General features: G+C 39.9%; 4 protein-coding genes and 1 long non-coding RNA gene across 12 annotated transcripts; 3 read left to right on the top strand and 2 right to left on the bottom strand.

Annotated features, from left to right (window-relative positions):
* The first annotated feature begins 1,016 nt into the window (after positions 1-1,016).
* LOC124279570 lies at positions 1,017-5,913 on the top strand. The gene is made up of 4 exons (XM_046715410.1): positions 1,017-1,293; positions 3,660-3,820; positions 4,348-4,398; positions 4,978-5,913. Exons 2-4 carry the CDS (start codon positions 3,671-3,673, stop codon positions 5,143-5,145), a joined length of 369 nt encoding a protein of 122 aa, XP_046571366.1. The 5' UTR covers positions 1,017-1,293; positions 3,660-3,670; the 3' UTR covers positions 5,146-5,913.
* Positions 5,914-8,282: 2,369 nt separating this feature from the next.
* On the bottom strand, positions 8,283-16,106 carry LOC124279566 (peroxisomal 2,4-dienoyl-CoA reductase [(3E)-enoyl-CoA-producing]-like). The gene is made up of 8 exons (XM_046715404.1): positions 15,943-16,106; positions 14,754-14,822; positions 14,026-14,143; positions 13,092-13,161; positions 12,411-12,535; positions 11,429-11,522; positions 9,952-10,056; positions 8,283-8,529 (listed from the first exon to the last, which is right to left on the bottom strand). The coding sequence occupies exons 1-8, from the start codon at positions 16,017-16,019 to the stop codon at positions 8,300-8,302; spliced, it is 888 nt and encodes a 295-aa protein (XP_046571360.1). The 5' UTR covers positions 16,020-16,106; the 3' UTR covers positions 8,283-8,299.
* Positions 16,107-16,362: 256 nt separating this feature from the next.
* Positions 16,363-44,172, top strand: LOC124279564 (heparan-alpha-glucosaminide N-acetyltransferase-like). Of its 7 annotated transcripts, XM_046715398.1 has the most exons (17): positions 16,363-16,448; positions 17,562-17,736; positions 20,760-21,024; positions 22,219-22,288; positions 23,346-23,400; positions 25,362-25,480; positions 26,673-26,780; positions 31,040-31,194; positions 33,443-33,555; positions 34,125-34,246; positions 35,964-36,090; positions 37,625-37,711; positions 38,054-38,128; positions 38,324-38,394; positions 39,050-39,162; positions 41,063-41,272; positions 42,645-42,784. In XM_046715398.1, the coding sequence occupies exons 2-16, from the start codon at positions 17,650-17,652 to the stop codon at positions 41,236-41,238; spliced, it is 1,743 nt and encodes a 580-aa protein (XP_046571354.1). In that variant the 5' UTR covers positions 16,363-16,448; positions 17,562-17,649; the 3' UTR covers positions 41,239-41,272; positions 42,645-42,784. The 7 variants fall into 7 exon arrangements, with proteins under 7 accessions (XP_046571354.1, XP_046571353.1, XP_046571352.1 ...); XM_046715397.1 differs by lacking the exon at positions 41,063-41,272 and having other exon boundaries at positions 42,645-44,172; XM_046715396.1 differs by lacking the exons at positions 26,673-26,780; positions 41,063-41,272 and adding an exon at positions 28,917-29,024 and having other exon boundaries at positions 42,645-44,172.
* Positions 44,173-44,583: 411 nt separating this feature from the next.
* Positions 44,584-45,707, top strand: LOC124279571. Of its 2 annotated transcripts, none has more exons than XR_006899416.1 (2): positions 44,584-44,788; positions 44,843-45,707. It is a non-coding gene; the product is annotated as an uncharacterized LOC124279571 (long non-coding RNA). The 2 variants fall into 2 exon arrangements; XR_006899415.1 differs by having other exon boundaries at positions 44,584-44,730.
* Positions 45,708-47,651: 1,944 nt separating this feature from the next.
* On the bottom strand, positions 47,652-53,919 carry LOC124279567 (tripartite motif-containing protein 3-like). The gene is made up of 3 exons (XM_046715406.1): positions 53,794-53,919; positions 53,075-53,349; positions 47,652-49,573 (listed from the first exon to the last, which is right to left on the bottom strand). The coding sequence occupies exons 2-3, from the start codon at positions 53,139-53,141 to the stop codon at positions 48,753-48,755; spliced, it is 888 nt and encodes a 295-aa protein (XP_046571362.1). The 5' UTR covers positions 53,142-53,349; positions 53,794-53,919; the 3' UTR covers positions 47,652-48,752.
* Positions 53,920-54,618: the final 699 nt, after the last annotated feature.

The following is a 54,618-nucleotide window of genomic DNA, read 5'->3' on the forward strand; positions in this document are numbered from 1 at the left end:
TGTATTTTTCGAGGGGCTATTATCTGTTTTGCCAGTTTAGGATAAAAATGTCATTTCACAAGTTCAAGAAAATAGGATCTTTATCTGAAGCTTGAATCTTGATCTCAACTTAAAAAATGATGGATTTTACTTCACATTTCCAAACTTTATGGCATTATGGCAACCGCCCAGATATGTTTAATGACGTCATTATATTGTCGGGGGAAGTTATGAGACGTCGTTAAAAACTTTTAAAGATGTGTTCTATGTATCTATCTTACCGTGCCTACACCATCGACTCAGAAGTGGAAGGGCAGTAGGACAGCCTAGTGGTTAAAGCATTCGTTCGTCATGCTTGAAACCCGGGTTCGATTCTCAACATGGGTACAATATGTAAAGCCCATTTCTGGTGTTCCCCGCCGTGATATTGCTGGGATGTTGCAAAATGCGGCGTAAAAACCATACTCCCTCAGTTAAAAATGGACAACACACAATGCATCCATGCAGCAATCAAACCCGGGCTTTCTGCGTGACGAGCGACCACCATACAATAGCTGCTACCATTACGAACGTGTCTGAGTGGTTCCTGAAAGGATCGGACACATTTTCCTCAGAAAATCTGTAATATATTTCAATAATACAGTAACGTGTTTGGGTATGTGCCTGTTAGTGGTGTGTGTGTGTGCGTGTGTGTGCGTGCGTGCGTGTTTATGTGCGCGCGTGCGTGCGTGCGTGTGGGTGGAATGGTTACCAAATCCCATACAAGATATTACACTCACACATAATCAATGTTTTACAGTGCCATTACTGAATCAAATAGAATCAATACTGTACAAACACCAAGCGTATGGCGTCCGTCTACGGAGGGCGCATTCACACCCATGGTGCATAATACCCCCATTCATAACAGCTGTCTTTACCTACTAATCCACTTGTATTCCACCTCCGACTTAAGTCAGATTACTGACTGAGGCCCTGAGACCTGTATATATGCCGTTTCAGATGGATAGTCTCCTGCAGTCCTACACAACACAAACCGGTGGTAGCTCAACTCAGCGCTGCAAGCACCTGTGACTTGAAACGTCATATCAATTATTCAAACAATAACTGCCGTTTCTAAGGGAAGCAACAACGTACGGTGAGACCGGTCTCGTTATCGGAGGCCTCAAGGGTCATCTCACTAAATGTGCGTTGATACAACAAGCTTCCACGGATTGGTTGTGAGGTCTTAGTGGAAGATTACAGCGTAGAGGGCCGATCTAGTGGCGAGCTGGGTATTGGCGAGATTACTCACTGCACTAGTAACACAAGAAGGTGAGTGCTTGATCGGAGAATAATATTGTAGTGGGTTGTTAAGTGTTTATACTTGTAGTTTAGATTTCAGTTTTTGTCATTAATCTTCACTCTCAGTCGCTATATGGCTGAAATAATGCCGATGCGATCTTAAATTTTAACTCACCCACTCATCACTGTCATTTTTCAACACGTAGAATTTAATCCTTATTGCCATACGATAAGTGGATCAAACACGTAATCAATAACCTAATATTGATTTGTATATATAAATATACATACATACAAATCAATATTCTTCTAACGAAACTGCATATTTTATCAGAAGAGGTTCGTCGTTCATTGCAAGTGCATGTCTGCTACAGTATCATTGATTTCCTCATAATCTTCTGCCATGCATGTAGAGTCGTCATCTTTAAAACATCCCGTTCTTCCATTAAAAGACACCACATAATACAATTAACTATACCATGAAATTGTGTAGTTATACGTTTGTAAGCAACAAGCAGCAGTTGGATACCTATTATATCTGTATACTAGCCAGGCCCGTCAGGTTGTATATATGCAATAACATCTCCTGTGTATTAATTAATCCTATTATTGACTATATTGTATATGTATTTCAGCAATATGATTAATATAGAAAGACGCCTTTTCTTTAACATAGTTTTAACCTTCTTGAGTATTGTTTTTGAAATGTGCATTTCGAAATGTCATACTAATGTATCGACGATACATGTCATCAGTGAATGAGACTAAATGTTGTTTTACGCCGTAGCAGCGACATAGCACCTGCATCGTGGAGGCAGATAAACCATCGAATTAGACAAATTCATAGTTGGTAGTGTAAACCATACCTCGGTTACGACATACAACATTGTAAACACCAGTCCTTGGTCTTCGTCGACTCTTACATATATACTGTGTGTACTTACATTGTACTACTTCCATACACGAAGTGTATGCTCAAAACGCTGACATTATTACCCCGGCTAATGGACCAGTGTACACTATAACCCAAAAGGCCTGGGAGGCGTCAGAAGGTTATATGGTCATTGCATCCCACTGCTGGGTGAATAATTTGGACATAGTCACTTGCTCAAGTCAAGCTGCCAAACAGGGGCACCCAAGATATGACCATCTGATCCCCTCAGGCACCCATTCACAACTGGGTGAACAAAATCACTTGCCAAAAGTGAAACCATATGCCTTACATGTGCTTCTTTGTGGGGCAGGACGGAAGTCCAGGAAACTCTCAGGAGTCAAGCTGGCTGAAACAAGGTCGCCCAATATATAATCATCTGATCCCCTCGGGTACCCATTCACTACTGGGTGAACTAAGTCACTTGCCTAAAGTGAAACCATATGCCGTACATGTGCTTCTTTGTGGGGCAGGACGGAAGTCCAGGAAACTCTCAGGAATCAAGCTGGCAGACCAAGTGACCATCATATGATCACGAAGTACTGGAACTATTCACGGGCGTTAAACATAATACCCGGGTCTTTCCATGCGTGAAAGAAAGAATTATTATTACAGTCGACACAAAGCAGACACCCGCTGGCATATTCCACAGCTTTAGGTGTCCGCCAGCCTATGTGCTGACCTTGTAACAATAGCACGTTAAGACGATACATGAGCATTGCTTCGCAATCCGTGGTTTGGCTACATGATTGGGGTTTGTTATCTATGTCCCTTGCCAGTCAGACATTCGCTGCGTAGATATATTGAATCATTGATGTCGTGCTGTGTGTATGTTGTAAAGTAATCAATAAACAGACAAAGGAGTCGAGTCAACGAGCAGGTAACAGTTTCTACATTGGTATCAGCACGTATGTAAATGTATATATATTGTACCTGTTTTAAGTGGCATTAAGGTTAACGTACCTGTATTAGCTAATCACAGGTATTTATGATAGTTTACATTTTTATGTCATATATGTTTCTGTGATTGCATTTTAGATCTTGAAATGCACGAAAAGTAAAGCTGTTTTTTTCACTCGAGTTTATTTTGCTGACCTCAAAGTATTTCCGTAAGCTGTTTTCAGAGAATAGTTGTAATATATGAACATAATGACTAAACACATGCATTATTACATATGAAAACGGACAACTATATCGACACTTAAATGCATGTTTAAGAAGCTGGTCCCGTGTGTGGCACAGTGTGTATTAACATATACTCATGCCAATAATGGTTGTCACCCTCTTCAATTTTTTTAATTGGAGATGGGGTGACGTGTGTTGGGGGGGGGTGTGACGTGTGGGTGAAGTTGAGGGGGTGACAACCATTATTGGCATGAGTATATTTAAAGTGAGTGAGTGAGTTGGGAAATGAAATAGAAGCGACAAAACCCTTATCAGCAATAATGTTGTTGCTATGTTACAGGTAACGCCACAATGGCCGGACGACCAGCGAGTGTAGGTCCAGACTCCTCCAGCAGCTCCGCCATAGATCTCCCTTCTCTCAACGTCAGCAAACTAACCCCTCACCCAGAGGAGTGGACGCTGCCCCACGAGTGGAACATTGAGAAGAGGGAGATGTACCAGGTATTGCATGTATCATGAATAGATGACCCTATTCATGACGAAACGCCATATGGGTTATTCCGCGTGTCTTTATTTTGGTGTTTGAGAGTGTATGTTTCTCTCTCTCTTTCTCTCTCTCTCTTTCTCTCTCTCTCTCTCTCTCTCTCTCTCTCTCTCTCTCTCTCTCTCTCTCTCTCTCTCTCTCTCTCTCTCTCTCTCTCTCTCTCTCTCTCTCTCTCTCTCTCTCTCTCTCTCTCTCATTTGTGTAAATGTCTGAGCTACTCTGTCTCATATTCCCTGAACTAAATAGTTTTATCTTCCCACTAAGTCCAATGCAAAAAAGCCCTAAATGAAGCAAATCTAGATTTAGATTTTCCTCTGGTTCAGGCACCCCAGTGGGGCTCCTTTTAATTTACATGTATATTTTCTTTCAATTGTATGTTTTCAGAGACCCAAGCATTAATTAGCCCATGCCTGAGTTTGTGTGTCTGTCTGTGAGCGATGTAGCTGCAGATGGTCTATTCTAACATGTCTTCATTTTACTTCAGAGTTGGAAGATGGATGTCCAAAATCAAATAGCAAATCTCGCCACTTCTTTGGTAAGTGTTGACACACACTACCTGTACATGGTTGAATATAGGTAGAATAGTCTCCCCGAGTCTTTATGCTATATGATACAGTAATAACACAAGTTCCAGCACCCCAACCCTCACCCTGTTGTAAAGGACAAGTCTCTTTTAGGGTCAAGATGATTTAAGAAGTATTTCCTTCCTCAAGGATAGTTTGCAAAGAAAATATGATAGGATATTATATATATATGATCAAGCACAAAGTCTCGTCTGGTTGGTCTTGTATCAGTACATGCTTCAGAAGACCCGTGATGATCTAGTTCAGCAACCCATGCTTGTTGTAAGAGGCGACTAATGGGATCGGGTGGTAAGGCTCGCTGACTGGGTTGACATGTCATTGTATCCTGATTGCGTAGATCGATGCTGATCACTGGATTGTCTGGTCCAGACTCGATTATTTACAGACCGCCGCCGTATAGCTGGAATATTGCTGAGTGCGGCGTAAAACAACCAACCAACCAACATACTTCAGAAGTTCATTGCCTATTCGATTTATTCAAGCAGTATACAAATTACATCGAACTATTACTTACGTGGCATCCATTTCAGGACAAATCTTTACAACATTTCCCGCATCCTGAAGTAGGACCAGGGTTCAACTATCAAGATGAAATAGAAAAGGCCCAGATGGAGAAACTGAAACAGGAACGAGAGAGACAGGCTGGGAACACCCTTGTGTACGGACTAGCGAGAACTACGTGTGCGGAAAGACGATAGTACCAGGATGAACAATAATGTATTAAATGTATCAGAGCGTCCTTGACGAGTTGGGTTGTCTGCTTGTCATACTGCTCGTGTGTATTGCGGCAATGTTATCATAATAGTATTATTTGCTATGAATACATTGAGCCTCCATTAACTGGTGTTTAAGTCGATGTGAATGCAGTCACATGTGTATGCCTGCCCAGTCAGTCCTGTCAGCTGCCCTGTGGTCAAATATCTCTTGGTCGTTCAAGACGTAGAGGTGTGACTGGATTCGGCAGAACAAGCATGGTGATTCCGTGATTCATTTTCCCTCTCGCCAAGGCCTTCTCTTATGCTGCAGCCCTAAATGAAGCAAGTTATTTTCAAAGGTTTAGGCACGAGGGTACCTTTTCATTTCAAATGTATTTGCTTGTTTCTATTAAATATTTTATATTTCAGAGGCTAAGCGTTAGTATAATGCATTTCCTTTTTCACTATAAGCTGAAACTTTACATCGATGACAGCGATGCCATTTTCCTGTTTTGCTTAATAAGTAAAGATATACTTCCCTAATGCGAAATGCTAATTTATAACACGGAGTAATACAAAACATCCAGAGAGTTCCAATTGGTTAATTACTTTGTGTCTGATTTGAATGAAATTGGAATATGACTACGTATATATTCACCTCGGTGTTCGTGCATGATGTGCGTCTGTGATCATGACAGGATGTACCAATTTAGAATGACCTTGTGACTGGTTGGAATAACCTTGAACTATCAATAAAATGTTTATATATTATTCTCAGTTTTGGAGAATGTCTTGCCTTTGCATGTTTTGTGACAGTTGCCATAAGATACGTTTGAGTTTTCGAAACCATCTGATATCATCACTATTCGATAGTGATTCATGAACACTTGCTCAAAAACTTGTCGGAATGATTAAACTGATTCTGCTTTTAGTGGAGATTTGTTGCCAAATATATTTGTCATAAAAGACATTTCCGAGTCAGCTCTGAAAATATATCCTGACGTACACATGAACTTATGTGAAGACATACAGTTCTAGATGACCCTGGTCTGTTGTTGAATTAAACATTGTCAAGGTATTTTGAAATCTGAACTATTTAATTGCTATCGTCCAAAAGGACGCTGGGCGCTCATGTCGATCCGGACGGTACCAGGGTCAACGCTGACTTACTTGGGGCACGTCATATGTATATATGAGCATCTAAAATGTCCTCAGCATTCTGACTGATGCGCCCGCCTCCGCGGTGTAGTGGTTACAGTAGAAGGTCGCGGGTTCGATCCCCGACCGCGTTATACCAAAAGACGTTAAAATATGGTACTTGTTGGTCCCTGCCTGGCGCTCGGCATAATGGGTACAGCAAGGACTGGTCGGCTCGGAGACAGTATAATGTGTCTGAGTTGGGTATCTCAGTGAGCTAGCACCAGCTGAAGTCTGGGCTAGTACAAGCAGCCACACACACACACGCATGCACGTCGTCACATGAGCGAAATATTCTTAAATCCCATTTCACCTCACCTTCACCTCTGACTGAAGCATTCAATACTTCATAGAAGCTCCTTCAAGTACCCTCTCATAAGTACAAAGGAAGATTAGAGATTTTATTACGCTTCATGTGGTGTGTTTCGGATGATAAATTATTATTTATGTACCTCCGTTAAAATGCTTTATCAAAGAATATATCAACTCACGGCACTTGATCGGATACTGATCGGAACGTCCACCTCTTGTACCTATATCTTATGACAGGACAATCAGTATAGCAGTGAAGTCTACAGGGCATGCGACTATCAGCATCTTGGATAATAGAACACACACATTTCACTGAATCCAGTAACCTGATCCCTGAAGACGTGAACATTCGATCCCCAGCTTTTGAGATATTGCGTGAAACATGTGCTCTCCATGTGCATTCCAGTATAATTGCGGCGGTTGGGTAGTCTAGTGGTTAAAGCATTCACTTGTCACGCTGAAGACCCGGGTTTGATTCCCACATGTGTAAAGACCATTTCTGGTATCCTCTGCCATGATATTGCTCCAATTTTGCTAAAAGCCTAAAACCCAACTTAAAAAATTACTCACTCACTTCAGGATATTTGTATATGATCCCCTGTTTGGGACAAAATTCATAAAATTGTAACTGGATTCAGGTAGTGCTGAGTTAATACTATTGTGTAAAACTATCTTGAGAGAGGGCTACTTAAGTCATGATCACATGTGTCCTGGTGCAAAAAATATGTTTAAATCAAAACAAATTGTAACAAACCATCTGATTTTTTAACTGTTATAATTCCTTCCAGAAAAATACATACATGAATTTAATGCATACCTACGAATAGTAGAACAATGTCACCATTCTTCATACGTATGTGTATCCAATACACTGTTTACACGATCTGGTTTAATAATAATAATAAGTCATCTTCTATAGCCCACAGTCTCCAAACACCAAGTGATTGCTCTCGGCGCTTTATCAGAATCTGATTATTACCCCGGATAACCCAAGCTGCCTGTTAGGCGCTAGAAGTCACATGACTTTATCCAACCGGGTACCCATTTTCTGCTGGGTGAACAGAGGCAATTTTGAACAAACTCACTTGCCTGAGGTGAGACCACATGTATCACATGTGCTTCGTTGTGGGGCAGGACTGAAGTCTTAGAAATTCTCAGGAGTCAAGCTGCCAAAAACGGTCACCCATCCAAGGACTGTCCGAGCTCGATGTTGCTTTCTTTCAACTGATTCGTGACCTGAGCTCTGTGCACAGGACCACAGCTGTTTAACGCATTTTTGCAAGTTCCTGGCTAATATATATGGTTTACTAAGCACAGATTGTAATGGTAAGATAGAATAAAATTAACATAGAATGAAAAATGTTGTTTACAAATGAAAACACTGATTAACAATTGGCACCATGTAATCATTTGCATAATTTTACTGCATAATACATATCTGAGTAACCATTTACTAAACATATCACAGGCAAAGAGGACTCCAGAGCTTGACATCATCATCATCATCATCAGTGTCGTCATCATCATCAAAGCATCTTTAATCATCTTTAATCATTATCATCATCATCATCATCATGAATCAGCTGTTTGTTCACATGTTCATCCTGACAAAGCATGTTCTCTGTAGTTCCTTTCTCCTCGTCCCTGTTCACAACTTGGCTTTGCTCAGGGAGTGTCCAGCAGACAACAGCTTCTTTGTTTGGTAGAAGTTGTTGGAGCCAGTGAGCCAGCTGCCACCATCAGCTGCGATTGTGGTGCCAGTCAGGAGTTCACTGCCCCTGGTTGTCAGAAAGAGGCAGACGTCTGCGATGTCCACACGCAGACCAAGCCTCTGGATTGGAATTGACTTCTCATATTCCTCATTTACTCTCCCACCACCTGCAAATTGGATCAGAAAGTTTTAGGATCAGTGAAGAATTATTTGTTTCCATTTCTGAAAGTGTTTATATTCTCAATCAGAATTTAAATGTAGCTTTACATGAGTTGAAAATATGGCAACACTGGAACTGAAGATCTAATTCCTTAGCTTTAGACAGTGGCAATGAGGGGTGAGTTTAGTTTTACTCCACCTTTAGTAATATTGCTGCAATATTACAGTGACACCAGAAATAAGCTTAACACATTGTACCCATGTTGGGGATCAAACCGAGCATGACAGCAAACACTTCCACCACTAGGCTACTTCAATGAAATGAGGAATGACCTGATGCTACAATACTGCAGAGCTCCTTTATCCAGGACACAAGTCAGTAAGATATTCTTGCTGAACAGTTGCTGACCGCAACATCAAAATATATATCTACCAAGACGTCAACAATCTTGCATCCTGACTTGAGCACCACCACCACCAGCAATTCTTGTTAGAACATGCTTTTGCTGATAACTGTGTCAAACAGTGCCAAAAATAACCTCTCCAGAAGTGGGGTGAACATACCAAGGCATCTAAATTCTTGTTAGAACATGCTTTTGCTGATAACTGTGTCATCAAACAGTGCCAATAATAACCTCTCCAGAAGTGGGGTGAACATACCAAGGCATCTAAATTCTTGTTAGAACATGCTTTTGCTGATAACTGTGTCAAACAGTGCCAATAATAACCTCCAAAGGTGGGGTGAACATACCAAGGGGTCTAAATTCTTGTTAGAATATGCTTTTGCTGATAACTGTGTCAAACAGTGCCAATAATAACCTCCAGAGGTGGGGTGAACATACCAAGGCGTCTAAATTCTTGTTAGAACATGCTTTTGCTGATAACTGTGTCAAACAGTGCCAATAATAACCTCTCCAGAAGTGGGGTGAACATACCAAGGCGTCTAAATTCTTGTTAGAACATACTTTTGCTGATAACTGTGTCAAACAGTGCCAATAATAACCTCTCCAGAAGTGGGGTGAACATACCAAGGCGTCTAAATTCTTGTTAGAACAAATGCATACCAAAGCTTAAATTTTGTTAGAATGCTTTGCTGAAAACTGTGTCAAACAGTGCCAATAATAACCTCTCCAGAAGTGGGGTGAACATACCAAGGCGTCTAAATTCTTGTTAGAACATGCTTTTGCTGATAACTGTGTCAAACAGTGCCAATAATAACCTCTCCAGAGGTGGGGTGAACATACCAAGGCATCTAAATTCTTGTTAGAACATGCTTTTGCTGATAACTGTGTCAAACAGTGCCAATAATAACCTCTCCAGAAGTGGGGTGAACATACCAAGGCATCTAAATTCTTGTTAGAACATGCTTTTGCTGATAGCTGTGTCAAACAGTGCCAATAATAACCTCTCCAGAAGTGGGGTGAACATACCAAGGCGTCTCATTCCCTCTGTGTCTGCGATTGGTCCCGGTGCCACACACATGACCCTCACGCCATTCATTCCCCACTCCACTGCCATGTGGCGGGTCATTGCCTCTGAAACAGAACCATTGCAGGAATGGAAGAGATGTGCTCGCAGGACTTAAAAGTCACTTCTTACCCATCACGCACCAGTTATATCCTTTTCTTAAGAGACACAAAGTATCGGATTTACACATCTTAACATCAAGAAAATGGGTCTACAGCATGATGTGCAAATTGCTAATTGCAATACATTTTTCAATATTTTCCTGCCTAATAATGGGTTATTGAAAGAATAGCAAGTACTGTATTTTAAAAAGTGTATCAGCTTATATCGATACGTGTATCGTATCGCTGCATGTAAACATGAAATGCACTGATATACTCTACCCTTACATTCTGCAGGGATCAGCACAAGGGATTATGTGTCATGTCAATATAAACCTGAAGGGTGCTTCTCACTAGATATTAGACATGGCTTCTTTTCCCAGAAATAACCGCATTTGAGGTTTTTTGTTTGCTCCCAGGTTTTACTTTTTGTAAGTAAGACCTATTTCCCGGTTTTACTTTTTGTAAGTAAGACCAGTTTCCAGGTCTTACTTTTTCCTAACTCTATATTAATATCAACATTCAAATTCAGATGATATATGAGTGTTTGAAATCAATTGTAAAATATCGTCAAAGATCAACATTAATGTGCAAATATTTTCCCTAACATGAATGAAAACGCACCTCTCAGGTTATCAAGCCACCGGGCCGACAAAGAAGCAAGGGTTAAATTATCTATTAATAGTTAGGCCGACTGTCATCAAATTGATTTTACTAGCGCTTCAGTTACTGTTATGTAGCTTCATTACACGATCATTTAATTATCTATCATTAACGGTTTATATGTATAATAAAGCACTCCTCCTCGGTTATGGTTGGGAAAGTAAGCCCTCGACCATCGGATACACGCTCTCGGTCTTACTTCTCCACACCCTCCGGACTCGGGTCTTACTTTCCCAACCATAACCGCTAGGGCTGCGCAATATAACCGGTTTACCGGTATTAACCGGTTCACACATGAAAACGATACGTATTGCGATACGATGATCGAAAACCGGTATTTTGACTTGCATTCGGAAAACTTCGTAACTCTCGGAAATCTTCGGATATTTCGTTTTTCCATTTGTGCCAAATATTATTCACATTTTTATTTTTAATCATGAATAAAAGTTGTTATTAAAGCTTAATCAAGCATAGTGTTTTTGCTGTGTATTTGCTCCATAAATCAAGCATTACCTCGATTATAAGTAGTTTTTTTGTGTAAAAATACTTCACGCAATATATTGCAATACATATCGCAATACATGCTTTCGCATCGCAATATATCGCAATATGAAAATTCTCTGCAATACCCATCCCTAATAACCGCGGTGTAGTGCTTTATCCTACACATACAAACCGATGGCTGCTTTGGCTGAGCCAGCGTGAGTCTGCATCTGGGTTCCTCGGAGATGCAGCAGTGCCGTGATGTTGATGATGACGCCACCATTTGTCTACAAGACAAGACAGCATGGGATAAGCAGCCACATACATGTCCCGGTGTCTGGGTTTTCCACGATGCAAGACAAAAACGAAATTTTTATGTTTAATATCAACTCAAGATTTTAATTTAAAAGTCTTTCCTACAGAAATAGCGTTGATGACATCCTAACGGCAACATCGTTGCCGCTCTCAACATGGGGGGATTTTGTATGGATTTTCGATGATGAGCCATACTTTTTGCTCTGCATTGCGAGGGAGTGTTGTGATAACGTGGCCTCCTATTTACATATTGCCTGTCACAAGTAGATGACTGATCTTCCTGAATTTCTTGTTATATTGGCAGCTGATTTTGCATCTGCAGTGGTATTAATGATGTTTTGATGTTTGTTTGCTTTTCATATAACTTAACTTCCGGATTTGAATCGTCAATAAAAGTTCTCATGACAGCCATTGGTCATCCGCCCTACCAATGAAATTGCTTGTCCATTCCGATCGCACACATACTCCTTCGATGTAGCGTGAGCAATGACATCGTCGAAATCACCAGAACGTCGAATTCAGCTCGTTTTGGGATACCTGTATGTGACAGTGGGACTGTGGGGTCTGAGAAGGGCATCACAACAAATTATCCCTTTGCAGGACTCAATGTCAGAGTCCCCAGCCCCCAGGTATACACCTAGGTATACACCCCCTAGGTCTCTCTGTGTATCATTACAACAGCCTAGTGGATAAAGCGTTCGCTTGTCATGCCAAAAACACGGGTTTGATACCCCACATGGGTACAATGTGTGAAGCCCATTTCCGGTGTCCCCAGCCGTGATATTGCTTGAATATCACTAAAAGCAGTGTAAAACCAAACTCACTCACTCTACAACAAAAGCAGATCCACATCCACCCACCTTCATGCTCTTGTCGTACACAACCTTGCTGACATTGAATGTCCCATGAGCATCAATCTCCATGACAGTGCGGAAGGCGTTGAAGGACATCTGGTCCAGAGGGCAGAGGAAGTTGCCAGCAGCACCTACATAAAGTCAGGAACCAATGGTATTGCCATTGTAGTCTCCCAGGGAGACATTAAAAACATCATTGCTCCCACACCTATTGTTCTTTTAGACACCGAGGACTTTAGTCTCAAAAATATCATGAACACTGTTCTAAACTGTCAGTCAATTTACAAACCCAGTTCCATTTTGGCATTACCCTTGACAAGGAGAGACCATCAGCCAAGGGACAATATGTTCTGCTTTCTCAAACTGCCGTTCTTTTTATATCAAGCAAATGATTGATTAAAATTGAAAAATATGTTTGTGATTTCGTTTAATAGTGAGTGAGCATAGTTTTATGCTGCACTCAGCAGTATTCCAACTATATGGTGGCAGTGATTAACAGCATGAGCATCGATCTACACAAGTCGGATACGCTGACATGTCAACCAAGTCAGCAAGCCTGACCACCCGAACCCGTTAGTCGCCTCTTATGACAAGCATGGGTTACTGAAGATCACTTCTAACCCGGATCTTCACGGGTCGATTTTGTTTAATAAAATCACCAATTGAGTATTTATAAGGAAGACCCACCATTCACCAATATGTCAATTTTCCCGAACTGTCCCATTGCTTCATCTACTGCATCCAGTATCTGCTGTGGCTGAAATAATAACAACAAGGTCACCAAACCTGACTTGGACCTTTCTTATACTGTGATGAACCTAGGTACCAATTATGAAAAGAATCTAGTGAACGGTTCTTAAGATATTCCAATTCGTACGTACGTACGGACGGACGGAGCCTAATACTATATCCCCCGCTTTGTGTTAAACACGCCGCGGGGGATAATTATGATGATGATAATGTAATCTACTACATGATTTTATTGCCCACTATTGATGCTGAACAAAGCACACAGTGAAAACCAAAAAACAATATCTTGTTTTAAAGATTTTTTCCTTGCTATCTTTTTTCTACTTTAAGTGATTTGATAGTACATCATAATTATTGAAGAAAACAAAGTGCATCTAAATATATTGAATGAGCTATGCTGACTGAGTGGAGGACATTTTCTCATATGATCAGTCCCCATGACTGTCCTTACGGGGAGGGGCGGTGGGTAGTCTAATGGTTAAAGCGTTGGCTCGTCACGCCGAAGACCCGGGTTCGAATCCCCACATGGGTACAATGAGTGAAGCCCATTTCTGGTGTCCCCTGCCGTGATATTGCTGGAATATTGCTAAAAGCGGCGTAAAACCAAACTCAGTCAGTCAGTCCTTACAGGGAAAAGTCTGGATCCCATTAGGACCTAACATTACAATCAGCAAAGTTGTCTTTGATCAACACACCCTTAGTGTTCTACTCAAATTGTAAAAACTTTATACAAGCACGATTATATCGCTGAGTGGCTGGTTGGTTGGTTGGTTGGTTGGGTGGTGGTTGGTGGTTGGTTGGGTGGGTGGGTGGGTGGGTGAGTGAGTGAGTTGTCTAGTGAGAGAGTGAGAGTGGTAATATGGCGACGCACCTTCCTGACATCCACACTCAGAGGCAGACATCTCCCCCCTGTCGCTGCCATCAGTGTTTCGGACGCCTGCTTAACTCGCTCCAAATTCCGTCCGACGATTACTGTGTCACAGCCATGTCTAAACACCGAACATTTTATCAACAACTTTCAGACACTCTGCCTGTTATAATGCACACAAGAGAAATAAGGGGTTGGGGTTGTTTGGAGAAATTGAGGAGTTTAGGTGGGTGGTTTCAGTTTAAACAGTTTTGTTAAATAATAGTATTTTTCACAAACTCCAAACACTAAGGCCACATAAAAAAATAGTCTTGTTTCTCATCACTTTAAAAAAAAATATGGGTCGGACTGGCGGATTTTATTTTTACATTTTATTTTATTTTATGCCCCGAACCCCTTTTCTCCGATAGAAAATCAAAACTTAGAAGTGTGAAAAATTCATGCACGTTTTGAGAGTCAAAGTTTCATTCTCTAGTGTAAAATATCAAAAAATATCTTAGGGTTGGGTGGAATATTTGGGTCAGGCAGTAATGAGAAACAAGAATATTTATATATATGGACTACCTTTTATCTTTAGACATGAAGCAACAGCTGATGGCTGAAAGTATGGTATGTACAGATGGTACTGTTACTCAGAATGTCAGTGTGCCAAGGAAGCTACATTCTAACAACGTAAGGAAAGAATAAAACTAAATCTTACATACTATGCATAAAGTAAGACTTAAACCCACCTCATGAAGATCTCAGTTATTGTGAAGCAGATCCCCGAGCCACCACCGGTTATAAAAGCAACTTTCCCTCTGAAATCATAGAGTGAGTCAGTCAGTTGGGTTTTATTCTTTTTTCGGTAATATTCCATCAAAATCACAGTGAGTGAGTGAGTTTAGTTTTACGCCACACTCAGCAATATTCCAGCTATATGGCGGCAGTCTGTAAATAATTGAGTCTGGACCAGACAATACAGTGATCAACATCATGAGCATCAACCTGCGCAATTGGGAACCGATGTCATGTGTCAACCAAGCCAGCAAGTCTGACCACCCCATCCCGTTAGTCGCCTCGTACGACAAGCATGGTTACTGAAGGTTCATTTACACAGGTAATTATCCCTAAAGTATCCTACCATTCTTGTCATATAATTAGCCTACCTACGGGCCAACAAAATCGTTCCAGCTTCTGAAGGTGTGTATTACTCCAGATATTAACCCTATCTAGCACTGTGTACTGCCCAGGAAGAACTTACGATGAATTGGTCTTAGCAACCCATGTTTGTCCTAATATATGCAACTATTGGGTGGTCAGGCTTACGAGGGGCAGATACAGCTTTTGTAAGCGTGCTTGCGTGCGCATGCATGCGAGAGCACGTACGTGTGCACATTCTTGAGAAAGGGAGGGTGCACACGTAATTTTCATGAAAGTTTCAATGGTCATTTAATAAACTTTCAGGACAAAAACCCCCGCAATCCCCCTCTGCATCCGCCTATTCTCACCGACTTGGTTGACACATGCCATCGTATGGATCATTACGTAGATCAATGCTCATGATGTTGATCACTGGATTGTCTGGTCCAGACCCGATCATGTACAGCTGGAATATTGGTGAATGTAGCGTTAAATAACAAACAAAACAAAGCAGATTTAAAAGAAATATCTTTGCGTACAGGTCACCAAATGAGTGCATATATCATACATATATCTTTGTCTTATTAGTTATTGGTATTTGGTGGACACACTGTCCACACTAAATTCAGAGTAATATTACCCTACACGCCAGATCACAAGTACAGATGTCGCTGTCAGTGATGCATAACCCCACCAAGCTCATGAGAAGGTGGCGAACTTCTGGAAAATTATGCAAGTCATGTTATTTTCTCTTGCACGAAAGACTGATAGATCATTTCAATTCTCTTATAATCTCACCTTAGTATGTCTGGTTTAAATATATATTTGTAATTTTCTTCACATGTCTCTTTGTGAATAACATCATTTCGTGACATGTTGTCGTTCCAAATATAAACACAGTTGAATCAATGAAAGTTACAGATCAGTGGACTTTGATGCAGAAGACATGTGCGTGACCTTTGAACTTGTTTACACTTTAAAAAGTAGGATTCGTCCCTGAAAGAAAATTGTTGAAACAAGTATAGCTTAGTGAATACAATGCAGACTGAAATTTTCGGACACAACAAACAGATACCATACATTTATGTCATTGACATAGATGTAGTGATAGCTTTGTTTGATATTCTAAGGTATACTTAAGATGAAAACGTTTTTAACGTGGTCCTACTAACGCATACTACTGAAACGAATACCAGTTTTTAGCTCATCTAGTAAACTGGAATCGGTGTGAGAGATCACGTGATTGTCTTGTGATTACAAAATGGCGATACCCTGTAGAGGAACGAAAGTTTTCCTCGTTATCGGTAAGTGTGTCTCCTTGTTTCGTCAACATTTAGCATTTAACATAGAGTCGTGTAGAATAAGAGGGGAATGAATTGTGGGGTACTTGACCGCCGGTCGCTGCTTTCAAGCAAACAAACGTTGAATATTATCATTGATTTCAGTGTTGTTACCAGTTGTTTTTACTGTCAGTGACATTATTGGTGTCAGCTGAGCCTGTCATAACGAACAAGGCTCGTGCTGACACTGGTCATAAGGACAATTGTAAACCCAACCAGGGTAAGGTAAATTTGGGAGTAGTGGACGCGTGCAACCTTTTTCACATTTTAATTATCGCCGTATGGAGGATGGAACCAGAGTTAGACTAATTAAAATGACCAACACTTTCCCCACCATGACCACGGGACCACTGTCCTAAGTAATCGGTGTTTGTGTACCACATGATTATCATCCCGGTTGTTTGCCTTTACGGTGTGAAATAATTTGAGCCATTTGACTCACCAGGACACGTATTCAAATTATACAAACAACTTCATGCTCAGACTTTGGTAGCCAAGACGTGTCTTGACTGTGTAGGACCGGATCACAGCTCTCGGCTAATACGCTTAGACCATCTATTATTGTGGCACATGATAACATCGGGAATCAGAAATACCAAACAGATTACGTCATAAAATTAATCACTCAAGGAGAAGTGATTTTTTTCAGTGTGATTACATTATCTACCACGATAATAGAGGGTTCCGTGATATAACTGGGCTTAGCATCATCCAGTTGATGTAGTTTTGCTTTGTCATCATGGTCATCAGAGTTAACCACAAGAGTTCCAATCTCAGTCATTGGTGTACATTGTGTTCATAAAAAAACTGAGTAAAAGTCTGATTTCCCGACTCCTTGGCCTTGACATGCCATGTGGTCATGGAGGAATGAGTATGGTTTTATGCCTCTTTTAGCAGTATTCCAGCAATATCATTGTCATGGTGGGGGACACCAGAAATGGACTTCAGACATTGTAAACATGTTGGGAATCAAACCCGGGTCTTCAGCGTGACGAGTGAACGCTTTAAACACTTGGCTACCCCACTGGCCATGACTCACTCACTCACTCTTGCCAATTAATTCCATATTGTTTTCAGCATTAATCTGCTGGGGAGTGACGTTTGCTGACAATCATTCAGAGTTGGTTCCCTTCTCTCGTGTCCGGATGATGTTCCAGAGTACAAGATGGATACTGCTTTGTTTACCATCAGAAATGACCAAAATCAAATGGCTCAACTGAGATTATACATGCAGAGTGAGGAATGTAACACAGTGAGTAAACTTTACATGGCTGACTCTGTATGCTCCACAAATATCACAGATCAAACAACGAAATGTCACGTGTGATCAAAAGGTGACTTTAGACAGCATCTGAAGTATGTACATTAAACACAAAGGTTCATCTCCTGGTGAAACAGGAATGTGTGTGTGTGTGTGTGTGCATGTGTGTGTGTGCATGCGTGCATCTGGTACATGTCACTATGATGCTGAGGCTGGCAGCATATGGTGCAGTGTAACAGAGATCTATCTCAGATTCTGAGTGAAGTAAAATTTTCAGGAAATCTGGGAAATCAGTTTGATGTTGTTATTGTTTGAAATTTGATTTACATGTTATTTTGTAAATTCTTCAGTATTGGGATTTTTTCAATAAAGTTTGCAAGTTATGGTATTTTACTGCAAACTAACCGGCCTCTGAACAGGTCTAAATAAGTCAAACTCTAATCAATTTCCTAATTTGAAATTATACATAGTGACCGAACAGCAGATAAGGGTAGCCTGTACTCTATGTGTATAGGATTTCATATACTGGACAAAAATAGTTAGGGATATATGTCAATATTGAAATTATGAATATTGATCTATTTATTAACTGACTCACTGATGAAATATCAATCATAAAACTACAAATATCCCTGACTTATTTTGTCCAGTATATTTTGTATCCAATAAAACCTGTCAGCTGTCTGTAATACAGGGCTTGACAATAAACGCGGGAAATGTTCAATCTGTGTCTCATTATTCATCTGTTCATTATTGATATATTCAGGTGTAATGATACTGAAAAGCATAGCATGCATATGGTGGATCATCTGTAATGTTCAGATGTAATTCATGATCACCAAGATATATCAAACAGAATATGTCCATATATCCATATACAGTGGAAACCGCCTAAGTAAAGACCGCTTAACTAAACAGACCTGATAAGTAAACACTTTTCTTTGGTCCCGGCAACTTTCTTCATTAATTATCACTATTAGAGTCTGGTTAACTAAACTTGGATAAGTAAACAATACCGCTTAACTAAACGTCTTCTCACTGTCCCTGGAAGTTAATTACTTAACAAAAGAGACTGGATAACTAAATTAGCGATCACCACATAATCCGACATCAGTCAGTCTCCAGCTAAACGAACATCCTACTTACAGCGCGCTGGCGTCATGCAGTAGACAATACAATGACAACTGGAGGCCAGCCCTGATAAGTTGTTCATTGTTACATATGCATACATATACATGCATATGGTTGTCATTTGCAGGTTTTTATAAGTTTGGATAAGTAAAATACCTGATAAGTAAACAATTTTGGCGAGTCCCTTGAAATTTTACTTATCAGGTGTCCACTGTATTACTATGGCCGCTATGCAGAAAAAATTTGTATCATTCTCACAACGAATGTTGTCAATTGTTGGAATGTTTTTCTTCGCATGGGCTTACTTACAAACCCTGATATTCATGAGGTGTATTTGTTCATTACGACTAGGGATGAGTTGATCCAAATATTGATCAGCGCAGTGCAATTGTCCTTGACCCAGTGGCACTGACAATACATTCGTTTCAGGATATTGTGTGACTATTATAAATCTATACTGAGCGATATGTTTTCACTGTTTTAGTGACCGTATTAAAATGCCCCAAATGGTGTTAAACAATACCTCAGTGAAACAAACAAACAGTGAAACAAAGATCAGGTCGTAAGTCGTAAGTCTTTGTTACATTATGGGAGTCATAGTGCTAATTATAAGATCGCTTTGAGGGACGGAGCCCTGGGTCCCATCAATTTGTAGTCTGCCATATAATTGTTGATATGTTTGTGTATACGATGTTAGATTGACCAGGGAATAGTGCCTGAATTTGTGTCCCATGCTATGGTAAATGTTGAAATGGCACGGCTGAAATGTTTTGAATGTAGTCTGGCATCATGACTCAAATTATGAAAATAATACACACCATGATTCATGTCATGGAAAATGTTATACTTGACCACCTCAAATGACTCAAAAGCTACTTTTGCACCCCATTAAACTGTTTATCTATGGCAGTCTTCATCTCACAACTTAACATGGATGTAGCAGTTTTAAACATGTTAAATGCCAGTGTACATAACAGGAAATCCTGTTTTGGATGATAGCATAGTTTGTGGGTTAGTTGGGGGCGGTGGGGTAGCCTAGTGGTTAAAGCGTTCGCTCGTCACGCCGAAGACCTGAGTTCGATTCCCCACATGGGTACAATATGTGAAGCCCATTTCTGGTGTCCCCCGCCGTGATATTGCTGGAATATTGCTAAAAGCGGCGTAAAACCATACTCACTCACTCACTTAATTGTGGGTGAGTTTATGGGACAGGGGAAAATAAATCTGAACTATTCTTGCAGTCATGATAGTGTTCAGGAAATGCAGCTCTCAAGTTTACATGTTAGATTTAAACTTAACTTAGTCTAGGAAGGGTGGAAGGGGAAATAATGAGGTTCAGCGACTGTGAGAGAGACTTGGTTACAGGTTTACATGATGTTTACTGATATATTAACAATAAATTGAAATGACGTAAATGTTGTGACATTTTAAGTTTAATTGGATCATCAAAAGATATGGGCACACTAATTTTCACAAAGGCACACATGGGTCTATATTATGTGTGTGGTACCCAATGGCACCCTTGAAACAAATTTTTATCGCTGTGGATATTACAATTAAGTTAACCAAAGACTTGTTAGTCAAGAAATCTGCCAAAACAGTTGATTTTACTTAGAAAAGTATGATCTGGATTTCATTACTGTACATTGGGAGTCAGTTTTTTTATTTACTTAATATCTTTAAGGAAGAAAAATGGCAATTTTAATTGGTTCAACCTGAGTTTTAGGGCAAAAACAATCGGTAAGTGAAAATATGAGAAGTAAGGCATAAGTTTTGCAGATATTAATTTAATATAATCACATTGTTTTCAATGATAAACTGCAGTTATAGAATCAGACAGAAATGTAAACTTGACAACCTCTTCTTATTTCCTCTCCAACCAGTGTAATCTCATCCCAGAGTGGGAAATTATGCCATCCCAGAACTGTTCCATACTAGTGGACACACGGTGGCCTGTGAGGATCGAGATACGTACAGTGATCGACGAGTCGGTCAAGACGGTCGACCCGTCCTGCAGTGAGGGCAATCTCACCATGATGTTCCTGGAGTATGGCGACTATGCCGTGTACATGAAATCTACAGAGAACAACGAGCAGGCCACATGCTCAAAGGTCATCATCATGAATGACCCCTCCGACTCAAATATACGTAAGTCTTGTTCTAGGCATGACAGTATATTCATGATTCTTGTTTCTTTTTTAAAGTTATTAGCATGATATATTATGGTACATTCATTTCCATAGAAGCTAGAATTTGCACGGGATGTTGATGTGTATGACGTACATGATGATAAACATATAGTCCTGGGTCCCAATCCACAAAGCATTCGTATCATTACCACCTGTTGTAACTCTATAGTTTATCATAAGCTTACAAATATTGTAGCTCTATGAAGGTTTTGTGGATCTGTTGTAACTCTATAGTTTATCATAAGCTTACAAATATTGTAGCTCTACGAAGGTTTAGTGGATCTGTTGTAACTCTATAGTTTCTCATAAGCTTACAAATATTGTAGCTCTACGATGGTTTTGTGGATCGGGACTGGATGTGTGAGGTTACGTTGTCTGTTATGTCGCATGAAATAAATAAGAGTATGTCTGTGTTTTGCAGAGCTTCAATACAGGTGTTTTAGTTTTTATTCCTCTGTAGTATTACTTGTAAATTTCGCCATGAAACTTAAAGGCTTGTGCCAGTGTTTGACTGCTGACACACTCAGATTGCTGTCGAAACTAATCTCAAAGCGATTACTGGGGAAAATAATACACTTATAAACTAGGAGTTCGTTTTTTATACCATGGCCAAAGGAACACCTAAGTGGTAGATTTGATTGGCTTTTTCTGTTACAAACTCAGATAAAGAAAGATTTAGAATAGTAAGTATTTGTCTTGCCTGTGTTGTCAGAAATATACAGTCCTGAAGCTTAAAGTTACCTATATTCTGTCATGAGGTACTTGGAATCCCGGGGCAATGAGGTAGCCTAATGGTTAAACTTAAAGCATTTGCTTGACACGCTGAAGACCCGGGTTCAATTCCCCACATTGGTACAGTTTGAGAAGCCCATTTATATAGAATAGTGTGGCTCTGTTTAATGTATTCTAAACTTTCTGATAATTGTTTTGTAGATACAGAAAGGAGGTATGCTTGTTGAATGCTTTACATGCTTAAGCTGAGGATTCAGAATTCTCAATGATGATTGGCTGTTTCGAAAATGTATCTACTATAGAGGTGTCCTTGTATCTTCACAAAAAGAGTTATTTAAGGAGTCGGATGTTTATGAGATTGGAGTGAATGGATACTACTTGTTTGATTAATTGTTTTGTCACTCATTGTTTTATTTTTCAGCCATCTATGTTGCACTTGGAATTGGGGTGTTTTTGGCATTGTTTTGGATCCTAATGAAATATCTATATAGGTGAGTTCTAACATGATGTTTGAATAACTTGAAACAAGTGGAATTTGAAGGTAACAATGATCTTATAATCAGTCAGAGGCAATGATCTACACAAGGCTTTCTAATGTGTAGGAATGCGGCCTATCGTCTGCGGTGGTGCTGAGACTGATGCCTTTGTACTAACTGTTGACCCTAAAATTCAATCACCGTACCAACTGTGGATGCGAACAGCGCGGGGGATTAAAGAGTCACAGTAAAATCATGAGTTTACTTGATAATAGTTTCTATCCTCAGGAATGCTTAATTGACAAGTGATGCCTTTGTCATTGTTGTCACAGATCCTGTACAGTGTGGATGGAAAGAGATAGATTAAGTCGCAGCTCATGAGTTTATGCTCAAAAATCAAAAATAGTTCTTGAAGATCTGGTTTGGAACTGATCTTCAACAACTCTCCCCCTCTTCTCCATTATTGTAATTACCAACTAACAGAATAGATTGATAGATGAATGCCATGTGCTCATACTGTTAACAACAGGCTTGTCTGTCCCAGTCTTGATTATCTACACACTGTTGTCATAGCTGTAAAGCTGGTGAGTATAGTGTTAAACAAGAAAACAAATACAAATACCGAGTACATGGAGCTGCCAAGTTAAGAGGATGATCACTCTATACTCTGGGTTGCCTGTTACAACTAGACAAATTGTGCAGATTGATGCTCATGCTGCTGATCACTGGATTGTCTGGTCTAGACTCGATTATTTAAAGACCGCCGCCATATAGCTGGACTATTGCTGAGTGCGGCGTAAAACTAAACTCACTCACTATTACAACTAGAATGGGTTGCTTCTGACCAATTCCAACTATGATCTTCATGGATGATATTCATTCCTGAGTGATTGTGGAACATACACAAACACAAGCATTATGGATGACAAACACTACAAAACAGACTTATACCTGACACACCAAGACACTTATAGAGATTTTCACAAAGATCCTACATATAACCCAAGAAAATGTAACTGTCTGGCTTTTGCCCAGTTAATATCTCCATTCACTATGATGCATTATGTTTCAGGAGAGGAATACTTCATCGAATAATATATTTCTGGAGCACAGAAGGAATGATGGTGGTAAGTTGGGTATTTGAGGAAAAGTGAAGATACCGGCCATGGTTTGACATAACTGCAGGGTCTTTTGAAGTGTGACTGAAAGTGTTCTGGTGCCTTACCTTTACGGCTGTTGTAGGTGTGTGATAACATATGGGTGTTATGATCACCAAAAGGACCCGTTGTACAGCCTGGTCAACATTTGTAGGACTAGTAAGGGACCGTTAATAATTTATGGCTAGGAGGTGTGAGGATGATGTTAAGGGGGGTCACCCATTTTGTTCCGGAGAGTTAAGGGGGTCATTAATTTTGTACTCATGCACTTTGGGTAGGTCAGCAATTTTGTACATAAAATTATTTAAAAATATGCTTAAAATTATTGGAGATGGGTCATTGATTTTGTGCATGACATGCTGGGGTGGTGGTGGTGGTGTTTCACTTACTTTGTACATAAAATTTAGGGGGGTCATTCACATTGTACATGTTACTCCATAAAAATCATCATCACCCCCTAGCCATAAATTATGAATGGTCCCTAGCAACTTCAACATCTCAAGTGTCAGGTGGCAAAGTGTAGTTATAGGTTGAGAGTGTTAACATCAGGAGAAATTGTGCATACAACTCTTGATATCATGGTAATAAAACATTTAGCCATGTTCACATGTTTTGGACTTCCTGGAAGTGTTCAACAGATATTTTCATCATTACAGTCATTTGAAGTGTTCACCAGCTTTGATAAGTATCATTTGTAGTGTTCCAAAAACATCCCCTGTAAGTCCTAATTCTTTCAGCAAGGTAATGCTGCGTGAATTACTTGAAATGTTCCTGATTAACAAATGAGAATGCTTGTCATAAGAGGCGACTAACGGGATTGGGTGGCCAGGCTCGCTGAACTGGTTGACACATCATTGTACCCCATTAGCGTAGATCGAGGCTCATGCTGTTGATCACTGGATTGTCTGGTCCAGACTCAATTATTTACATACCGATGTCATATAGCTGGAATATTGCTGAGTGCAGTGAAAAACTAAACGCACTCACTCACAAATACAATTTTCATTTCGCCTGCACATTAACGGAAGATCAGTGCTGTAAACATGGTAAAGGACTGCGACAGTATCTCACTGGTAAACAAAAGACATTAGGACCATGGATCACTCATAGATCCCAAAAGGGCCTTTTACCAGATATATTTGTATACAAGCTTTTTAACAGATATTTGTCTCATTGAAGCCTTTTACAGATATTTTCCTATACAAACCTTCTTTCAGATATTTGTCCCACAGGAACCGTTTCCAAAGCAGTTTCCCAAAACAAATGAGTAACCACTTGGCATCACAGGCACTACTCCAACTGGAACCATTTCACAGATATTCATCCCATATAGGAACCACTTCACATATATTCATCCCACTTAGGAACTACTTCACATATATTCAACCCCTATAGGAACAATTTAACAGAAATTCTTCCCATATAGGAATTACTTCACATATATTCATCCCACTTAGTAACCACTTCACAGAAATTTTCCCAATAAAGGAATCGCTTCACGCTTATTCATTCCAAATAAATCACTTCACAAATATTTGTGCAGAAGGGACCTTATCTCTGATATCTGTGCCACCATTTCATGGATTTTAATGTCCAATGGGACCTCTTTCTAAGATATTTTAACAAGTTCGGTGTGATGTGCTTTAGGTGTTTTACTTGATGTTACAGTGAATTAATTCTTTGAAAATCTGAAGCTTAAAATGCACTGCATCTTCCCTCTCACACTTATCCATTCACCTTGACCTTTATTTGACCTTGAACCTTTCCCACCAAGTCCAATCCCCATGAAATCCCCATGCAGTGTTGTTTGTGTTGTTCATGTGTTGTATTTGCTCCATTGTGAACGTGCCATGACCTGAAACCACTTGACCTTGTGACCTTGAACCTATGACCTTTGTGCTGCTGCACCCATAACAAATGCACGTTTATAGCACAGGTATTCCACACAGGATCTTGGAACTCCCACCAACATCAACGCTGGTGATGACCCAAATAAAGATGACAAGAAGGAGAAAAAGGAGAGGCTGAAATCACTGGACACATTCAGAGGGTAGGCATTTTCGGCATTTGAACAATGATGATGATGATTCCATTTATTAAATGCCAAATTCACCCATAGAGTGCTCCCAGTGCTACATTACAGTCAAATCCCGATGAGTCGAATGCCGGTGTCTCAAATATTATGCATAACTCGAAGTACCTGTCGGTCCCGACCATTCCCTGTTATAGTTGTCATCATTTGAATACCGGTTACACGAATTCGACGATGACTCGAGAAGAAAATTTGGTCCCATGAGATTCAAACAACAGCAATCTTGTATACATAAGCCGAAGTCAGTCAATGAGAAGTTGATTGGTGTAGCAAACTGATCCAGTTAACAAACCAGCTCGGCTCACACCTTTCCGCCTTTGACGGGTGAGTTCAAAAAGCAGATTAGTGATTTTAGGAAAATCACTGTCTGTGCTAATCAGACTGGAACTGATAAGGTGCCCATATTAGTGATATGGAAATCATTAGATAAACAAATGCTTAGGCGGAGGAATTAGGACTGGAATTCATCTTTTTTTCTACCATAATAGACATACCTATGTCCCGAATACATCGATAAGTCGAATTTATTACTTGGTCCCCAGAGATTCGACTCATCGGGATTTGACTGTATTTAGCTCCAGTAAATGATTGGTTGGTTTGTTGGTTGTTTAACACCACACTCAGCAATATTCCAGCTATATGGCAGCTGTCTGTTAATAATCGGATCTTGGCCAGATGATCCAGTGATCAGTAGCATGAGCATCGATCTATGCAGTGGGATACAATAACATGTGTCAACCAAGTCAGCGAGCCTGACCACCTGATGCCGTTAGTCACCTCTTACGACAAGTATGGGTTGCTGAAGACCAATTCTAACACGGATCTTCAATGGTTCAGGCTCACTGACTTGGTTGACACATGTCATTGTATACTATTTGTGTAGATCGATGGGCTCACTACTTGCCCATGTCCAGGTCTTCGATTTTTACAGACTACCACCTTCATAGCTGGAATATTGTATACTATTTGTGAGTCGCAACTCATATGTCCAGACAACAAACCAACCAACCAGCTGTAAACAACAACCAATTTCAGAGATCTCTTCCCAAGTTTTTATTCATGTATTTTGTGTCAAACATCAACACCAAGACAGATGTAAAAAGATACAATATCAGCATGTCTGCATTGTACTTTCATCCTTCTCTTGCAGGATAGCAATTTTGGTAATGATATTTGTCAATTACCGCGCAGGCTACTACTGGTTCTTTAAACACAGTATATGGAATGGCCTGAATCTAGCAGACCTTGTGTTTCCATGGTGAGTTGCATGTGTAAGTTGCATGCAGGGGGATGCGCATTTCTCTCCTCTCGGTGCCAACACTTGCAGGCCTTACATGTATTCTGTACTAACTCACTCAGTTCCTTTCAGTTTGTACTGGTGTAGAACTAATATTATCACTGATAGTTAAATATGCTCACAAGATTTGGAACTGAAATCACATTATTGGAAAGGAAAGTTCCAAATATAGCCTACAAAAGATATTTTGTGCATAAGTCTGAAAACCCAAATACATAAATTCCTGTTCAAAATGATTTGTTTATACATTTTTTTCATGCAATATATCCGATTTTCATAAAAAGCGTGCAGTTTATACTCTACATGCAAAGTTTTAATCGTATACTTACAATGATCATTCTTAAGAATCATAATGATAATAAAAGGTTTATTAACAGTGCAATATTTTCCTTTACAAATATTGACCATACACTAACAAGGTTTTGCATAGTTGCTTTAGAGTGGTGTATACATGTACATAATATAGCTTCTGTACCTTCATTTGAATATCTAATAATGTTTGTTTGCAAAATAATCATACTGGATTCTAGGCGCAAAAAATAGCATTATTATTATTATTAAATAATTCTATCCATTTACATATATATTTTTAATACAGGAATCATAGTATTTGAATCCCAGACTGTTACACATCAGGCTATTTACAATATCAACATGAGAGCAATGCTCCCCTAGGCACTGATTGTTCAGATAAGTTCACTTTGTTTGTGAACTGTGTGTAGATCTATTGTTTCACTGATCAATAGTCCACTGTCAGACTGACATGGTGGTCCATTTTGTGTAGCTACCCTGATCTTGTGGGCATGTGTAGCTGTCCTAGCACATCTACTTCCTACTCTCACTGTTTATTTTATTAGTATTTGTGTATCTCTCACTGTCAGTGAAGGCTCATGGTGCACCCCTTGTACATAAGGAAACAGTCGTATTTCCACATATCTGTGGCACGCAGAATCAAAATGGAATATGATAAGCCCAGCACAAAGACCTTGAATCACACATTGCCCTAAAAAGGCTGCTGCCGCCAAGTTCCTGGTTATTCTTTATTTCCGAAACCAACTGTGACAGGTTATTTATTTAAACAAGGAAGTGGAATTTAAATGAGACATTGTACTACATATACAATTTTACCAAACATTGCAGAAATGACACTGACGATGAACATGGGCCTTTATTGATTTCAGTTGTGCTGTTATAATTCTAAAGATACGAACAAAATGATCTTGCTGAATGTAACACCATATTAATTCCTTAAACTATTTGAATGTGTTTCCTCAAACTTGACCTGATAACATCATTTTGAGGTCAGGAGACAGGAAAGTCAGGTGAACATATGATTAGCCAATTTGTCCTGTGTTGTGGTGTACTGCCGTCAACAGAATGATTATACTTTTGGGCAATATTTTAAAATTTGACCTCTGCACACATTTATAACTACTTTGGGCCATGATCTACAAGAAGACTCCACCATTTTCATTATTATTTCCGTGATTATAAAATTTCTTGTTACTGATATTTGTTAACCTCTGTGACACATAAATTAATTGTTTCATTTTCCTTGTAACTACTTGCCTCTTCCATGATCTACAAGAAGACTCCACCATTTTCATTATTATTTCCGTGATTATAAAATTATCTTGTTACTGATATTTGTTAACAACATTTGCATGGCTCGTTCTCATCCAAAATGTTATGAAATAAGGTGTATGTGGGAGTAGTCATGGAGCTCAACTTATGTGTCAGTAGCATTTCCATTCATTCATTCATTCATTCATTCATTCATTCATTCATTCATTCATTCATTCATTCATTCATTGTGAAGTAGGCTTCTTTACTTACATTAAAAACTGTTGGACATTTGTTAAAGTGAGCATCAGTGCTGTAGCACTATTTATTTATAAACCTTTGTAATAGAAATGATGAAGAAACTACATTTGAGTTTCATTGTCTTTACTAAACTCTTGTTGCTGGAAGCTGACAGCTTTAGATAACACTGATATCCTTATGGTGTTCTCCTAAACCCTGGTGTTGTTATTGACATAATATATTCAGCCTTGTTCGTATCTGTAGAATGTCAGTATACGACTTTGCTGGTTGTAGACTGAGTCTAGTTGTGATGAACTTTGTCAACTATGGTGGTGGCCAGTACTGGTTCTTCAAGCACTCCCGGTGGAACGGTCTGCAGGTGGCTGACCTGGTCTTCCCTTGGTATGTTCAATCAGAACTGCCATGCCAGATGTGACCTCACAGAAATATTAGAAATACTAGCATTGTGTTCTAAATATGATGGATGAGTGAGCTGATTGTCATGTCATACAGCTTTTGACAGTATTGCAAATATTGAAAATCAGCTTGATGTGGTAGGTAACCTGAAAGATCAGTCTCTGCATGAACCACTCCAGCATGGGTTAGGTGATGACAGACCACAGATCCTACTCAGGGCATACATTCAAACCAATTAACAGCTGCCATCTTTAGTGGACAGATCACTGGAAGATATCTGTTTTGATCCACAGACTCATCATACCAAAAGATATAAAATTATGGTACTTGTTGTTACCAAGCCTGATTCTCCTTATTAAGGGGATGAAAGACTGACTTGTATGTTAGTATGCTGTGTCTTGAGTGGATATCCATGTTAAATTATGGCATAGTATGTCACTGGGCTGGCACTATAGGGCATGCATAAGTCCATGGTATTGTGCACACACACACACACACTCACACTCACTCACTCACACACACACACACACACACACACACACATATCTGTGTAATTGTCTTGTATGTGACATGTTTAAATCCAAATTCACTCACTCCAGAACCAAGGGACAGCCTCCACTGGTGTAGTGGTTAGAAGCGTCCGCATACATGAAGGTGTCATGGTTCGATATGACTGTGTAAAATATGGTACTTGTTGGTCCCTGCCTGCCGCCAGGCATTAATGGGTACAACAAGGACTGGTCGGCTCGGAGTCAGTATAATGTGTCTGAGTGGGGTATTCATGCTTCACTGCGGCATGGTATCTCAGTGGGCTAGCACTATAAAAAAAACCAGCTTAAGTCTGGGCTAGTACAAGCAGCCGCACATACACATACACACGCATGCACGTCATCATGTGAGCGAAATATTCTCAAGCACGATGTTAAACCCAATTTCACCTCACCTCACCTCCAGAACCAAGGATCAGCAAAGACTAAAGGGACACAACTCTGTATAGCCAGTGGAGACTGCCTGAACCACTCGTCCAGCATTATCCTAGTTTATGGGTTAAACATGTTAAATCCATAGTTGGTCGATTATGATCCTTGATAGGTCAGTACCATACTCATGCTGTTGCATTATTTTCATCAAAATGGCAACCTGTGCTACATGGCATCTCTAAAGAGACAACAGACGCTCACTCACTCATCCCAGCAGCTGAAAACATTGGTCTGACTCATGATCTAACTCAGATATATCCAGTTTCCAATTTTGAAACTGCTTATTTGGTCAGATCTGTGATAATTTCTGTAAGGTCACACAACGGTCACGCCTCATCAGCCAAACTGACCCAGTCTCCATCTCTGACATCACTGATGCAGCCGCTGGTCAAGCCTTAAGCTGAACTGACCCAGTCTCCATCACTGACGTCACTGATGAAGATGCACACAAGCACGCCCTCTTTACTAATTGCCTGACTGCTTTTCAACACGTCTAGAATGAGCTTAGTGGTGATGAACTTTGTCAACTATGGCGGGGGAGGGTACTGGTTCTTTGACCATTCTGACTGGAACGGTATTACTGTGGCAGATCTTGTCTTTCCGTGGTATGTGTGATTAGTTCATCTTCAGGTGATATACTGATACTCAAATATTGTAGCAGCTATATAATAAATGAATATTGTCATGCTTATTATTGATTTGAATATCTCTCTGTCACCTTGCTTGTTTGTTTTTGTGACGTGTCTAGTTTTTGGTGATTTTAAAGTGAAGGATCAAATTTAAATTGTGCGTTTTATTATGATGTAGTTGATCCATCGAATTAGATATTAGATATGTTAATGTATTACTGAAACTAAATATGCCCACATGGGCCTCAGTTGAGCCATGACAAACTAAAAAACTTTTTTTAGATAATGAACAATAACAAAAAATTGCACAAAATGTGAATTTGATGGATCTAAATGTTATTGGATTGAAAAGTAAATGTACAGTGATACCATTGTCACATGGTCTTCCCAGGTTTGTGTGGATCATGGGGACATCGATGGTCTTCAGCTTCAGCAGCCAGTTGAAGCGGTCAACGCCAAAACTGATGATGTTCTGGAAAATTTTGAAGAGGTCAGCCATCTTGTTTGTGCTGGGACTTATCATAAACACAGACGGCACACCAGGAGGTGAGTTAAAATGGTTGTCAAAGGGAAGTGAACATCTCATTCAACTGAGATATAGTTAAATAGTGCTGTCAGTGGCAAAAAACAGCAAAACAAAGTGGCATTTATGTGGTCAAACTCTGTGGCTTGCCTGATAATGGGTCATCATGCCCAAGGGGTGGAGGGGTAGCCCAGTGGTTAAAGAGTTCCCTCATCATGCCGATGGCCCGGGTTCGATTCCCCACATGGGTACAATGAGTGAAGCCCATTTCTGGTGTCCCCACCGTGATATTGCTGGAATATTGATAAAAGCGGCGTCAAACATCTCACTCACTCATGCCACAATGAAGTTCCTGTTTTCAGTCAGAATTTTGCTTTCTCCAAACTTACATGATGACTGGAGGAAACATGGATGGATCCATGACCACAGAATTATGTGGTAACAATATTCTGCTGAATACTGTACACATACTGTCTACAGCATGGGGACCCGTGAAGGCCCGGGTAGAATGAACCTTCAGTCACCCATGCTTGCTGAAGAGGCGACTAAAGGGATCGGGTGGTTAGGCTCGCTGACTTGGTTGACACATGTCATCGGTTCCCAATGCGCAGGACCCGTGAAGGTCTGGGTTAGAATATTGATCTTCAGTAACCCATGCTTGTTGTAAGAGGCGACTAACGGGATCGGGTGGTCAGGCTCGCTGACTTGGTTGACACATGTCATCGGTTCCCAATTGCGCAGATCAATGCTCATGCTGTTGATCACTGGATTGTCTGGTCCAGACTCGATTATTTACAGACCGCGCCATATAGCTGGAATATTTACAGACCGCCGCCATATAGCTGGAATATTGCTGAGTGCATTGTCGAGTGTTCAGTGTTCCATTGCCCACAATGGTACAAAGTGTGAAGCCCATTTCCGGTGTCCCCCACTGTCATATTGCTGTAACATTGCTGACAGGGGCATGCAACCCTACTTACTCCATCCTTCCCTCAAAGGGCAACCACTGTTAAACCAGCAGGAATTTGGATTAGTACAAGAAGACACGTGCATCCTCATCATTACTTGAGTGAAATGACCTTGAACTTGGCCTTTTAATGAGGTGAGGTGAAATGGAGTTTTATGTCGTGCTTAAGATTATTTCGCTCATATGATGATGCATGCGTGTATATGTGTGGCTGCTTGTACAAACCCAGACTTGAGCTGGTTTTAAAGTGCTAGCTCACTGAGATACCATGCCGCAGCTAAGCATGAATACCCCACTCAGACACATTATACTGACTCTGAGCCGACCAGTCCTTCTTGTACCCATTAAAGCCGAACGCCAGGTAGGGACCAACAAGTACCATATTTTAACGTCTTTTGGTATGGCGCAGCCAGGAATTTAACCCACGACCTTCCGCTCTCTGGGCGAACGCTCTAACCACTACACAACGGAGGTGGTCCATTTTAGTGCTTCACCAATGTGCAAGCGTACAAATCGTTATTTTAGGATAAGACTATATCCATGTCAGTACAAGGTCTTTCTAATCAAGCCAAGATGTAGACTATCTCTTAATGTTTGATAGAAACATATAGTTCCCTTTAAACTGGACCGCCTCTGTGATGTAGTGGTTAGAGCGTCCGCCCGGAGAGCGGAAGGTCACGGGTTCGATCCCCGACCGCGTCATACCAAAAGACGTTAAAATATGGTACTTGTTGGTCCCTGTCTGGCGCTTGGCATTAATGGGTACAACAAGGACTGGTCGGCTCGGAGTCAGTATAATGTGTCTGAGTGGGGTATTCATGCTTCACTGCGACATGGTATCTCAGTGGGTTAGCACTAAAGAACCAGCTTAAGTCTGGGCTAGTACAAGCAGCCGCACATACACATACACACGCATGCACGCAGTCATATGAGCGAAATATTCTCAAGCACGACGTTAAACCCAGTTTCACCTCACCTCACCCTTTAAACTGAAAATGAGCACCAGTGATGAGGAAATTTAGACTTACTTCATTAAGGGCTTTAACATTGCTGATTGAGAGAGAACATTTTGTGGTTTAGGAGCTGTGTTTCTGCGACTGAGGGATGGTGGGGTAGCCTAGTGGTTAAAGCGTTAGCTCGTCACGCCGAAGATACAGGTTTGATTCCCCACATGAGTACAATGTGTGAAGCCCATTTCTGGTGTCCCCCGCCATGATATTGCTGGAATATTGCTTAAAGCAGCATAAAACCATACTCACTCACTCACTCCTGTGACTGATGGTTTTGTGTGTTTGTTGTCCCAGGTGTGGAGTTTGATGAAATCAGAATACCAGGAGTGCTACAAAGGTTTGCTGGGACCTACCTCATTGTAGCAACAATACACATGTTTTTTGCTAAAACAACAGATGAACATCAGGTAAGCCTTGACTGGTCTTCAAGTCTCATGTGTCCATACAAGGCACCACTTTTTAAAAACAATTGGTTGACTCATCTGAACTAAAAGTATTGTCATGGAAAAATATGTGATATAGTATTTTTTCTGTTTTATCTGTTATTTTCCTGTCGACCATAACTTGTGAATGAAGCTTAACCCTCGTGCATATGATCCCAGAAATTATCGATCACTTTAAAATGATCATTTTACTCTGATTTTTTAAAGGATTTAGCCTCAATTCTTCACCACCTTCATTCCAACATGTTCATCTACACATGACAAAACTTAGAAAAGACAAATATTCCCTTGATGATTGTAATCTGTTTGGGTAAAGATGCCTAGATGCTCAGAAACAACAGGGTGCATCAAATATCCACAGCTTCATATAATTCGAAATCACAACTGCCGATTAATGTTTGTTATCAAAGGAAGGGAAACCAGATAAGTTGTGCTAAAGGCTTTTCTGCGAGACTTCTGAACTGCAGAACACAGAAGTTTCGATTTAATTTTAAACATGGCTACATGGAAAAGTGGGTCTGTTATGTTGGCAGCACTGCTGGTGGTCCCCGGTGCGAGACGTCCTGGACTACTGGCCAGAGTGGATCATACACCTCATCATGGTCGCTGTGTGGTTGGTCATCACCTTTGCCCTGTCTGTGCCCGGATGTCCAAGGTGAGTTGGAGGATGGTGTGCTGAGTATAGGTTTGTGGAGCATCCAGCCAACTCATTCACCAACCCTATAATTTGTGGATGTATATTTATACTGAAGGAAACAAATAAGGTAACACTATTTCACCCCAGTGTTTATATTTTCAACCAAAGTGCAACACAAAGTTTGGAAAAGACATAGAAAAAGAACGGAACACTTGTTCTTTCATGTGTTCCCTTATTTGTATACATCAGTATATTTTCACCTAGTCTGTCATACAGACCCTAAAACATACATGTCCAAGAAAGCCCATGCAAATCCAGATTATGTGGCAAGTCTAAATTTCCACAGTTTCAGGAAATGAAGAAAGTTTCAGGGCTGCTTTTCATTATATATATATATATATATATACCGGTATATATATTTAATATGAACTGTGTTTTCTGTAAAAGATGTTCTTTTCAGAGACTAGTTGTTAGTCTAATTTTCACCCACCGAGGTTGAGTAGAATGATTAAATACAAAAACTGCAGTAAATGTTGGAAGATGGCACACAGTTATTGATGTAGTTAGTTACAGTCATCCCTTACAATAACGTCGTTCCTGATACCAAAGATTCAGTTAATCCGCAGGGTAGAGCATGTCTCACCAAAAGTTCATGTGATTACACATTGTGTAATGGGAGTACAGCGATGACCTAATAAACCGTCTATTACAACACGTGTTCCCCATAACTATAGCCTGTTTGCAGTGAAAACCTACCGATGAATTTCACTCTCAACGACAAGGTAAATCAAATAAAGTGAAATTAAGATTGCGAATCCTAATAATTTTACCTTGCCAATTGAACATTCAAATCTCAGAATTTTATTCAACTTAGGATAAAATTTGTTTAACAAACGATCATAGTTTCAAATCGCTATTATTGGTTTGTATTACAAGGGGGTATGCACTTTAAATGAAACACAGAGAACAAGTAATGTTGGTTTAATTAATGCTCATCACGTAACGCACGTGCATTTGTTTCACTGTTCCATCTACTGCGCTTACCCCCTTGTAATACAAACTAATAATAGTGATTTGAATCTATTGTTGCATGAAAATAGTGGCTTGTTGCGCGCCTGTTCTGAACCATACAGGAATTTCATCATGGCATCAACGAGAAGCAAACGCCGCCTCAAAGAATGCTTGGATGACTGCAGCAATCTTTTAGGAATGTTTTTTAAAAAAGTTCATCCCTGCAGTAACAGAATACCTACGGTCATTGCAATTAGATGAAAATTAGCTGTAGCTATTCTCTTAATTTAATGAACATCTGCCCTGCCCTACCACCAACAACCACACTGATGTCAAAAGATGGAAAATATTGAGCTATCCTTCAGCCAATAGACCAAGGCATTATACCAGCGTTTAAATCACACTACAGTAGAGACTAGTGAATTGTGCTGGTGAGGCTGGACTCACTCCCTTGGATTTTCTGAAGACCGTGAAAAATGCTTTCACCACCTCCCACATGACCTGGCAAAGTGTTTCTCTGCATGCAATTGAAAAGTGATGGAACAAAGGGCTCAGTGAAGCTTTCACTGCCCTGATGACGTTGATTTCCTTGGATTTCAGCCAGAAGACATAACTGACGCACTAATAATGTACGAAGTGCACGCAGAATGCCCTCATCACCAGCCCAGAACCAGTAGAAATGTGTGTTTCAGTGAGGTATTGAAGGCACATGTATATTTTTCAGGGGCTACCTGGGTCCAGGTGGGTTACATGAAGGAGGGAAGTATGAGAACTGTACGGGAGGTGCAGCTGGCTACATCGACCGCCTCATCTTCGGGGACTCCCACATCTATCGCAACCCTACAGCCAAGGTAACCACTGGTCAGAAGGAATGCATGTTCACTTATAGTCCGTTTGGCTCAAAAGCGGACCGATGAATTGCAATCTAACTCGAAAACTAATAAACATAACATACTCAATGAAACGCTGATCATAATCAAAACATCATACCCACTCTGTGAGGTTTTTGCAGAATTTTTGTCCTAAAAATAATAAAGTTGTTTAACAAACTATCATTAAAATATTGACACAGTTCACTGTTTGTTACGAGGGAGGAGTGCAGAGAGAGGGACAGCCAGGTGTTCGAGAAGCACGTTCACAGACAAAGTTATTTATTCATTAACCTGTGCTGTGCCGTCTCCATCCATTCTCGAACACCTGGCTGTCCCTTTCTCTGCACTCCTCCCTCGTAACAAATAGTGAACTGTGTCAATATTTTAATGATAGATTGTTAAACAACTATTTTATTTTTAGGACAAAAATTCTGCAAAAACCTCACAGAGTGGGTATGATGTTTTGATTATGATCAGCGTTTCATTGAGTATTTTATGTTTATTAGTTTTCGAGTTAGATTGCAATTCATCGGTCCGCTTTTGAGCCAAACGGACTATAGCATGCTCAGCAACCCAAGCTTGTCGTAAGAGGCAACTAACGGGATCAGGTGTTAGGTTTGCTGACACATGCCATTATATCCCAATTGTGTAGATCAATGCTCATGATGTTGATCACTGGATTGTCTGGTACAGACTCAATTATTTTTCATTATCACTGGAATTTTGCTGAGTGCAACATTAAAAAACAAAATATCAGCTCAATCTGGTCAATAGGTGGACATTGTTTATTGGATTCCTTATACCTGACCTTGAGGATGAACATTCGGGTTAGGAGGTTATATATGACAGATTCGAAAAGAAGTGGTACATTCTTTGTTGAAACAACAAGCATGAATTGAATCTTAGTTATGTAGGTTGATACTCATTGTTTTCACCAACAACCATTATGTTCTGGTCAGGATTCCATTTTATAGAGGTCGCTATAGTCTGTTTGATTTCATTTGAGACCGATGAATTGCTCACTAACGCAAAATCTAATAATTTCAACAAATCCAACTTTTGTCACATGAAATCGACAGACTAACTCTGATGATTTGTCTCATAATTTTGGAGCCCCGAATAAAAAAGTTGTTTTACGAACGATCATTATTTTGTTGTCACCTTCCCTATTTCTTACGAGGGGGACTACTTGCTGGTAGAACAGCCAGGTAATCAACAAGCGTGTGTAGTGTAATTTCAATTCCACACATGCAACTCGCACACCTGGCTGTTCTAACAGCAAGTGGTCCCCTCTCATAAGAAATAGCACAAATCTTTGGTGTGGCCTGCCATGATGTTACTGATATACCCCGGTATTGCCGAAAGGAGTAAAAACCATACTCTATAAACAATTCATACATACATCCACTTGCTTGTCTGGTCCTGACTTGTTGTAAACCACTGTGAAATCAGTGTAGAATTGTTGGCTACGATGTGAAGCCTGTCTCTCAGTATCACTCTCTAATGTTTGCAGGCTATCTACAAGACATCCATGCCCTATGACCCAGAAGGGCTGCTGGGGACCTTGACCTCCTGTTTCATGTGTTTCCTAGGACTCCAGGTATGACTGACACTGTAGACAACATCGGTCTGAATGTTCTCTGACCGTTTTCCATGAAAACAAATAATTATGACTTTATTTGGGCCTAGCATGTTCCAGATTATTATGTAGAGGGTACATGTGTTTACTGATGATGATGATGATGATGATGATGATGATGATGATGAGCTTAGCCTGTCCCAGATTATTATGAAAAACATACATGTGTTTACTTTCAATGATGATGATGATGGCGACGACGACGATGATGTTGAGGACAACATCTGCAGGTATCACATTAATGATGTGACCATTTTGAACACACTGACTTCATTGATATGTACAAGTTGCGACACTTTACAGGCCGGAAAGATCTTAATTCAACAAAAAGACTGGGCCAAACGATGTAAGAGATTTCTCATTTGGGGCATAGTATTGGTAAGTTGTTTCGACTTTTGACAGTTAAACAGATGATATTAATCCTTTGATGGAATCATTACAAAAGTAAAGATTTAACATTTTTAGACATTGAATTGCTAACACCCATGGACAAATTTACTTTTTTCATGTCTCAGAATTAAATATTTTTGGCATGGTTATGACAATAATATCTTTTTTAACTTTGCATTGCAGGGAATCATTGCTGCTGTCTTAAGTAAAGGAACAAAAGATGATGGTTTTATTCCAATATGTAAGAATTTATGGTGAGTAGTCATGTATGATGTAACTTCAAAGCAACATAAACATGATGATGTTGGAATATGACATGTTTTAGAGAAATATACTATGTGTTAATTTAATGTCTCAATATTTGTATCTGTTCCAATTGTCCACTGTGTAGACAATGCAAGCCTAATACTATGGATACCAAAAGTATGGCAAACAAGTCTGACCATTGTGAAGGGCAAAGTCAAATACTAGAGTTATCTCCCTTTAACATTTCTTAAGCAATTGACACTTTGGAGTATAGTAAATGCTGTATATATATACATATATATATCCTAATGGTTAGTCAGCTCAGTGTTGAAACATTCAGAATGAGGTCCCATTCCCAACTGAAGGTTTGTTCTCCATAAATACTTATCATGTACAACCTGATAGATACAGGATGGAATATGTCATTCATAACACATAGTAGGAAAACAAATGGGCCCATGTTGTCAGACTCGCCGACTTAATGATACATCCTGTCATCCTGATTACATAGATCTTACTTGTAATGTCAGTCACAGGGTTGTCTCTCCTGGACACGATTATTTGTATAGTTATCATTTGTATTGTCATATAGCTGGAATATTCTTTTGTGTGACGTTAAAATACACATTAGCAACAAATCTTAGTGTACAAACCTATTTACAGGTCCTTGTCGTTTGTGCTGGCACTGTCAAGCTTTGCTTTCATCCTGTTCATGCTGTGCTACCTACTGATTGATGTGTGGAAGGTCTGGAGTGGAGCGCCGTTCTGCTACCCAGGTGAGATGCTTGTTGGGATGTGGGAACTACCTGGTGCCTTGTATTAGCAGCTGTTTTAGTAGCCAGTATTGTGTACCTGAACTGTTTCACAAAGTAACTGCAACACGGAGATCATCGTAGGATTCATCTTTGTGACTTTGTTATGGTTACGATAGATTCTTTTGGACTTTTTGGAGTAACCTTCGATGGAATGGAATGATTTATGTTAGACATTTGAAATTTTAAAAAGATTGTAGTTAATAATTGAACTATATGGGTTCAAGCACCTGCCTAATTATTAAGAACTACTAGTCACTGAAAATGTACACAGTTCATTAACACAGTGCTGGCTGGTACATTGTAGAAGCATGTCCTAGTGTTAGTGCTCTGTAGTGGTGATGGTGGTGGAGGTGGTGGTTAGAAAGTGGTTCAGTTGTGAAGGTGTCTCACTTGTAAGGTGGATAGTTTAAGAATGTTATGTTTCATCAGGCCTAAATTAGTACACTGTTTTATGTTCTTGGGAACATTAGGACAGAGGTTCCCACTCAAGGGAAAGGGAGATAAAGCAGTAGGTATGAGTCAGGATAAGGAAGAATTGTTTCATCTGGCTTAAAATAATGCAGTGTTTTATGTCTGTGCCATTAAAATATCATACAGTTGTAGCTCGCCTGGATGTCATGATGCCATCAGACATTTACATGTACATTTTTTTTAAATAAGGACTTTAAAAACATACCAGTTTTAGATCTTAAAGTTATTTTTACAAAAATTTCTTATGAAAAAAATTAATGGAAACACTCACAGTTTTATAATTTGGCTTTGTCATCAATGTGAGTGTGAAGATAAAGGTGAATATTCATTACCGGTAATCATTTCTAGTTATTCAAATCATCTATGCTCATAATGCTTCTGGTTTGCACCTACATCTTGACGTTAGTTTGTTTATTCACTGTAGAATACATTCACATTGTATTCCCTCTGTCTGTACCTGATAGGACACGGGGGCAGGTCCCCATGTTTACACACTGGGTACGATGAGGGCCTTCGATAACTGGGATGGTTTATCATTAGCATGAATTGTTGCCCATACTATCAACCACTGGTTTGCCTACCCAGACTGGATCAAATACATGTATATTACTATGTAGCTAGATTGTATTATTGACTTCTTTGAGTGGCATTTTAGAAGTTGGGACATACAATATTGAACAAACTTTATGGATAACAACTTCTTATATTTTGTGAGTGCGATAATTGAATACAGATTCTTGTACCGTTGTCAAGAAGAAATGACAATGGTACAAGAATGTGTATCAAAATGTCGCACTCACGAAATTAAAAGAAGTTACTATCCATGAAGTTTGTTCAATAATGTGATGTTGACTGTTGCACATTAATCACTCACTCACTCTTACTAACTTTTGTTGTAGTATAATGACACAGATCTAGAAATAATTCTTGAAATCAACATGATCTGTAAATCCATATCATTCAAGGCTGCCCCTCTGTATCAGTAGGTTACATGATTCTCCCTTTTCAGGGATTTAGTGCATTGATCAATCTTCTCACCTTCCTTGGCAAAATAAGGTTTATTTGTTCACAGGTACTCACACCATCAATTGAATTTATGGTTAATGACTATATTCAGTAAACATTTTGAAAAGGCTAATTAATTGCTGTTTCGTTAAAGGTGAACGAAATGCCATACAAAATATGATAATTTATTCATAGGCATTCCCATATTTTGTTCCAACAATATACAACATTTAACACGACGATCAGTTTTTAGGGAAGCCAATGTCAAAATTGGATCTAGTAATACTTCAGTATTTGAAGATAATAATAAGAATCTTGAATCATTTTGATCACATGTTGATTATTTCTGGATCTGTCAGTAGCTGCTTTTTCTGTTGTTTACCAGGCATGAATTCCATTTTCTATTATGTGTGCCATGAAGTGTTTTCGTCATGTTTCCCTGTCACGGTGGCTGTGCCGGACAGCCATAGCTGGGCACTGTTCATGGATCTGTGGGGACCCGCTCTCTGGTGCTTAGTCACATACCGGCTGCATGTAATGAAGCTCTACATTGCTGTGTAACAGTGTGTGGAGTCTGTGTGTTGTCATGGTGAAGGTACTGCTTCCTGTTTTCAGTTTGAGTTTCTTGAAAAGTAAACTCTTTTTTTAGTTATGGTTTTGTGGTGTCTTCTGAAATTTTAATATTTTGAGATAATAATTCAGACCAGATCAAATTTATTTCTTGTTTTACGGATCAACCGGTCATATTTTTGAAGAATAAGAAAAAAATTAAAAATTAATTTTTCCTGCTCAAAGAATAAAATCCTAAAGTTTTTATTGGCCAAAAACGTAAACTTACAACCACATTTTTTTTAGATTGTTTTTTGCCCCATATACACTTCATAAATTGCGAAAAGTAAAATACTTTAGTATTTAAAAGGAATATTAATTTGACTAGTGATTTTTTAAAAAGTTTTCCTCTCCTGCGTTAAGGTTTTCTGAGGACAAAAGCAAGAAATAAAATTGGTCTGGCCTCACTGAAATCTTTCACATTATGTCCTTTAGTGCAATGTAATTTTTTATTCATGTCGATATTAATATGGATTTGTTTCATAGCTTGTGCATATTATTACTATCCATTTACCGGGTACTAATATTTACTAACACTGCTAACACTGTCTCGCCATTTCACTAGATGTAAGATTTGTTCTTGTACTATGCTTATAGACTACTCAACCCATGGTGTTTTGTTTCATGTGGCTGTAGTTAATCTGTCATGATGGGCGGTGGGTAGCCTAGGGGTTAAAGGGTTCACTTGTAACAGCAAAGACCCGGGTTTGATTCCCCACATGGGTGGGTACAATGTGATATTGCGGGGATATTGCTAAAAGCAGCATAAATCGAACTTACTAATCTGTCATCGCATGACACATTAACTATAGACATATGAAAACTGTGGGTGTTGCTTAAATTTTGTTGAGTAGTATATATAACAACATGCTTGTGGTGAATAGGTGAGGTAAAATGTGGTTTAATGTCGTGCTCAAGATTAATTCGCTCATATGATGACGTGCATGCATGTGTATGTGTGGCTGCTTGTACTAGCCCAGACTTAAGCCGACCAGTCCTTGTTGTACCCATTAATGCCGAACGCCAGGCAGGGACCAACAAGTACCATATTTTAACGTCTTTTGGTATGATGCGGCCATGGATCAAACCCATGACCTTCCACTCTCTGAGTGGTGAATAGGCTGTATGTGTACAAGGATTGATGTTATTCCAAATTGTATTTAATACCATGTGAATACATGTAATAAACTCTGAGATGAACAAGTATTGATGTGACTTGTGTTCAGGAATGGATTGCACAAAGCTATTTGTTTATTTGAAATAATTAACTCCATGCTTCAATTTCACGTTGCTGATTTCCCATCACACTTACAGTTATGTGTTATATTCATTAATGTGGACAATAACATTTGTTTCAGGACTGAACCCCATTGTTTTATATTTTGGACATGAAGTGTTCTTTGGCCGCAGCCCTGTGTATTTCCACATTGTTCGCACTCATGCATCACAACTTGCAATGACTGCCTGGGGTACATTCTTCTGGTTCCTCGTTTCCCTGTATCTCTATGCCAAGGACATCATCATCACTGTCTGATCATCTGTGGCATTGAACATTAAAAGGACATAAAGTAGAAGTGATATGTTCAGGAAATGAACCATCTTTCTCTGGCCAACTAGTCTCTATGAAAGTGTAGTTTTTACTCTTCCTTTGAAACTTTCCTCAAGAAGATGGAAATGGCCAAGAAATGGACGTAAATGGAAGTGGAACGTAATGAAATGCGTTTGCACTTAAGTAGACATCAGCCATGTTTAAGTCAATTAAAGATGTACTTGCCTCCACAAATTAGGCTTGAAATGCCTGTGTACTGGACCCATCACGACTCGGACACATCATGGGCTACATCCCCTTTCACACATTTCTGCATCCCCAATTACATATTTCAGAATCAAATTGACAAATATACAGAGAGCTTTGCTTTGTGTGAATATATTGTTGTGGGTTGATGATAATCTGTGATTATGTGTTATATTTAGTTATAAATATTTCATTTGTGGTTGTATTTTTATTGCTCATGTTTCATGACAACATATTTTGCATTGATGACACAAGATGCATGAAGATAGTTATCAATAATTGCTTTGCATGAACATTATCTAGTACATTTTGTAAGTAATACTTGATTTTACTGGATTGTTATCATTACCTTTTCACAAAATCTCGAGCACATGAACTGTGCTTTCCATCTATGATCATATTTGTAATCATTATTCACCTTGAACATATGTCATAGGAAACATGGATATTAAGGGAATGTTACTTCTGTGTGGGGCACATGGTATGTATATCCCATTTTCATAATACTGACTCAAAAAACAAGACTCATACACAAAAACGTATCACCAATACAAGATTGGGTGAGGAATACTCTGCAACAGTAAATGTTGATAACATGCATTTTTGTTCATTTTTGGATTTCTGTATAACATTTCATGTGATATTTTTGCAGTCAGCCAACCTTGAGATTCTTTAGGACGCTATTGCGGGACACAATCATAAACTACAGGTCTTTAACATTTACTGTTATTTTTCTGTAATATAATATCCACTGACATTCTTTAAAGTAGAATGAAAGAAATCAGATACTTTTTAATGTAATAGGTAATTTATTAAAGATTAGGGATCATAAGGATATTCTTTATATCTGAAAATTGCTTTTGAGAAAAGAATTGTTTAAATTGTTTAAACTTAAATCTTCCAAGTCACATAGTGGATACACAGCGTTGAAAGTAGACTAACGCTTAGTCTCTGAATATATATATTTTTGATAGTAACAAATAAACACATTTAAATTGAAAAGGAGCAGCAGTGAGATGGGAGATTCAGAACCTGGGGAAATCCTCATTTAGGGGGTCACCACTGTAGGGAGGGCTAAAAAGAAGGGAAAATAATGTAGTCGAGGGACTATGGGACAGGGTATAGCGTCTTGAGCGAGTGAGTGTGATATTTTTGCTGCTTTTAGCAGTGTTCCAGTTATATCATTGCAGGGGATGCCAGAAATGGGCTTCACACATTGTACCCATATGGGGTACATGGGGATACAAACTGGACTTAGCATTTGCTTAGTAAGGAGGTGTCACCCTATATATCTAGTGGTCATCAGGAGTTCATTCCGTGTTGTCTTGTGTCATGCTTCTGGGAGTATATCCAAGATAATTGTTAAGTAACATGTGGAAAAACTTGTTATACAAACTTTATGCTCTATTGTATTGTTTTGTATAAAACCTGTTTGTAATGCTTCATCAAATATTTTTGGCTGAATAAGATATGGGTAATAACCATCATGATATTAACAGACAGATTAAGTATATTGGTAGGGACTGACTAGTATATTCCAAGGGAACAAGGATGGACTAGTATAATGGAGTAAGGATGGATGAGTATATAGGTATGGATCAAGGATGGACAAGTACATAAGTATCGATCAAGGATGGACTAGTACATAGGTATCGATCAGGGATGGACAAGTACATAGGTATCGCTCAAGGATGGACTAGTACATAGGTATCGATCAAGGGTGGACAAGTATAATGGGAGTAAGGGTGGACAAGTACATAGGTATCGCTCAAGGATGGACTAGTACATAGGTATCGATCAAGGATGGACAAGTACATAGGTATCGATCAAGGATGGACTAGTACATAGGTATCGCTCAAGGATGGACTAGTACATAGGTATCGATCAAGGATGGACAAGTACATAGGTATCGATCAAGGATGGGCAAGTACATAGGTATCGATCAAGTCCAATATAAAATATAAAACATGCTATGTTTTATATAGCACATCATCAGTCCAACTGGCCAACTGATGATGATCCACATTCCCAAAGGTAATGGTCACAGTCCAATATCGTTTAATCACAGCAGCCCAAGAGAAAAAGTATTCATGAGTCAGACTGCACAGTTGTTTGTTTGTTCTTTAACACAGCAATATTCCAGCTATATGGCGGCTGTCTGTAACTAATCAAGTCTGGATCAGACAATCCAGTGATCAGTATCATGAGCATCGATCTATGCAATTGGGATACGATGACATGTGCCTGACCACCCCATCCCGTTAGTCACCTCATACGACAAGCATGGGTTGCTGAAGACCAATTTTAACCTGAAGTCAGACTGCATAGATACTGTTAGGAAATGTTGAAGGATTAGATGGAGCTGCTGATGCAATATTCACCACTTTTGATGCATTATTTAGCCACTGTTTTGAGGGTGGCATTAGAATGTTCTTTCAGGATATGATATGTCTGTGTATGTGCCAAAGTTTCTTTTTGAGTTTGTAAAATCATTTGCTACCTGTGTATGTTTTCATTGCAGTATTTCATATCAATGAGGGCAAGTATTCTTACTTTCCTTGTTCATACATGTTTGAACTTGTAAATATATACTAGAAAAAGTGCTATATAAAACATGATTATTCTGTTTGTGTGTTGTTGATCATTGATAAAAATGGCAAGGGACCTGGGTGCCATTAATATGGTGACCTTAACTCCCATACCTAAACATAGACTTCAGGTAGTCGTAGCGCTAAGGTTACCGTATCTCCCATACCTATACATAGACTAAGGTAGTCGTAGCGCTAAGGTTACCGTATCTCCCATACCTAAACATAGACTTAAGGTAGTCGTAGCGCTAAGGTTACCGTATCTCCCATACCTATACATAGACTTAAGGTAGTCTTAGCGCCAAGGTTACCGTATCTCCCATACCTATACATAGACTTAAGGTAGTCGTAGCGCTAAGGTTACCGTATCTCCCATGCCTATACATAGACTTAAGGTAGTCTTAGCGCTAAGGTTACCGTATCTCCCATACCTATACATAGACTTCAGGGTTACAGTCCCATACCTAAACATAGACTAGGTAGTCTAAGGTTACCGTATCTCCCATACCTAAACATAGACCTCAGGTAGTCTTAGCGCTAAGGTTACCGTATCTCCCATACCTATACATAGAAGGTTACCGTATCTCTACCTATACATAGACTTCAGGTAGTAGCGCTAAGGTTACCGTATCATAGACTTCAGGTAGTCTTAGCTAAGGTATACATACATAGACTTCAGGTAGTCTTAGCGCCAAGGTTACCGTATCTCCCATACCTATACATAGACTTCAGGTAGTCTTAGCGCTAAGGTTACCGTATCTCCCATACCTAAACATAGACTTCAGGTAGTCTTAGCGCTAAGGTTACCGTATCTCCCATACCTAAACATAGACTTAAGGTAGTCGTAGCGCTAAGGTTACCGTATCTCCCATACCCAAACATAGACTTCAGGTAGTCTTAGCGCTAAGGTTACCGTATCTCCCATACCCAAACATAGACTTCAGGTAGTCTTAGCGCTAAGGTTACCGTATCTCCCATACCCAAACATAGACTTCAGGTAGTCTTAGCGCTAAGGTTACCGTATCTCCCATACCTAAACATAGACTTCAGGTAGTCTTAGAGCTAAGGTTACCGTATCTCCCATACCCAAACATAGACTTCAGGTAGTCTTAGCGCTAAGGTTACCGTATCTCCCATACCCAAACATAGACTTCAGGTAGTCTTAGCGCTAAGGTTACCGTATCTCCCATACCTATACATAGACTTCAGGTAGTCTTAGTGCTAAGGTTACCGTATCTCCCATACCCAAACATAGACTTCAGGTAGTCTTAGCGCTAAGGTTACCGTATCTCCCATACCTAAACATAGACTTAAGGTAGTCGTAGCGCTAAGGTTACCGTATCTCCCATACCTAAACATAGACTTAAGTTAGTCGTAGCGCTAAGGTTGTGTTGTACAACAGCACCCTGGATGGCTCTATGGGGTTTATTAATGTGTTTGAGTAGGGTATTCATGTTAACTGCTGCATGACCTTCAGTGGGCCAGCACAAGTACAGAGGAGAACATGTTCAAGTAATAATAAATAATAATAATATTATTTATAATGCGCTGAATTCCACACTTAGACATAGAACATGCACGGATGCACACACACACACAGGGTTCTCTGTGTGTCTCAAATAATGCATACTCTCTGAATGTTTATAATTTTGAACAGAAAAAGATTGCTCCATTTAGATTGAAAAGGAGTCATAATGAGATCTGCGATTCATAACCTGAGGAAAATCAAGACTTGCTTTCACTTAGACTTTTTAAAAGAAATGCATGCTGAGCACAAGATGCCGGAAGAACATGTCTCTGTCAGGACATGCGCCATGTCTGTACAGAAGATTTCAAATTGAGCCTGGGTCAGGGCAACCTAGCCCGAAATACATTTCTAAAACATCTAGCCCCGGCTTGTGAGTTTTAAAAAAATCTATGCAAAATCTATGCAAGGACTGGCCCATTGCCAAAATGCGGAGCTTTTCAAAAGGTTATAAAACCACCCGACATGATTACCCGTCCTCCAGACATTCAGCTATATGAGGGGATCAATGATTGTATGCAAGTTGCATATGTAAATATTGACCTGCTTTTTTAAAAGAATCTGACTGTTGTAACCCTACCAAATGAACTGTGTGGCTTAGAATACACACACAAAATCAACAGCATGGTCGTGAGACACCATGAGAGGTAGTTTTCGGCTCCGCTGCTCTGACAAACTATGCATAAAGAATAGCGATACATTGTGTACTTGTCACAGAACAGTGCACTTATGTCACTGTCATTTCAATGGAAAATACTTCATATGAGCATTCCCCCTGGAGATACACATCCTTGGGGACCGCGTCAGGTGATGAATATTACATACAGAAATTCATTTGATCGGACTCCAGTTTTTCATCTTTCATCGTTTTGCTGAGTTCTTATGTGCCAGGGGTAAACTCATTAAGCAGATGACGCGTGTTCTGTCAAGTTTCAGGGCAGAACCAGCAAGACACAAGCTAAACAGTTGAGAACTGGGTGGTTAACTTCTGTGACACCAACATTTGAATCCTTGCTTCAGTTATTACTGATAGCTGACACACAAACAGGAGTTACATGAGTGAGTGGGGGAGTTGGGTTTTACGCCGCTTTTAGCAATATTACAGCAATATCAGGGCGGGGGACACCAGAAATGGGCTTCACACATTGTATCCATGTGGGAAATCGAACCCGGGCCTTTGGCGAATGCTATAATCACTAGGCTACCCCACCGCCCCAGGAGTTACATGACATCCAAAGTCAGTGTTATGTTAGAAACCAGGGTCCCGATCCACAAAGCGTTCGTAACGTTACGACCTGTCGGAACTCTATAGTTTAACACAGGGTTACGAACGTCGTAGCGCTACAAACGTTTTGGGGATTAGGACCAAGGGTCCCGATGCACAAAGCACTTGTTAAGTTATGGCCCATTGTAACGTATAGTTTGCGAACATCGTCGTGCTAACAGACGCTTTGTGGATCCGCGCCTGAACGGGAACTGTTCCCTTAAGAAGTTCTTGGTGACTTTGACACTGTCAAGGGATTCTCACGTTCTAATTGGCATCGTCAGGTATACATGGTTACATAACGTCTACACGGTTCATAGGTCCACGTCCAAACACTTTGACTTCCCCCTTGAGACACACATACAGCTGGTCCTGATCGTCCACACATAATCCATAGGGTTTGATAATACCGTCCTTAATGCTCAAAACATGCCTTACAAACTGACCATCTTCAGATAGGTGTATTATGACATTAGCTCCCCAATCTGCTAGGAAAATATCCCCGGAGTTTGTGACAGTAATTCCACGCGGATGTTGTAGACTTCTCTCACCCCTTGGCATGTCCGCAAAAACGACTTCTCCATCTGGCGACAGGCAGTAGACAAATTTGGATCCGTAGTCCGAGACCAGAATATTTCCTGTCTGTGACGCACAAATATAATATGGAATAGGAACGATTTCCTGACCAGTGTCTGGTACAGAAACTGACCTCAAGACACATCCATCCATATCCAAGATGTCGATGCTAAAAGTTAAGGAAGCTGCTGCTATAGTTAAATCGGTCAGCGCGGCCAGACCACGGTACTGCCTGCATGTCTCCAGAACAGACAGAAGTTGAAGATCTGGAGTTGCCTCGACCAGAACTATACGATTTGGCGACACCGCTGCTGCAATCCTATTGGAGGAAAGTTTTGCTAGACCTAGGGGTTTTTCTTTCGTCATTACCTTTGTATTATATTTCCGACCATCCTTGGTGTAGAAGGATTTGAGACAGTTATTGTTGTGGTCAGAGACCACCATAACCAGGGAGCCTTTCACGGACAAAACTGCCACGTCAACAACTTCCGGTGTTTCCGTGTCACCGTCGGTGCGGATGTTGATGCTTTCCACGCATTCTGAAACATGCAAATCATCTCCTCCATGAGATTATAGCTGACTTGTCAAATCGTACTGACGCATTTGTCAAAGCAAATCACAAACTGATATGTAAGTCCGCTTACTGCTTGCGTACCCAGTCAATAACGGAGTAGGGTTTGGCGCCGCTTTCAACATCGGGAGAACATCACTCCACATGTTTAAATCGAGCCCCCGTTTTTTGCCAACCATTAAACCATGAGACACCTCGTCATTCTTTTATGAAATAGTAGACTAGCAGCGGCCTTAGATATAAGCTTTGAACCCACCCCTGGATGAATAACATATTTTGATATCTAACAGTAATGCATGTTTCCAATGACAAACCTGAAACAGTATGACAAGTACGAGATACAAAGTCAATGAGATGTTTGTAACATATTTTTGATTTCTTGTTTAGTTTCTTGTTTAAGCCGCACTCAGCAATATTCCAGCTACATGGCGGCCGTTGTAAATAATCGAGTCTGGACCAGACAATCATATGATCAACAGCATGAACATCGATCTACGCAACTGGGATACGATGACATGTGTCAACCAAGTCAGCGAGCCTGACCACCCCATCCCGTTTGTCGCCTCTTTCGAGAAGCATGGGTTACTGAAGATCAAATTTTGATCATGTACCGATTTATACATATTACAATATAAATGTATAAAATGTAAGATAGGCCTACGTTTCTTATCGTGCAAGTGGTAAACATATAATGAATATCAGCGAACATAAGTACAGTATTCACGGTTGAGTCTTTCAGTCTATCGACTAGTGACACTAGAATCCAGGGCCCCGTTTCACAAAGCTCTCGTAAGCCTAAGATCTCGTATTTTTTCTCGTAGCATTCGTACTCCCTATGTTACAGTATAGGAGGTACGAATGCTACGAGAAAAGTTACGAGATCTTAGGCTTACGAAATCTTTGTGAAACGGGGCCCTGTTGTTTTAGCATTAGAGCAGGTTCACAATGTCGTCTTCTTTCCCTACATAACTTGCACACCTTGTAAAGTACGTTTTCAATCTGCGACTAACAATTTCTAACCGGGGTTCTATTTCGGAAGCGTTTTATTCAGTTCTGTGTTGTCACCGACATAATAGCTTGACTGTAATTCATTAATCGACATTGAACACCCTGTTACTTGCCGAGCAATGACAGCCTATGTCATTGTTGTGATTAATTTGTGGAGGTGTATGTCTCAATGCATTTTATTACCTTGACTCACAAACATGGGGGTCCGGGGACCACTAATTATGAGTTTTAGAGGTCCTTGCAGGCAATATGAAATGCCTGCGATGTAACGGTGTATAGAATTGTACGTTTGGCTAATGGTTTTAGAGTATGGAATTAATCATTGATCATATTGACTATAAGCTAGTGGATGAAATGATGCACGTAACTGCGTTGAACGAAACAACCAAACACTAAGCAAAGTCATAGATGTGTTGTGGATACAGTGAACAATATTGTGCGTCCCTTAAGACACAATGAATTGTATTCTACGTCCATCCCTTACATTTGTGCGAGCTGGACGCACATTTGAGCAATAAATATCTACCAAAACATATTTCTTGAATAATTATGTAAATACACGCAATAATCAATGAATATTAGCATAATAAAGATACTTCATTGCAGCTCTAGATCCTATACGCAGTTATTTTATACTACATGTGTATTTTTATATGCTTGGCCTTAAACGTATTGTAGACAATATATACAGCTTGCTGCTTCAAGATATTTCATCCATGTATTATTGGTTATCAACATCGTTGAACATTTCCATGAGTTTTTCACCCATTGTTTCGTATTCTTATTTCTCAGTATTATAAAAAGATCTGCGTAGAACCACGTTCGTAAGACTACATACAGAGTTAGCATTTAAGGCGTTTGTCGATCGACAGCATGTATTCAGATATTTGCATCGATAGCTATCACATAGCTGCATCGAGAGTTATTCACACATTTGCATCGAGAGGTATTTGCATGCTTGCATCGAGTGCTATTCACATATAAATTTACATCGAGAGTTATTTCTCATATTTGCATCGTGAGATCTTCACACACTTGCATCGAGAGCAATTCACATATTGACATCGAGAGTTACTCACATATTTGTTTCAAGGGTAATTCGCATGTATACATCGAGAGGTATGCACATGTTTGCATCGAGTGATATTTACATATAGATTTACATCGAGAGTTATTCCCATATTTACATCGAGAGCTATTCCCATATTTGCATCGAGAGCTATTCACAAATTTGTATCAAAGGTTATTCACATATTTACACCAAGGGTTATTCACATTTTTGCATCAAAGTTATGGCATCATCTCTGATCAAATATCAGTTAGATATTTCCCAACTTGTGTTTGTCGGTGGCTAGGCCGACTGCGTTTCGTTGTACCCTGACAGTTTGGAGTGTTGGTCTTAATATCAATCACCGGTGCGTTAGACCCAGACTTAAATAGGGGCGGTGGGGTAGCCTAGTGGTTAAAGCGTTGGCTCGTCACGCCGAAGACCCGGGTTCGAATCCCCACATGGGTACAATGTGTGAAGCCCATTTCTGGTGTCCCCCGCCGTGATGTTGGTGGAATATTGCTAAAAGCGGCGTAAAACCGTCAGACTTAATCATATCCAGGCCTGCGTGATGGAGCCTGACCAATCGTAGTGGGGCTTTAAACAACAAAGAAGATTTAGAAAAACCCTATTCTATCTAAATAATTAGTAATCTTTTTAATGCAATATACCTCTCAAACGAAGTTGAGAACTATCCGATTCCTTTGAATTTAACAGTTGTTCTGTCTTTTAGTAATGGTGGCACACTAACACTGGAAAGTCTGATTTCATATGAGATACCATTATAAACGCTCCACATGCACGTCTCCTGGGTCACGCTGACTTTAATAAGATGCATGTCACTTCACAAAATCCTACCTGACGTTTATATTTTCAGGTTAAAGGCCTCACGGTTCATTTTCTCGTTAGTGTTCAATACCGCGCCGAAACCCTGTCATTGTACACCTACACGGACGGACATTTGGGAAGAGGATTCCGTTTGGTGATTATCGAACAAGTATTCGTCGCTTTTTGTATTAAGTCAAACCAACAACAACAACATTCAAAATTTGGATTACTATATTGGTGTTATGAAATAACTTTATCATTATGACTGTCAAGTAAATATCACTGGCTAGTCTTTTCCCGAAAACCTGGTGTCATTATTGGTATTACGTGATTCAGTAATAATAACTTTAATCACCGTTGGACCTTTTTCTGCCAAAAGATAATCTGTTTCGCCAGACAATGGAGATTTCGTATTGTCTAACGTTGATGTTTTTTATTAGCGTTAGCAGATCTTGTATTCGATAAATTCGAAACTTGGTAACTACTTAATAAACCTTTATAGTTAACGAAACATTTTTATCTGTAATAATTTGGTCCTACGTGATTGCTATCGGATGAATATCACATGAGACAGATGTCACTTACCATATTTAGAGCCCATCTTCCTGTGTTGTGGTGTTATCTGGGACGACCATCTGTGGCGATGCAGCATATGATTGTGGTGGCTACAGTGCTGTCGGATTTAGCGGAAATACTTCCTTGCAATTCTCTTAGTCATAGTAACAACGACATAGAGCTATTTCCTTGTTTGAAACGATGGGTCAGTACAGGGTTAGACGTCGGTATGGTCGACAATGACGAGTGACGAGACTAACTGGTTTAGTTCGTCACCAGCTTCGCTGCAAGGGCGATACTGTATGCTAAAAGAGAAATGATAGATTACATGATAAAAGTTCAAAGTTCTGTTATCATCAGCTCGATAAAATATCAACGAAAGACAATCGCAAAAGCTAGACAGGCAAAGATCACTGATAAGAAAAAAGTGAACGAGAATGCAAGCTTGTTAACTGTGTCACTGTATCCTCGTCAGCATTATTAACGATCACTCGGGTGTCTGTTCATGAAATGTGTCTCTTGGACACTAAAGAAAAATTATCTTGGCCTTAAGAAGATCTTGACTTCAAAAATAGAAAGGTATGAAATTTCGGAAAATTAATTATTCACAGATTACCAGATTAAAGAAGTTACTATTCAAATATTAAACCCCTGACTGTAAGTTTAGCGAAGTAACACCCAAATTAAGTCGACATAAGGTCAAAACTGTCCAATAAGTATCTACTGGCGAAAGATGACCCATTACTCACCTGTCAAGGTGAAACGATTCCTGGCGAAGTATTGGTAGCAACCGGCTACTTAAACCAGAAGCGCAGACTTCTGAGAGGACAACCGGCCTTAAACAGCTACCAGAGTTGCCTAACCTCCTGAGCGAGCAGAAATGCTGTATATTGTTAAACTAAAGAAACAGGAAGTGTAAGCTAAACACGGAACAAATATTGGATATATACTACCGGGCAAAAGAAAGTTAACACTTTTAAATTAATTGTTAAAACGATCGCCAAAGATCGGGAAGTCCAAGAGTCAAGACACCGGCCAAAGACCGTTTCACCCGACAGACCCACCTCCGGAACAGAATCTTGACGTCAACGGCAGCGACAGCACCAGGACACGCGATCAGCAGACGAACAGTCCTTTGACGGCTTGGTATGGCTGGTATACGAGCCTGCCGTCCCCTTCCGTGGAATGGCCTTGACCCGTCTACACCGTCAATGGGCACGAACTGTACGTCGGTGGCAGCGACGTGACTGGGAGAGCGTGCTCTTTACAGAGGAAAGTCGGTTCAGTCGGTTCAGAAACGATGGCAGAGATTTTTACGTAGAGGAGAGCGACTTGTGCCAAACTGCGTTCAAGACGTTCATCCGTTCGATGGAGGAGGCGTCGTGGTATGAGGCGGTATTTGTGGCCAGAGAACAACAAGACCCGTTGTCATCCGAGGAAATCCAAATGCCCAGCGATACATGGATGAAGTGTTGAGACCTTTTGTAGTGCCCTTTGTTCGACAAGAGGAATCATTTAGCAGCAGGACAACGCAAAGTCTCGCACCGGTAGAATTGTTCGAGAAAATATCTGCA

This window comes from Haliotis rubra, unplaced genomic scaffold, assembly GCF_003918875.1.
Source record: "Haliotis rubra isolate DU_JTF1 unplaced genomic scaffold, ASM391887v1 Scf252, whole genome shotgun sequence".
Lineage (NCBI taxonomy): Eukaryota > Metazoa > Mollusca > Gastropoda > Lepetellida > Haliotidae > Haliotis > Haliotis rubra.

Bases quoted from the DNA above. Each gene is read 5' to 3' on its own strand.
- LOC124279564 (XM_046715397.1), top strand. From the start codon at position 17,650: ATGGATACTGCTTTGTTTACCATCAGAAATGACCAAAATCAAATGGCT. The intron at 23,401-25,361 runs GTAAGTTGGGTA...GCACGTTTATAG, and splicing joins GCACAGAAGGAATGATGGTG to CACAGGTATTCCACACAGGA. The intron at 39,163-42,644 runs GTGAGATGCTTG...CATTTGTTTCAG, and splicing joins AGCGCCGTTCTGCTACCCAG to GACTGAACCCCATTGTTTTA.
- LOC124279570 (XM_046715410.1), top strand. From the start codon at position 3,671: ATGGCCGGACGACCAGCGAGTGTAGGTCCAGACTCCTCCAGCAGCTCC. The intron at 3,821-4,347 runs GTATTGCATGTA...ATTTTACTTCAG, and splicing joins AGAAGAGGGAGATGTACCAG to AGTTGGAAGATGGATGTCCA. The intron at 4,399-4,977 runs GTAAGTGTTGAC...CATCCATTTCAG, and splicing joins CAAATCTCGCCACTTCTTTG to GACAAATCTTTACAACATTT.
- LOC124279567 (XM_046715406.1), bottom strand. From the start codon at position 53,141: ATGCTGCATCGCCACAGATGGTCGTCCCAGATAACACCACAACACAGG. The intron at 49,574-53,074 runs GTAAGTGACATC...TGCATGTTTCAG, and splicing joins GAAGATGGGCTCTAAATATG to AATGCGTGGAAAGCATCAAC.
- LOC124279566 (XM_046715404.1), bottom strand. From the start codon at position 16,019: ATGTCACGAAATGATGTTATTCACAAAGAGACATGTGAAGAAAATTAC. The intron at 13,162-14,025 runs GTGCGTCGCCAT...TTATTATTTCAG, and splicing joins TGAGTGTGGATGTCAGGAAG to CCACAGCAGATACTGGATGC. The intron at 12,536-13,091 runs GTGGGTCTTCCT...GACTTTATGTAG, and splicing joins AATTGACATATTGGTGAATG to GTGCTGCTGGCAACTTCCTC.